General features: G+C 43.3%; 3 protein-coding genes across 3 annotated transcripts; 1 reads left to right on the plus strand and 2 right to left on the minus strand.

Annotated features, from left to right (window-relative positions):
- Positions 1-11656: 11656 nt before the first annotated feature.
- Positions 11657-36244, minus strand: LOC141992916 (interferon-induced protein 44-like). The gene is made up of 8 exons (XM_074962256.1): positions 36117-36244; positions 29974-30479; positions 29840-29891; positions 23784-23979; positions 23391-23543; positions 21357-21528; positions 14520-14620; positions 11657-12260 (listed from the first exon to the last, which is right to left on the minus strand). Exons 2-8 carry the CDS (start codon positions 30467-30469, stop codon positions 12072-12074), a joined length of 1359 nt encoding a protein of 452 aa, XP_074818357.1. The 5' UTR covers positions 30470-30479; positions 36117-36244; the 3' UTR covers positions 11657-12071.
- An 11063-nt stretch (positions 36245-47307) lies between these two features.
- Positions 47308-60742, minus strand: LOC141993018 (interferon-induced protein 44-like). Its single transcript, XM_074962360.1, has 9 exons — positions 60247-60742; positions 60120-60171; positions 56622-56866; positions 55300-55397; positions 54910-55062; positions 52908-53082; positions 50560-50665; positions 50502-50514; positions 47308-47535 (listed from the first exon to the last, which is right to left on the minus strand). The coding sequence occupies exons 1-9, from the start codon at positions 60740-60742 to the stop codon at positions 47308-47310; spliced, it is 1566 nt and encodes a 521-aa protein (XP_074818461.1).
- A 5070-nt stretch (positions 60743-65812) lies between these two features.
- Positions 65813-67326, plus strand: LOC141993019 (uncharacterized). The gene is made up of 2 exons (XM_074962361.1): positions 65813-66568; positions 67148-67326. Exons 1-2 carry the CDS (start codon positions 65986-65988, stop codon positions 67324-67326), a joined length of 762 nt encoding a protein of 253 aa, XP_074818462.1. The 5' UTR covers positions 65813-65985.
- Positions 67327-71645: the final 4319 nt, after the last annotated feature.

Raw genomic sequence — 71645 nt, forward strand, 5'->3', positions numbered from 1 at the left:
TCCAACCCTGGTTCCCCGCAGAAGCGCAAGGGGTCGCCTCTGGATGCCCTGCTGCAGTCCTGGGACTGGAGGAGTCTCATGTCCTGCTGCAGCCATGGGGCCATGGAACTGGAACAGAGCTTCTCCAGTCTGGGGGCCACAGTGGTGGGGGAGAAAGGTGAAAATGGGACGGGGGCCGCAGTGGGGGGAAAAATGGGGGGGCCATAGATGGAAAAGGGGCAGGCCTGGGGAAGGGGCAGAAAGGGTGGTGCCGTGGGTGGGCCGCAGGCAGAAGGGACAGAGCATTAGGGACAGAACGGGGGTACTGCAAGTGGAAGAGGTAGGGAGGGGCAACTTAATCCACTCTCCCATCACCTTCTTTTCCCCTGTCCTATCCCCCCTTCTCCACGGTCTCTTCCCCAACTTCCTACCCCTTTCCCTGTCCCCTGTGGGAACTCACTGTTGTAGAGGAAACAGGTAGGAACTAGGACCCAAGAGGTAGCGTCCAACTGCTGAGGTAGCAACCTGGAGCAGCTGCTCCATCCTGCTCCCCGCCTCACCGGGCTGCCTGGCTGCAGGGCTTGACCTATGGTAAATAAGCACCCTGACTTTCACAATAAGACAAAAATCAAGCTAATTCCATTTCAAAACAAGGCCAAAACAAGCCAATCACTAAGAACTCCAACACTCTATGTGAACGTCCCCCCACCCCCAGAGTGCAGTCTGGGACTGTGGTGGGCCCACTGGGCACCCCTGACTCTCTCCCCCCGTTTGCCCATGCTTGCCCCTTGCCCCTGCTTATCCCCCCCCCTTACTCCTGCTTGCCAGGAGTCAATCAAAAAAAAGAAGCAGCAAGCTACAACAATCAACAAGGTACAAGCCAAAGAAGCAACAGGCTACAAGCCAAAAACTAGTCAACAAGCAACTCGCAAGCCAATTAGCCAAAAAGAAGCCCAATTTCTGTGTTTTTCCCTCGGGTTTGGCATGTCTGCCGCCCGCCCCCAACAGATTGAGCATAATAGGCCCTGCAGGGCAGTTCAGCACTCACAGAAAGCTGGGGGAGGGGTGTGGCACATGACCTCACATTCCTCCCTCAGGCCTCACCTCTGTTTGGGGGGGCAAGGCCTTCCCTGCACCTCCCCAAACTATGCCCATGTCTTCAAGTGCACCTACACAAGTGTTTAGAACTCTGAAATTCAGAGACGCTCACGCACCGAGGTGGAGGAAATGGTGCCAGTGTAAATGCAAGTTAGATAAGTTTCATTTACTACTGCAAACTGCATTTATTAACTGATTTATTGAACTGCCTCTTGCAGATTTAAATTGGTTTTAATTAATCTCATTTTAATTCACCTCAGTCTGTAATAGCTTGGGTTTTAAATTGTTAAGTAAAGGTGCGTTAACTGTAAACTAAGTGTATATGTAAGCAGAGTCAGGATGGGCTCCACCCTGACATCTGGTGGTGAGGTGTGGCAAGTAGTGGAAAAGAACTTCAGGGGCTGATCTCAATTTGCATAGGCACACCCACCCCGCCTAGAATGAGGCCATAACTGCCCAAATGGTCACTTTGGCTGTTGTGGGATCCCCAGTGTCTCTGTTATTGGGGCGGGAAGAGTAAATTGTTATTACCCTGATTATGGGAACTGTGCTTGGAACTGTACTTGGCCTTTTGTTATGATGGAGGGACTCACCATCAACTGAGTAGCACTCGCTAGGCAAGGGACATGGGTTCCAAAACTCTGTGAAGGGAGAGAGACTTGAGACAGGTATTAGTACCTGGTGGTGTGGGCCCCTTTGTGAGGGCCTGAAGCACCAATTGCACCTCTGTCTCTCTCCACTGTAGAATGTCAGAGCTAATTTTGGGTCTATTAAGAGTCTTGCTACAGGTACTGTGCTGCATTCACTTTGGCCTTATGGTGCACCAGCACTAAGGCCCCCACTACTATGAGCTGAAATCACTGAGAGCTGAAATCACTGAGCACTGTGTCAAGTAGTGGGGAGCCGGAAGATCTAGAGTGCAGTGGTGCTGTTCGTGAGACGGCGAGCTGTGCAGAGCGGAGCCGTTCGCAAGACGGCTAGCTGAGCAGAGCTGTTCGTGGGACGGCGAGCTGTGCAGAGTGGAGCCGTTCGTGAGACAGCGGTGTGTTCGTGAGACGGCGAGCTGAGCAGAGCTGTTCGTGAGACGGCGAGCTGTGCAGAGGGAGCCGGTCGTGGTGGAGCGGAGCCGTTCGTGAGACAGCGGTGTGTTCGTGAGACGGCGAGCTGAGCCGAGCTGTTCGTGAGACAGCGAGCTGTGCCGAGCGGAGCCGGTCGTGGTGGAGCGGAGCCGTTCGTGAGACAGCGAGCTGAGCAGAGCTGTTCGTGAGACGGCGAGCTGTGCAGAGCGGAGCCGGTCGTGGTGGAGCGGAGCCGGTCGTGGTGGAGCGGAGCCGGTCGCGAGACGGCAAGCTGAGCAGAGCTGTTCGTGAGACGGCGAGCTGTGCAGAGTGGAGCCGGTCGTGGTGGAGCGGAGCCGTTCGTGAGACAGCGTAGCAGAGCAGAGCCCTGTGGGGCAGTCAGCTTCAGGACACGTAAGGTACCCCTTACCTCTTTCCCCCACACACAGGCACATTTTAGCCAGACTGGGGAGTAACACTCTGCAGATGAACTTTTGAACTCTGGGGCTGGACTTTTTGGATTTTGGGTGATTTGAGGATTGCTGGACTCAAGAGACATTTGGGGTTCTGGGACTCAAGAACCCGAGGGAAAGGATGTGGCCCAATTTTCTGGGGTGGGTCTTTGCTCATGGTTTGGTTAATGAACACTAGTTGTGGTGTTTTCCCAATTTAATGCTGATGTCGTTTACCTCATGTAATTAAAGATTCTCTACTACACCGAGACTCCGTGCTTGCGAGAGGGGAAGTATTGCCTCTTCGAGGCGCCCAGGGGGTGTGTAAGATTTTCCCAGGTCACTGGGTGGGGGCTCGAGCCAGTTTTGTATTTGCTTTGATGAGAGGGAACCCCTGTGTACTGAACCCGGCCCTTGCTGCTATCAACTTGGCCTGGCAGAAGGGTTACATATATTAGGTGCATATTGTTTATAATTGGTACTTTTAATTGAGACGCATTGTATAGATTAGCTCAGGTTTATTCTTATATGCCCTGTAGGCATGCCATTGCATGTGTACAGGGTCCAACCAGGTGCAGGCACCACCAAGATTAATTTCCTTTACTAGTCCAGTAAAGGGACAGCAGCAGAGGGGTGGATAGGGGATTCCCACCTATCCAACATCACCACTGGGATACTCAGGATCTCTTTTACTGTCAACATCAGACACCCAGGCGAGTGTTGCCTGCTGCTGAATAATCCAGGGAGGAAAGGGGAGGTTACACGAGATAGCATGAATTTCTCAGTGCTTTTATCACCCACATCGCTTTATTGCTGTGCCAAGTTTCCAGGTTGCCAGCGGAATCCTGTCCCACAGCATTTCCCAGCTGTAGCAGTGTCTCACGGCTCCTAGAGGGGGCCATGGCTCAGCATTCATGTCCCATTCCCCATCAATATCCGGCCCGGGCCGAGGAAGCTAATGATCCAACAAGTGGATCAAATTAGGTGATGGTTCCTACGGCCCGTTGTGCATATGCTAGGAAGAGGCTGCTCCTAGCAGATTCTGGACCACAGCACCTTTTTGCTGTGCTACAGCCACACTCACCCCTGACTCAGTTTCCCGGGCAAGGGTAGACAGCAATTTTGCCCCCTCAGCCACTGAGTCTGCGCCTCCTAGGCTTCTACCTGAGCCCTCAGAGTTAAACCCCGTTACTTCATTACAGAAAATAACACAACAAGAAAAAAGGTCCCACATGCCAATGCCCAGAAAAACCTTTAGTGGCCATAATGCTGAAGACTGCAGGCAGAGTGATGGCATCCATCATACCCCCACTGCTTGTTTGCTAGCCCCTGATCAGGCACACCCTTATGCCCTTCCTCCTGGGTCCCAGGGGCATTACTTGATTGTTCGAGCTGCTTGTTTGTTCTGGGCAGCAAGCTTCTATTGCTCCAGCTCTGCTCCACTTTCCTGATCCCTGGCCTCCAGCGTCGTCCACCTCTCCTTCAAAAGCAGTCTTTCTACTCCTGCCTCCACAGGTCTGGACCTCTCACCATCACTGCTACCTCTGCTGGATCATCTGGGGAACCATCTGCTTGGTCTCTTTTATGCCCTGTAGGAGAAAAAGGGACTTCTCTGGACCCCAGTTTGGGGCAGAAACCCCATTGCTCTTCATGGCGTGTAAGTGCAGCAAGGCCACCAGCTCTGATTTCTTCTGATTGGCTGACAGCCCTCGCTGTTCACACAGTTCTTCTGTTTCTTGGTGAGTTTCTTTGTTCATCTGACTTTTCTGCTGCTTTATTCATCATATACTGACTTTTGTTCTATTCCCTTTATCTACAATAAACAAACAGAAAATATAAAAGCTGTAACCTTGTACTTTGCTCCCTCACTTTTGAATCTGTTATAGTGTGTTTTGCAAGTGTTTGGAGCCTGAATCTCAGTTTGCTGATTTTTTTGGGTGCAGCAGCTGTAACAAGTATACCATTGACATTTTGGGGCCCTGCCAGACCACTGAGTGGTTCTCACCCCTCTCTTCTTTATTTTCATTTGCACTTGTGTAATGAAATGAGGGCTGGAAGAATGCCGTAGGCCTGAGAGTCTGTGAAGTCCTAAAATCTAATCCTGGCACTAACACTGACTTTCAATGTGGCCTTGGGCAAGTCTAGTGGTCTTTCAGCCTCATTTTCTCCAGCTGCAGATAACAATATCTACCTACTGCACAGAGTTAATAATACATAGATATTAATATTTATTCTTGTATACGTTACACAATTTAGTCCATGATGATAGAAATTAAGGTATTTTTCCAATAGGTCTCATTACCAAATGCGGTATATTTTAGTGATAAGAAAAGGGCTTGTAGTTTCAGGATTCAGCACATTTTAAAACGAGGCATTTGGAGAAATCAAAACAGCATGTCTGATTTGCTTGTGTTGAGTTTTGATTAAAACTGACCTCTTTGTAATGAGTCGAAATGATTTAGATCATCTTAAAATAAAGCCAAAGAGAGAAAAGGTTGATCTAAACAGATTCTTTTCATTCCTGAACAAAGGTGATAAACAGTTTGGACCAATCAGATGCTTCTATTAGGGTCCTGTTGATTCATTAGTTTGAAAGGACACCGGGTGTCATTTGGGGAAAGTATGATATTATACTGCAGCCAGCAACAAGGGATCCAGGATGGCAGGAGAGGAAGAAAAAGTTAAGATCAGGTTGCTGCTGGAAATTAAATGCCTACACTTCATTATAAGAACTTCAAAAAATAATGAGTGAAATCGCAGCCCCATTGTAGTCAATGACAAAACTCCCATTTATCTTAATGGGGCCAGGATTTCGCTCCATGTTTGAACAAGTGGTTAGTGAGTAAACTGAAAAACAAATGTGCTTCGTGTAACTAAAGTACAACTGATGAATGAGAGACCAGGGGAATCCACAAAGTGGAGGGCTTGGTGCTAAAACAGGAAACAGGGCACAATGTTGAAGAAGGGAACACCTTTTCACATTGAATTTTCAAGTCTCTCATGCCATCTACTGACTCTTTTGATTATTAACAATGGTTTAAAGCCTCCTCCTCCTGGTTTATTTATACGTTTGTAAACATTCCAGAAAGTTTTACGTGAATTACTGCCCTCTTTGTTTCAACCCCAAAAATACTCTTTCTTTGTATACGTGCATTATAGTACTGAGCCTTTGTAAACTCCATTTTCCATTGTCTCTGGAGGTTAAAGATATTGCCTAAGCCACTCTCACTCCTGTTATTGCTGCATAAGTGCTTATTACATTACTAGCAGAGCTGGGAGAACAGTTTACTGAGAAAATCCAAAGCTGTTCAAAAACAGCAAATATGGCTTTCCTGGACTCAACATAGGAAAGTTATTTTTGGGTACCTACAAACATCTGAATTCACCGAAAATAACTTTTGTCTGCTTCTTCCAACAGTTCACTTAACTGTAATTTACAGTGGATATTTATTTGTCCCAGTATCTTTCATTACTTTTAGATGGAGTGTAAGAAGCAGAAATTGTATTCACAGATAGACAGGATTACAACAGATACCATTATTACCTTAAACCTATTTTTTACCTATTTTAATTTCATTAGTTTACCAATGCATTCTCCTGCTTGACTCACCGAGACACAATGAATGTCAATTTTTAATGCTGTTTCAACCAGACAGCAATTACGCACTGACGGCCCCTCCTATACAGAGTATGCAAAAAGCCATTCAGACCTTACAGCAGTTCCTAATAGAAGCCATTCATTAAACTTTAATAGTTAAATTCGATCTCGTGTTAAAATGTTTGTCTGCCAAAGCCTTTGGAATTTTATAGCCTAATCTGTCTCTCCTGACTGTGCTATTCACTTGTAATCATTTTTCCTTTGGTTTATGATTGTAAACAGTTCCTTGCCTACGCTGGGGACCAGATCCTTTGCTGCAGTGGAATTACATCAATTCACATCAGCTGAGTAGCTGATCCCATATTTTTTTAAAAATACACACTCTCTTTCTCTTTCTCTTTCCCTTTCCTCTCTACCTAGAATTATATTAAAATTGTTTTCATTGTGGTTTAATGTCCACATTGTTTTTGCAGAATTCATTGTCCACCCTGCCACAATGGGGCCAAAACTCCTTGGATCCTTGCCTAAGCATGGAGTGGATTGGAGGAGGGATGCTCAGGTGGTGATGAGTGGGCGGAAGGAGGGAGCATACTATCTCCATGCATTGTCTCCCCTGAGATTCCACACCAAAACTTATGCTGCTTCAAGTCCATGGCAGAATGGCTCCACTGGGGCGGCGTTGTTATGGAGCCAAGTTGGGCTTAAGACACGCAGAGGCACTCTGACAGCACAGGACCTCTACAGACTATTCTGGGATACACTGACTCTCTCTAATGTAATCAAGGAAAAACAAACCCAGAGACAGAAAGTCTGTCTATAGGCCAGTTGCAATGGGAAACTAGCTCCTTCCCCAATTGGCCTTATGATTTTATTATTCCTTGTTCTTCCTCCATGTTGTGTCTTGCCTTTAATTAAATTGTAAGGTCTTTGGGGCAAAAACAAGTCTGTGTTTGAACAATGGGGTCCTGACTGGAGCCTGTGGGTGTTTCTGTAACAGGTCTGGGGAAGGCAGTATGCTAAATCAGATATAGTATTTCTTCCCTCTGCCTGTATTGTAGCTTCTCTCTCTGCTGCACTAGAGACCAGAGTGTAGTCTTTTCAGCACTTTCATATATGTGTATTCCCACAAATATCATACAGAGTTAAATCTCTGATAGAAGGTCAGTGACACAAAATCTCAGAAGGAAAACATTTACTAAATAAATCTATATATGACTACATCATAGTTACTTACAGTCCTTGAAACAAGTGTGAATATTGGCAATAAGAAATCTTTTAAAGACAACACTTTCAGTAGGGTTTCCCCCAAGTTTTAGTACTTGTGGCTATCAACTTAAAATGTAAAATAGTTATGTGCATACACTCCCCTCGGACTCTTCCTCTGAGAGGATTTACCCTTCTCAGTGGCATAGTGTCCAACCCGCTGTAGGTCACATCAGCTCCTCAAAGAGTGATAGTCCCACAGTCTCCTTCAGACTCCCCTCAGGTATTTGCAATGACAGTCTGCAATTTGCACAGCCTGGAGCATTTCTAGCAGTGCAGTTGGGTGAGGGAGCCAACAGACAGCCTAAGACCCTGGAATACAATCCTTACAGCAGAACTTTTTGGTCCTTGCACTGCTCCAGCACTGCATCCTCCCACTCCTCCTATTTGTAAATTACGACTCCTCCCCATGAGTTGCTATTGGGCTGCCGTTGGTTACTCTCTCAGGGACTCCGGATATGCCCTGCCAGGCTGCTTAACCACAATAGAAATCATCTAAATAGCTTCAAATAGCTAATAAGCAGGCCTAGTGCCCACCACCCAATTTGTGGATGACGCTGGCCATCCAGCAGAGTCACTCTGCCCAGCTCCAGCAAGTCTTCACACTGAGGCCCCAAAACAAAACAAACAAAAAAACTAAGTATCCTTGCCCCAGTTTCTTCCTTTATTTGCACCACTCCTCATACACTGAAGAATTGGATCACAGGCTTTTCAGACCCACATCCTCAATGATATTTAGGCACCTATCAGCCCCCTTTAGGTTCCGAAGTCCACCATTTAAGGAGGGAGTCACAAAGGAGCTTAGGTGCCTACCAGAGTTAGGAACCTACATAGCTTTGTGAATCCCATCCTTAGGCTCCACCGCTATTTTCTAAACCAGCACTCACATTCCACCTAACCCCATAGGTACCTAAGTCCCCTAGGCACCTAAGTTTCTACCAGTTGGTATTCACAAACCTCCCATAGCCCTGACTGCCCCATGGCTAACAAGTTGCTCAGAGACTTAGCTGAAGCTGAAAGCCTTGGAGGCCCCAAAGTGGGATTCTGAAACCAGGCAGGACATGTCAATAGGGTACAATCCTTTAGGTGTGCTTTGAACACGCCTAAGACCCAATACGTGAGAGACCCCACAGCAGAAGGGCCAGACGCAGGCCCCCAACAGGCAGATGGGCAGCACAGCACCTACACAAGACAGCAGGGACACAGGGAAATGTAGGGTGAGTATGAGAGCAGTATCGAGCATTAGCAGGAGACACTGAAAGAGAGAGACTGTTTCAGCTGCCAGGGCATGGGCTACCTAGGAACTAAGCTAGGTCAGCTGCTTAATTCTAGGAGAGGGTTCACAACTGAGGATCCCAAATGGAGGGAGGACCTATCGCTGGCCCATCAGCCAGGCGGCCCATATTAGGTGCCTAAGCCCTCCTCTTTCCACCCCTTTCCTTGGCATTTCACTCCTCGCTAACTTAGGTGGCTTCCCAGTCAGTTTGCTGGTTTCTGAGAATGCCTTTCTGGGGCACCTGCCCCTCCCTGTGTGCCTAGCTGGAGGTTGAGGAGCCCACTAGGCAGCAGTCTACCTAGGAGTTAGGCATTGCAGTACTGACTGGAGCCACCCCTACATACCTTTGAGTTTCTGGGCCTCCGTCTCTTCCACTTAGAAGACATATTTATGACCTTTAGAATCTTCTTCTGAATCAAACATATTTCAAAACACATTGCTGATGGGAAATACTTGGAGATACTGAGCAGTCCCTCTCCCCCACTTTTGTATTTTTTCCCCTATGCTTCTCCTCATATTTGCAAATATGTACACCTCACTCTTTATTATGGCCATAACATGAAATAATAATATGCAGTTTTTCATTGTGGTTGCACCCTCTTCCCTTTCATGGTGAGGAACTAACTCTACAATTGTAGCTGCTATTGTTTTCATGTTTTCTTTGTCCTCCTGGCCTCAACAATTTCCTGTGACAAATGAGCTCCACTGTCCAGTTATGTGTTGTGTGCAGAAGTATCTCCTTTTATTGGTTTTATATTTGATTTTATATACCCTCTTATTTGTCTCCCTTCTAAGGTAAACAATCCCACTCTTTTCAATCACTCTTCCTAAGAGAGTTTTTCTAGGGCCTGGATCATTTCTTCTCATGTCTGAATCTTCTCTAATTCAGCAATGTCTGTTCTGAGATGAGGTGACAGGATTCCAGATGAGACCACAGCACTGCTTCATATAATGGCATTATAATATTCCCCGTATTATTCATTGTCTCTTCCTTACAAATCTTAAAATTGTGTTTGATTTTTGACTGCAGCTGCACCTTGAGCAGAAGTCTTCATTGCACTGTCTACATTAGCAATTATATAACCCACAGTTTGGTGTGTGTTACACATCCCCCTCTGAGCTACAAAGGATGTGAGTTTGTTACAGCTTCCAGATATAAATTTAATTCTTTAGTTCATGCTACAGAGGCTGACGCTTTTAGCATTGGAAGTCCCTTATCACAACCAACATGGCTGTCATCACACTGTAATGTAGAACGGGTACAACACTGTAGGCAATTCACTCTAAGACATTGAAGACAGTGGGGAAAAAAAGGCTTGATGAAAAATTCTTTTACCTAACTGGATCAATTGGTGTTTCGCATGCAGCAGATCAGCTGGGATTCACCCGCAATCAGCCCTTGAGGAGAGCTTCTAAATGTTAATCTCCAGGCTAAATCTTACCAAAGCACTCTAAGAATTGCTCCAGCTTCTTCCCTTCTCTCTCAGTGTTTGTGTAGAGTTAACACCGCTGAAATTATTAAACAGCAGCTTCTCTCCTCAACATCAGCACATGAGATAGAAAATGACAAAAGAGCCCCCACTGCAGAACTATTAGCTGATCCTCTTAAATGATGCATGAAAAACAGAATATGCACACACTGATGCTGATACACTAGTCTGATTCTACTTGGCTAGAAATTGCAATAAAAATTGTTTTATATGGTACACTGAGGAAAGGTGAGATAAAAGCCCTGAAAAATGCTTCATTGCAACTCAACAACTATTTGGTTTCATTTTTTTCCCCAAGAGGTTCTGATTTACCTCAAAAGACCTTTGAAGTTCACTTATATCTTGTTTTTCCATTTTGTTAAGCATCTGAGTATGCTACTTGTGGGATGTAATACACTTTTAGTGTGTTTTTACTATTGGCCTCCTGAAGACAAGGTTGGACTGAGGTAGCTATATATGTTTATCCTGCTAAAGCATATTTTATAAATACATTCTGACAGCAAAATACCAGGAGATGTAAAGAGGCCCTTCCATACTCCCGTCCCATCACCTGCTGTTGTCTTATGATGGAGAGACCTGGTGGCTTGCTATATGCCTCTGCTTCCTTGGCAGAGGGGCGGCTGGATGGTAGTCTTGTTCACATTGGACTTGGATCAATGGGTAATAAAAATTCCTCACCAAATAGTTGTGTGCTCACAGAAAAGAAAATAATAAAGAACTGAATCATAGGTCAGGCAAGACGGTAAAATATAATCCTGCCCCACAGTCTTTTCGAAAGCATCTTTATGTAGCACTATTTTCTAGAAATGCATATTTTGTAACTGTCAGCCACTAGAGGGCAAACTGGACTAAGTCAAGGGAGGTGGTGGAATCTCCATGCTTAGAGGTTTTTAAGGCCCAGCTTGACAAAGTCCTGACTGGGCTAATTTAGTTGGTGTTGGTCCTACTTTTGAGTAGGGGGTTGCCTACATGACCGTCTGAGGTCTCTTCCAACTCTAATCTTCTATGACTCTATGATTTAACAAAAAGAAAATAAATCCTTGCCTAATAACATGGATTGCTCAATTTTAATTATGGTTTATTGTATAGGAAGTAGTCCTTCCCCTCAGCTATACCTGCAGAGAACCACATACCAGCCATACCAACTCTTTCTGGAACAGTCAGAACCTTGACTACTCTTTCTATTGCTACCATTGCATTTGATATTACATCTCATCAAGGATCTAATCCAAACTCTGTTCTCAAGTACTCAAGTGCAAATCTGAAGTAATTGCTGGTGTCAATAGAGATACAGCAGTGTTTAACCAGTGTAAGCGAGAAGAAAAGTAGGTCCCTTGTGTCTCTGCCTCACCTCTTCTCATGGACTTTAAGGCCAAAAGGGATTATCATGATCATGTAGGCTCACCTCCTGCACATCACAAGCCACAGAACCTCACCCATCCACTCCCGCAACAGGCCCACAACCTCTTGCTGAGTTATTGAAATCCCAAACCTGGATGAAGAAAAGTGATTGAAAAAGTGCTTAGAGTAATTTATTTTTCCAATTAATCTAACAAAAGTTTTACAACTTACTGTTTCAATTTCTTTTTTAATGGAGAAGAGTAAGAATGTGGAATGTTTAATAAAGGGATCCCACCTTGAAAGCTCGAGAATCTATTCTCCCCCTGATGCATGCAAGAATACCATTAATCTTACGAACGCAGTAACAAGATATAGAACCGTTGAGCCAAATTCACCATGGGCATAAGCAAGTGCAACTCCATTGAAGTCAATGGAGTTGCATCTGCTTAGGGCAGCAATAAATTTGACTTCTGGTGCCACCACATAAAATATCCAGTGTCACAGGTAAACATCAGGTTAGGGCTCTTTCTCTGGCTTCTCAAAAGGGAAATTGTCAAGGTAGCTTTCTGCTAAACGTATAAGCTGCCTCGCTGCGGAAAGTAACAGGATGTCAACATCACACGAAAGATCCAACTCGGAGCAGTAGTTTTTAACAGGTACAATCTGAGCAAGAGGGATTCCAAGTTTCTCTGCAGTTATCCGCATCTGTAGAAAAGGCACAAAATGGATTATCCTAAAGAGAGCCCTGACTATTTTTCAATCTTTCTGTTCCTTGAGGAAGCTAGGCAAAAGCTTCAAGTATTTTCACAGATATTGTTTGGTGAGATTAAAAGTGGAAGATATTTTAGTCCTTCAAACTTCCTTATACTGAAGGCATAACCACTTTCACATCATACCCATCCTGCCACTGAAGTGGCAACTACATTTTGATGCAGTCACAGTTCAAGGCCGTATTCACCATATTTTATGCTTCTTTAGCAAATTCACTGACAGAAACTGACTGTGTAAACTGCCCTGGAGGCCAAAACCCTCTATTTAATCTCAGAGGTGATACCCAGGACACAGGGCTATTTTTCCGCCATTACGACCTAGAGAGAACATTACTAGGGATTCATCTCTGGTATAATTCCACTTAAGTCCATATTTGGCCTTTCTAGATACAGGGGGATATAGTCTCTGGGCCAACCCAGCTCCTTTATACTGGATTTTGGTCATAACTAGGCAGTTCAGATTCTGATGAGAATAGCTCTTCGCTGGTATAAAAGTGATACAAGTTAGCTCCTTTAGAACCACGCTTCCGCACACATCCTGACCCAGCGTCGTGTGAGATGTAGGAGTATGGGGAGTATGTCAGAGGCAGGGACGGACCAAGGCAGAGCTCTGCTTTGCTATGCTGAGCCTCTAAACCATGGTTCACACTGGGGCCAGCCCACAGAGTCAGGGAGCTGCACTCAGCTCTCTGACAGCCCTTACCCCTGTGATTAACAGATTTCAGATACAGGGCAGAATGTAGCCCAGGGTCAGGACTCTACTCTAGGAACTGATCCAGTCCCTTTTATCATTCCTGCTGAACAAAGCAGTCAGAACACAGTCATATCTCCTAAGCTAAATATTCCCCAGGTGGGGGAAACTTCAAATGGCATAGAGTTGGCTATTCCTCTTGGCTGGGAGATGGTCACTTGGGCCACATTTCTCAAAGGTATTCGGGCACCTAACTCCCATTGAAATCAATGGAAGTTAGGTGCCTAATACCTCTGAGAATTGTGGGTGGCTAAATCAGCTCCAGGCCAGCGTCAGTATTGGGGAACTGCAAACCACCAACAGCCTCTGATTCTTCACAACTTTCCATCTTGTGTTAGCATTTATGGCTGTGCAAAGTAAGTGCAAAGTAGGTATAAAATTCCACCAAAGGAAAATGGCAGCATTGTCCAAGCACTCTGCACAGGGTAAATATCTAGACAAGATGGAAGGTAGCAGGGAATCAAACCTTTATAGATTCTCTCCTGAGTCAGACTCTGTCACCATGGGACAGGGGCAAGGAGTCCAAGGAGACAATTTTATGTGCTGGTCTGCATGAGCCGTGTCATGATTTAGAATAGCCTAGAGCAGTGGTTCCCAAACTTGTTCCTCCGCTTGTGCAGGGAAAGCCCCTGGCGGGCCGGGCCGGTTTGTTTACCTGCCACGTCCACAGCTTCAGCTGATTGCGGCTCCCAGTGGCTGCAGTTCACTGCTCCAGGCCAATGGGAGCTGCTGGAAGCGGCGCGGGCTGAGGGACGTACTGGCCGCCACTTCCAGCAGCTCCCATTGGCCTGGAGCAGCGAACCGCAGCCACTGGGAGCCGCAATCAGCCGAAGCTGCGGACGTGGCAGGTAAACAAACCGGCCCGGCCCACCAGGGGCTTTCCCTGCACAAGCGGCGGAACAAATTTGGGAACCACTGGCCTAGGGACTCTACAAAATTTATCCAGCAGTGTTTGCTCCCCGAAAGACAATCTGCTTAAAAAAAAAAAAAAAATCAGCAGAACAGAGCTCGCTCCCACTTCCTTCCTCCCCTGAAGCTCTCTTTTTTTCAGTTTTACACCTATTCACACCAGGGGAAATATGCAGCTGGCGAGTTATGGCCAGACTCCAGCTCCTTTATATGGAGTGGGGTTTCACAAAAGAATCCGGCCCTTAATTTTTAATGAGGTTTCTGGTATCTCCACCTTTTTCTGTTTTGTAGTTTTATTCTTCAGAGGTGCAACTTGCAATTTTAACAAATCTTAAACCTTTTAGGGGTTAAACCAAAACCTGAGGTATTAAATTTAGTTATATTTTCAGCTTGTGCCTACAAGACCAGAATGAGAATATGTGTAGGAATATGAGGGGATGCAAGTATTGCAAACGTAGAGTATCACAGTACCTTGATTTGTTCAAGTCAACTGAGTTAATAGATAGCACCACAGTCAACAATGTCATACTTTACCTGTTTCTCAACAGCTTTGCTTTTGTACACACACTGGACGTCTTCTTCAAGAGTAGGGCAGATTTCATCCACTTTAGTTAGCAAAACCAGTTGTGGGATCCCTGTACCAAAAAAAAAAAGAGTAAGATTTTACACCTAATTTCCCATCAGTTCTTCATTGCAACTGCTTCTGCTTACATAAGGTGAAAGCGTTTTTGTTTTGCACAACAGCATTCGAAAAAGATTAATTATTAAATTAATATTAACAAACAAACAAAAGAGAAAATTACTCACCTTGCAGTAACTAAGGTTCTTCGAAATGTGTGTCCCTGTGGTGTGCTCTACTCCAGGTGACAGCGCGTCCAAGCGCCATTGATCAGAGATCTTCGGTAGCAGTGCCTGGTTGGGACGCACACGCTCAGCTGCTGTCTCGCAGCGTTGTTAGGGTCTGCCTGAGTGCGCACGTCCTGCGTCACCCTCAGTTCCTTCTCTACTGTAGAGTTGTCTGATGAGTACTCCAAAGTAGAGGAGAGGAGGATCGGTAGTGGAGCACCCACAGGGACATACATCTCAAAGAACCTCAGTTACTGCAAGGTGAGTAACTTTCTCTTCTTCTTCGAGTGCTGTCCCTGTGGGTGCTCCACTCCAGGTGAATGTGAAACAGTACCCACTATGGTTGGTTGGATTTTGGAGTTGCGTGAGGGACAACGGTAGACAGTACCGTATGGCCGACTGTGGTGTCTGCTGTGGTATCCCGTATGATGGCATAATGTTTGGCAAATGTGTGGTCAGATGTCCACATGGCCACCTTGCATATGTCTGTAATAGGTACACTGTGAAGGAAGGCAATGGATGTTGACATTGCTCTAGTAGAATGAGTCCTAACACTCTCTGGTTGTTGAACATTCTGGTTCTGATAGCAGGATCCAATGCTTGGAGAGTCTTTGCTTAGAGATAGCCTCACTCTTTGATCTCTCGGTAGGAGAGACAAATAGCCTAGGGGATTTACGAAATGGTTTAGTTCTGTCAAGATAGAATGCAAGAGCCCGTCGAACGTCGGGGGTATGTAATGCCACTTCCTGTGGCGTCGTGTGAGGCTTGGGATGGAATACATGTAAGTGTATTGGCTGCTAAGGTGGAAGGTAGACACCACCTTGGGGAGGAATTTGGGGTCGGGTCACATAGTAACCTTGTCTTTAGAGAAAATGGTGTAGGGAGGGTAGGCCATCAGGGCGCTTATTTCACCAACTCTTCTCGTTGACCTTATGGGAACCAAGAAAGCCACTTTCATGGACATGTGGAGAAGGGATGAGGTGGCCAGGGACTCAAAAGGGGGTTTCATAAGAGCGTGGAGAACTAGGTTGAGACTCCAGGAGGCTACTGGTGAATGAATCTCAGGGTAGAGATGTTGCAGGCCAGTGAGGAAGCGTTTCACGGTAGGGTGGGCGAAAAGTGAATAGCTGTCCAGAGTGTCATGGAAGGTGGTAATGGCTGTAAAGTGTACTCTGATAGAACTGAGCAAAAGCCCGTCCTGTTTTAGTTCGAAAAGATAGTCTCATATGTCAGGGAGGGTTGTAGTCTGGGGTGTCAGGCATCTGTGGAAGCACTAGATGGAGAAGTGTTTCCACTTTTGCAGGTAAGCCTTACGAGTGGAGTCCCTTCTACCGTGCAGGAGGATGTGTTGGACCTGTTCCAAGCAGGCTAATTCATGGGACTGAAACCACGAAGGAATCACGCCATCAGATGGAGTTTCCGGAGCTGCAGATGAAGAAGCCAACTGCGGTTCTGGGACAGGAGATCTGGTCTGTCGGGGAGAGTCCGGGGAGGATGGAGGGACATGCGTAGCAGGTAAGGATACCCTGTCTGTCTGGGCCAAGCTGGGGCAATAAGTATGACCTGGGCCTTGTCCTCTGTGAGCTTGCATAGAACCCTGTGTATCAGTGGAATCGGTGGAAAAGCGTACCTGAGGGAGCTGTTCCAAGGAATGAGGAACGCATCCCCTAGAGATGCATTTCCGAGTCCCACTCTGGAGCAAAATAGATGGCATTTGCGGTTTTGAGGAGTGGCAAACAGGTCTATCGACGGAGTGCCCCAGTGAGAGAAGAGCTTTCGGAGTATCATGGGATGTAATTCCCATTCGTGTTCCTCGGAGAAGTGTCTGCTGAGTGTGAGATTGATGTGCAGATGCGTCTCTGATAGGGACCAGCGGCCCTGTGCCTTGTGGTCACCTAGGTGCACTCCCCAACCTATCGCGGAAGCGTCCGTGGTCAGCATGAGTACTGGGGAGTGTGGATGGAAGGGAACACCCGTGCATAGGTTCTCTGGTTTTGTCCACCAATGTAGGGAGGCCAATACATTCGGTGGCGGAGTCAGAGTTATGCAGAAACTGTGTCTGTTGGGTTTGTAGCTGGAATTGAGCCAACCCCAAAGGCATCTCATGTGCAGCCTGCTGTATTTGACCATGAAGGTGGTGGTTGCCATGTGACCAAGAAGCTGAAGGCAGGTCCATGCCTGTATTCTGGGACAAACAGAGATCGTGCGTATGAGATGCGTAATAGTGAGGAATCTGTTGTGTGGAAATGAGGCTCTGGTTCGAATGGAGTCCAGGTGAGCTCCAATTAACTCTATCTGCTGTGTAGGTATTAGGGTGGATTTTTGGAAATTTATTTGCAAGCCTAGACTGTAGAAAAGGGAGATGGTAAAGTTTGTCGCTTTTAACATCTCTTCGTAGGAGCTGGCTTTGATAAGGCAGTTGTCTAAGTAGGGGGAAAGTATAATCCCATGTTTGCGGAGGTGGGCTACAACTACAGCTAGGGTCTTGGAGAATACCCGTGGTGCTGTGGAGAGACCGAATGGAAGTACTCTGTATTTAAAGTGGTCGTGTCCAAGCGTGAATCGCAGGAAGCACCTGTGTGCTGGATGAATGGATATGTGGAAATAGTCATCTTGTAGGTCGAGGGCTGTGAACCAGTCCCCTTGTTCCAGCGTGGGTATTATTGTGCCCAATGTGACCATCTTGAATTTTTGTACACGTACAAACTAGCTCAGTCGGTGTAGGTCTAAAATAGGCCTTTCTTTTGGGTCAGAAAGTAGTGGGAGTAGAACCCTTTCCCCCAGTGTTGCATCAGTACATGTTCGACTGCACCTAGATGGAGAAGATGCTTGTGAGAGGGGTCTCTGAGGAGGGACGGGGAAGGGGAAAGGGTGGGCGGGGAAGATAAGAAAGGGATGGAGTAACCTGACTGAACTATTTCCAGGACCTGGCGGTCCTGCGTGATCTGTTGCCAGACATGGTGGAAAGCCTGGAGGCGGAAGCCAAATGGGCAAATAGGCAGCGGAGTGAAGGGGTGGTCGTGCAGACGCCCGACCAGCACTTCAAAATTGTTGTTTGTGACCCGATGGGTGGGAAGTAGTTGGCTGCGCCTGGTTTTGCCTGCACATAGGAGGTCTGTTGTGGTTTCTCCCAGTGTCATACAGTCTGGACTGGGGTCGGTGATATTGTTGTGCTCGGGGCCTCTGATAAGGTTGATACTGTGGTCTCCTGGGGATGGATGGGTATATGCCCAATGTGCGCAAAGTGACTCTAGAGTCTTTCATAGTGTGAAGGACTTCATCGGTTTTTTTGGAAAAGAGTTTATCTTTGTCAAAGCGGAGATCCTCCACTTTGGTCTGCAAATCTTTGGGGATACCGGATGCCGAGAGCCAGGAAGACCTGCACATCACCACTGCAGTGGCAGTGGTGTGCGCTGCTGTATCAGCCATGTCCATGGATGCTTGTAGTGTCATCCTAGTCACCAACTGACCCTGGACGAGGACTGACTTGAAGTCCGCTCTCCTGTCCTCGTCCAGGGTCAGCTGGTGTCTAGGATGACACTACAAGCGTCTATATGTGGGAGGAAAAATCAAAGAGCTTGTTGTAGTTGTCATAGTCATAGCTTGCAAGAAGGGTGGAATAATTTGCAATTCTAAATTGTAAAGTAGAAGAGGTATAAACCTTGCAGCCCAGGAGGTCAAAGCGTTTGAGGTCCTTGTCCTGCAGAGTGGGCCGGTGGTGTGGCTCCTTTGTTCTCTGCGGCGCTACATCCACCACAAGAGAATTGGGTTGTGGGTGGGAAAATAAGAAATCGACCTCCCTCGCGGGCACGTAGTATTCACATTCAGCTTTCCTGCATGTTGCTGGGATGGAGGCGGGGTCTGCCAGAGAGTATCAGCTGGTACTAGGAGAGCTTCATTTATGGGTAGTGCGATCTTTGAGGGTGCAGACGGTTGGAGGATTTTGAGGAGTCTATGTTGTGTTTCCTGGACTTCCTCCAAAGGGATGTCCTGGCTGCGTGCCACTCTCTTGAAAAGTTCCTGGAATTGCTTAAAGTCGTCCACGTTCTGTGGAGGTGGAGGCATGAGGGCGCCTTCTGCAGCTGATGGCGAGGCAGGAGCCGGTAAATCCGGGAAGGGTTCATAGCCCACCTCTTCAAGAGGGGGTTCAGGAGCTCTAGATGTTGATGGAGCTGGGGATATAGGCGTAGGATGAGATTGCAGTCTGGTAGAAGGGGTGCAAGGAGGAGTGGTGGCAGGAGCCGACCACGGGTACCACTGAGGCCAGGGCACAGGGTAGGAAAAGTTGGGTCCTGGCCACTGGGGGACAACGTAGGGAAACTGAGGCTGATTCTTATGATGCGCCATGTCTTGGAGTATGTATGGCTCCAGTGGATGGGGAGACTCAGGCGGGGAGAACTGTGGTTGCTGCTGTGTGTTGTTCTCACTATCAGTGAAAGTAGCCAGGTGAGGTGGTGAGAGCTGCTGTTCAAACAGTGAGTGCTCCGTGTGTAGGAGTGGAAAGTCAGGCTCAGGGGCCGCAGAGATATCCTGCTGATGCAGGAATTGTTGCTGCTCCCTAGGCTGGTGTGCTGCGGAGCGTGGAGTGTGAGTGGCAGCCCGGAGTGATTTTCGTTTCACTTTTGTAGGAGCCGTGAAACGTTTGTTAGAGCCCCGCAGGAGGTCTGAATCTGCTCCGGGGGTGGCAGTTCTTGTCGGCACCGGGGTGGAATGCATTGCCAGCACCAGGTCCATTGTCGGTGCTGGCAGAACCGGTCCTGAGGAGAGCTTCCTCCTGCAGGAAGTCGGGTCCCTGCTTTTGCACCCCGTGTGAGTTGCTGCTGAAGCGCTGGGGCGGTCAGAGTTGCCTGCTCTCGGCACCGACAGCACCAAGGGTAAAGACCTTGCAGGAGTTCTTTTACCTTTTTGAGTGTCTCTGAGAGGAGACATCAGAGCTTCCTGCCTCTTCGTGTGAGAGGGTGAAGCCAGGCTCCCGGTCGGTTCTGACTTGGCAGGGGAGCGTGAGGGAGAGGGTTTACTGCCCTTCTCCATAGGCGGCTGCAGAGCTTTCTCCATGAGAAGCATTTTTAGCCGCAAGTCTCTATCAAGGCGAGCTCTAGTTTTTAAGTTGGTGCAGTGGAGACACTTCGCAGGGACGTGTGTCTCACAAAGGCATTTAACGCAGAGTGAGTGCCTGTCCGACTGCGGCATAGACTCCTTGCAGGAGCCACATTTCTTAAAGCCTGGCAACTGCGGCATAATGAAAGTATGAGCGACCGGGGAAGTCTCAACAAGAGACTAACTTGAGGGGGGAAAAAATATTATTTTTTAAACTAACAAACTACGCTAAAGGAAAGGGAGAACTGGGAAATGGCTAGCTAACTATTTCTATTTTTCTCTATTTATTTCCTACAGTAACCTGGGAAGAGATGAGCACTGCCCCGAGTCCCGTCTTCAGCCGAGGACAGTTGAGAAGGAACTGAGGGGGGTGTGGGACGCGCGCACTCAGGCAGACCCTAACGATGTCACGAGACAGCAGCTGAGCACGTGCGTCCTGACCAGGCACTGCTACCGAAGATCTCCGATCAACGGTGCCGTCACCTGGAGTGGAGCACCCACAGGGACAGCACTCAAAGAAGAATGATTATTATTCTACCAGTATAGGAGACGCTACACTTAATGACTCACTGATCTCATTGGGAAGATTGCCAGGGCTGAGATTCAGTGCAATGAATTCAAAGTGACTCACAACAAGGGACTCCAAAAACATGGCAAAGCCAAGCTGAGTTCAGTAGCACAACTGGGGCCTGCTTTCACCCCCGTAGGTTGTGTCTCTGTCTATTGACTCCTATCGAAGTGACTCATATCACCTGGAGAGAAAATCAGGTCCCAGGTATTGTGTCCAAACATAACCACAGGAGCTAATGACGTAAACTGGCATTCACAAATATAAGAATCCTATTCTTGAGTTCTTTTTTCACTCTTTGTTGCTTCCCGTCTTCACTGCAGCTGCTAAATGAATCAATCTTACCTTTACTCCCTTTTTAAAAGGTTTTAATGCCTTGGATTATATGTATTTTAAAGTAATTAATGAAATCACAATGAACATTTCCTGATAAGATGTATTCCTAGAAGCCTAGTGCACAGCTCTGTTTCACCGGGGGCCTGAGTCAACAGCAGGGCTCTGCTGTACTGAGGAGAAGAAACTCAATAGGGCACACTGGAAAACCAAAGAGTAGAGAACAATGGAGGTGATCAGGAATTCCTCTATTCTCCCACCAACACCAGAGCCCATTGCAGTGCCCATACTTCCATCAGTCTGGGGGCCTGTCCCTCCAGAGTGCATTAATCCAGCTCAGAGAGCCAACCAGCATGTAAACCTCAAAAGCAATAAGTGTCAATTTCTCCTCCCACACCAAGGATAAGCATGGCTCCTAGCAGTACTTCAGGCCCCTAATGACCCAAGGTGCTCACGCTTGCAAGTCAGATCCCCTCCTGGGCGTGCCCACTTCATTCAGTTCTACGATATTAGGAGACAAAACATACCAAACTGGTTCACTTTTCTTCGAAGCTGTTTCAGCTTCTCTTCCAGTTTCTCAGGGAGAATCTCAATTTTGCACCCATCAATAACAAATGCAACACAATGAATCTGATCCTTCAGAGAAGGGGTCTTGACATAGCCTGGAGAATCTGAACGAAGGGTGGCAGCTGGATTAAACTGCAAAGAAATTTTTTTATAATAATAAGTGGCACTTCTGAAGACCTGGAGATTCAAAGGGCTGTACAAACACTGATTCTCACAATACCCCTTTAGAGCAGGAAGACAAGTATTATTATCTCATTTTACAGAGAGGAATAGTGATATGCAGAGATGTGAAATGATTTACCCACACTCATAAAGGGAGGGGTCAAGTCAGGATTAAAAATCAGGATTTCCTGATTCCCAGTCTCATACTCATTCTTCCAGATGGAGAGCCAGATTCTGATCTCTGTTATTGTAAATGTGTATAAATCCAGAGTCGCTCCTTTGGAGTCAACAGAGTTCCTCTGAATTTATATCCCTTGTGGCAAAGTAATAATGAAACCAAAAGGAATCTCTTGAAAATAAAGAGGATTCATGAGATATTCCGTGTGTGTGTGTACACACACCCATACATACACACACACACACACCATTGACTATCTCTACTATAGAGTTTTTGATCACACTTTTTATTAAGGTTCCATCTATAAAGCATTAATAAATTATTAACAGATGTTTTAATCAATGGTTAATCGATTGTTGTCGAGTCCATCAAAAATTTACCCATAACTATGGCTTATAACATCTACTGATGTGCTTATAACCATCTATACACATGCTGTTCAGTACTGTAATGTGCTTTTAACATTCTTCATTTATTACTTCTTTGTAAACCATTTATAGATGGAATTTTAATATAAAGTGGGACCAAATAAATCATGGAAAGATTGGTCTTGTGGTTAAGGCATAAAACTGCGACTCAGGAGATCTCGCTTCCAATATAACTTTCACCAAGATAATTAATCACTGTTCCTCAGTTTCTTATCTTTAATATTAGGTTAATAACACTTTATACCTCGCTGGGTTGTTATGAGGATTAAGTTAAGGTTTGTGAGGAGCCAAGATACTACAATGATGAGAGTCACACAACCACCTTAGCCCTCCATCTTTGCTCCTGTAACAAGCTCAGCTCATCTGGAATGGAGAATAAAAGTCTACATCTCTTGCATATTACAACAGTTAAAATTTGAAATGGTCTATAGGCAGCAGCTCTCTATGAGGCAAGACAAAAGGCCAGGTAAGAAGGCACTGTACTAAGCTTGAATTTAGTGGAAGCTGCTCTTTACAATGGTGGAAGCTGCTCTTTATAATGTTTTAAAACAATGTTTTCTAAAAATTCAAAATTTCAAAGTTGTTTCTGCTTTACCAAACTAACCCGTTCTTCATTTTTCACATAAAAAAATAATTAAAAATTGCTCATTTCCTGAAAACCAGGTTTCCAGTTAAAAAAAAAATTAGAGAATCATTTCAATAATGGAATGATTACATTTTTGCTAAAAAACTTTCGAAAAATTTCCTGAAAAACTAAAAGAATTTCAAGAGATAACAGAAATTTGGGGTAGGGGCATTAAAGTCTATCTTTCTATTTAAAACATTTTTGTCTAAAATATTTCAACCAGCTCCAATCTTTATATACCTGGAGCCTGATTCTCCCTTGGCTTGTACCTGAACAAAGTAGGTGCCAAACGCTACCCGGGCAGAAGGGTGGACAGCGATTTAAATCAGCTTCACATGACTGTAAAATACTACACAAAGTTCTGGACAGTGGAGAATCGGGCCTAAACACAAACTTCCCATAGTTTATTCCTTTTCAAATACACCTTACCTATGATCACCATTCATAAGCTTTTACTATACAGTACCACATATGCAAGAATGTACTGAGCACTGAGTAGATATTTTGTTCCACAGTAATTAAATTTAAGATATAATATTTGTACATCTGAAAAAACATTAAAGGATATCACTTGAACTGCATAGAATTGTAGAAATCCTACCTGGTACCTATCAGGAACATGGCCTTTTATTATGCTGGACACTTCATCAATTTCCAGACCTGCTCCTGATTTTTCTTCTATTCCCATTGTGTCACAGAAGATAATAGGCAGAGGCTTGCCATCTCTTCCATCTTTAACTGGGTAAGTCCTGTACTATTGGGGCAAAAAAAAGTAACATATCGAAATACATACCTAAAAAATCATATTTAGCGCCAGATTCTCTCTTATCCATATTGAGTAATGCCTTTCTTCTCACAAGTACATGCATGGAATTCAGTGGGGGTAATCATGGACTATCTTTGGGTTTTCCATTTAGTGGGGAAAAAATGTTGATTTTTAACTAAGAGACTGTGCTTTAGCTTGGATGTTTATTAATTAGACGCAAATATTTACCTGTGTTGTCACGCTAGTATTATCAGATCCTGCTATGGCTTGGCTTGTCACATAACCTCGGAAAACAGAATTCACAGAGTTGAAAAAACTGGACTTCCCAGCTCCAATTGGACCAAGAACCAAAATCCGAATCCGTGGCACTGAATTTAAATAAGGTTTGTAAGATCTGATTTCCTCCATTATTTTCCCTCTTTCCCTGTTAAGACAAAAAGATTTGCATAGTGTTAAACACCCATGAGATCACAGCACATGTTTTGCACTGCATATAGGCACAGTGAATTCAGGACACTGCAAATATTCCTATCCCACTCCCATATACTCCATCTTTAACGATCATCAAACACACAGTCTACTCAGGACTGTTGCACCAGCCAGAGTGACCACAGCTGATGGCGTCACACCAGGCATGATGTTGTTAAGTTCCTAGATCTGGCTCAATCCTGCAAATCCACAAATCTCAGGGGTGGCCCCACAGCCGCACCAGGTAGAGTCAAAACATGCACCCCACCCCCACCCCCCAGGTGTCAATAGAGAGTTTGAGAGCATCCTGGGAACATGGCCAAAGAGCAGACAGTGGTGCTTTTGAATGTAAAGAGCAACTGAAGAACAGCCAGATCTCTCTGAGATAATGACCTTCACACAAAGTCAAACCACTTTGACATGGTTTGGACATGGAATGGATCTTTAACTATGATATCCTCTAATTTTGGGTGCCCAATTTAAAATAACCTATGGCCTGATTTTCAGAAAGTGCTGAGTACCTATAGTTCCTCCTGAAGCCAGTGGGAGATTCAGGGGCTCAGCACCTATACAAATCTGGCCTACAATGTCTCAACCTGGGTACCCCAAATCAGTGGTCAACTTTGAAAATTTTGAAAATGTATTCAATCAATGCTGCCTAAAAGAGTTGCTTTGACATGTCACAGGGGAATAAAATCTCTGTTGCAATGTGCTGACTCTGTCACCGGTAATGCAGCAAAGTTACATTCATTCATTCAAACAGGCTTAGAAGTAGACTAAAAGTTATTAAGACGGTAGGACGAATCAGTTTTCACAACATATGTATATAGAGCATACAAGTTGTCATGCATTACACATGTATTCAGGTAACCAACTTCAGGTACCGTAAACCACCAAATGCAGCTTAGGTCTTGCAAGCTGTGCACTGTGAAAACATAGCAAATAAGCAAAATCAGGCAGAACTGACACATCTGAACCAATGTCTAGTATGTGTTCATTGGAGTGCGACTGTTGTCCAGAAGTGCAACTGTCAACATAGCAAAGGAGTTTCTGAATAGGATGAGGTGAACAGCAATTCTCTACGCTCACGGTGATAACATCAGGCACAGTGACTTCATGTTCCTGATTTTTGAAGTGAGGACAGTGGCATGGTTTATAGAAATGTCTTTTTCCACTGTTGACACATGGCATCTTTGACAAAAGATCCTCTACAGCTAACTTTGTACACCATACATGCTTAGCGGAAGCAAAATATTTTTTCATGGAAGATGCTTTAACTACCCAGATATCTGTTGAAAAAGTAAGACAGCAAAGCACGAAATGTCTAACAAGTTCTCTGAATGTGTTGGAGACCATGTGTTGTTTCAGACGGTGAAGGAAGTAAGCAGGAAGCAACCATTTTAGATTTGATTCAGAATAATAGGGAGTAATTGGTTGCAAATCTGAAGGTAGAAGGCAATTTGGGTGAAAGTGATCATGAAATGATAGATTTCACGATTCTAAGGAAACGAAGGAGTGAGAACAGCAGAATGAGAACAGTGGACCTCAAACTCAGAGAACTGGTAGGTAAGGTCCCATGGGAAGAAAATGTAAGGAAAAAGGATGTTCAGTAGCGGTGGCAGTTTTTCAGAGAGACACTATTAAATGCATAGCACAAAACTATCCAGATGTGAAGGAAAGACAGCAAGAATAGTAAGAGGCCAATATGACCTGAAAAATCAAAAAAGAACTGTACAAAGAGTGGAAATGTGGGCAAATTGCTAAGGATGAGAACAGAAGAGTAGCATAAGCAGGTAGGGACAAAATCAGAAAGGCTAAGGCACCAAATGAGTTACACCTAAAATGGGTGGATTTTAAAAGAAGATTTTTAAATATGATTTAAATTATAATAAGTTTTCTTTTGATAAATAAACCTGTTAAAATAAAATCTGAATTTAATACAAAAAATGTTAAGGCCAAAATGTATTATAATTTCTTGAAATATTTAAATTAAAGAATTAGTGTGCTGAATCCATGAGCCTCCATCAAAAACTTTGAGTTAAAGGCTGCTTTTCAAAATAAAGAAAGTATCAGGGGAAAAACATTTAACTTTTGAGGTCAAACTTTATAAATATGGCACAAGAGTAGCAATTAAGCAATATATCATTCACTATTTTCTGACAAACTAAAAAATGTACCATTAATAAGAATCTGAAAATATTAAGCTATATAGTTGTTTAATAGATGCATATAATTATTGTGTACCTTCCTAGGTAGCAAAAAAAAGAACAAAATTCAGTGTAAAGGTTCTATTTAGTTGTAAATCAATATGTTTTATTGGTTATATCAGCCAATGAGAATGCACCTTTCTTCAGAAAATAATGACTTTCCACTTGGTGATTTAGCTCAATCCACCTGCATAAAAGGCAATAAGAAGAGGCTCTATAAATATATTAGGGAGCAAGAGAAAGACAAGGGAACATGTAGATACACTACCTGGTAGGTGGTGAAGGAGAGCTAATAACAGATGACGTCAAGATGTGTTTAATGCCTATTTTGCTTCAGTCTTCACTAAAAAGATAAATTGTGACCAGATACTTAACACAATTAATATGAACAAGGGGAAAGGGAAAGAAAAGGTTAAAGAGTAAGTTAGATGTATTCAAATTTTCAAAGACTGATGAAATTCACCCTAGGGTACATAAGAAACTAGGTGAAGCAATCTCAGAACCGTTAGCAATTATCTTTCGGAACTCATGGAGGGTAGGTGATGTCCCAGAGGGCTGGAAAAGAGCAAACATACTGTTTATCTTTAAAAAGAGGAACAAAGAGGACCTGGGGAGTTACAGTCAGCCTAATTTCAATACTTGGAAAGACACTGGAACAAATTATTATACATCAATTTGTAAACATCATTCTAGAGGATAAGAGGGCGATAAAGAATAGCCAACATGAATTTATGAAGAACAAATCATGCCGCCTAACATAATCTCCTTCTTTGACAGGGTTACTGGCATAGTGGATCAGAGGAGAATCTGTAGACATGATATATCTTGATTTTAGTAAGGCTTTTGACACTACATGACATTCTCATAAGCAAATTACAGAAATGTGGTCTAGATGAAATTATATAAGGTGGGTGCAACACTGGTTAAAAGAGTGTGATGAAGTGGGAATTTTTCATAATATTTTGGATAAATATTGTGTGTGCCTCAGTTTCCCCTATGTACTGTATGATTAACTAGCTGGTGGGAAAAGGTGGTTTAGTTTTTGTAGCGATACAGGTATGACTTTCGCCTGGCTATCTGGGGCCTGGGCCCCATACCCATGCAAAGTCTCAAAAGACTATGGCCGCTCCGATTGCCCAGGTATTTGGTGCCAGGCAACTAATGACATGGGACTGCCAAGCCCCTCTACAGAAAGCCAGCCACTTTTGACCAGCTGGAGAAAAAAGAAAAAGGTGGCTAGCCAGGTGTTGAGAGGTTTACCCAGGAAGAATAACAAAGGGAAGGAAGGATTGTATAAGTGTGGGCTGCTAGAAGCAAGACACACTCTTCTGGACTAGGACTCAAGGGGCGTCAGAGAGAGCTTGGGGCTCAGGACTGACCGAGATGGAATATTCTGTTACTCTCTATGTTAACCAAGGACTTTGTATGCTGTGTTCCAGATATCTAATAAACCTTTCTGATTTTTACAACGCTGTCTGAGATTCACTCCAGATTAAAACAACGAGGAGTCCTTGTGGCACCTTAGCGACTAACAAATTTATTTGGGCATAAGCTTTCGTGGACTAGAACCCACTTCATCAGATGCATGGAGTGGAAAATACAGTAGCAGGTATATTTATACATAGTACATGAAAAGATGGGAGTTGCCTTACCAGGTGGGCAGTTGGTCTAACAAGACTAAATATACCTGCTACGGTATTTTCCACTCCATGCATCTGATGAAGTGGGTTCTAGCCCATGAAAGCTTATGCCCAAATAAATTTGTTAGTCTCTAAGATACCACAAGGACTCCTCGTTGTTTTTGCTGATACAGACTAACACGGCTACCACTCTGAAACCTGACTCCAGATTAAGGAAATTAGGGGTGCATTGCTCCCTTTGGGTGTGCAAGCCTTCCCCAGGTGTCCAATTCAAATGGACTCTCTGAGGGGAGCTCACGGAGTTAAGCAGGGGTGCTGAGGGCTCAGAGGTTCGGTCCCAGGAGGCAGAGAATCCATGGGGCTTACCCCAGTGACAGAATGTAACCCAAAGGGGGATAACACAGTGAAGGGGTCTTCTCGGGGACTGTTCTAGAGCTGTGCGAGAGCACCAGACCTGTGGATTCTGTGACAAAGAATTATATTTAAAGAGCAGTTATCAAGGTTTGCCGTCATACTGAGTGGACACATCCAGTGGGGTTCCACATGGATTGGTCCTGGGTCCGGAAGTATTCCATATTTTCATTTATGACTTGAATAATGAAGTGGAGAATATATTTATAAAATATGTGGATGACACCAAGATGGGAGGGATTACAAGCACTTTGGAGGACAAGGTTAGAATTCAAATTAGCTTGACAAATTGGAGAATTGGTCTGAAATTAACAAAATGCAATTCAATAAAGACAAGGGCATAGTACTAAAATTAGGAAGGAAAAATCAAATGCGCAGCTACAAAGCGGGGAGTAACTGGCTAGGCAGTAGTAGTGCTGAAAAGGATCTGGGGGTTATTGTGTATCACAAATTGAATACGAGTCAACAATGTGATGCAGTTGCGAAAACAGCTAATATCATTCTGGAGGCTGGTAACAGGAGTAACAAATGTAAAGCACAGAAGGGAAATGTACTGATCTGCCCAGCACTGGTGAGACCCCAGCTGGAGTATTGTGTCCAATTCTGGGCACTACAATTTAAGAAAGATGTGGACAAATTGGAAAGAGTCCAGAGGAGAGCCACAAAAATGATGAAAAGTTTAGAAAACCTGATCTATAAGAACAAGCTAAAAATACTGGACATATTTAGACTTCAGAAAACAAGACTGAGGGAGGACTTTAAGATAAGAGTCTTCAAATACGTAAAGGGCTGTTATAAGGAGGAGGGTGATCAATTGTTCTCCATGTCCACTGAACGCAGGACAATAAGTAATGGGCTTAATCTGCAGCAAGGGAGATTTAGGTTAGGATATTCGGAAAACCTTTCTAAGTATAAGGACAGTTAAACCCTGGAATAGGCTTCCCAGGGAGGTTATAGAATCCCCATCACTGGACGTTTTTAAGCACAGGGTAGCTAAACACCTGTCAGGGATGATCTAGATATATTTAGTCCTGCCTCAGTGCAGGGAGCTAGACTAGGTGACTTCTTGAGATCCCCTCCAGCCCCATATTACTATAATTCTATGCGGAGATGCACAGTGTTTTCTAAAAGTATCAAATACACAGTTTGCCACACTGTACCTATGCCACTCTGGGAATTGCCCAGATAAGTAACTAGCTGCTTAATCATGGTCTGTAATCCTCCGGAATTTCACTTTAAGTCTCTGCTATAGCAGACTCAGTGTGGCTAAAATAAACATAGCTCTTCATGAAGTTTATTTTGGTTCAGACATTAATTACTCATTTATATTTGATCTGTTCTGATATCATCATTTTGCACTTATCCCCAGATTGTGAGGTGCTCAGACACTATGTCCATAGGTGCCATATTAGTACCTAAGAAACACAGATAAGCAACTCAGCAACACATAAGTCTGTTTACTCTAGCACCATCTAGTTAATTCCTAAAGTAACTCACATCACCACAGTATTTGGTGGCCACAGATCATGATAGTGATATATTACAACAGTTAACTTACTCAGTTGTCCAGGTAATTTTTCTCCATGGAGATTCCAGGAAACTGCTAATATCTAGGGGAAAGGAACATATAACATTAAGAGTACGAAGCTATAATTTCTTCAGTAAACATTTTCTCTTTTGGTATCAACTTACCTTCAACTCGATACACCTCACATTCCATAAGGCCTAGATCATTTCCATGCAGGTCAGCAACATTGAATGTGTAATTGTCGTTAGAACTTGTTGCTGCGGCTGCTGCATTTTGGTTCAACAAATGTAGTGCTCCACCGCCAAAATTAGGGCCACAGGTACTATAGTCATATATAGCACCTGATGGAGTTTTAACAGGAATTTTTAGTGGGCTGAGCACACCCTCTTTGCCTTTTAATCTAAAGAGAAAAGCCTTCTCATCATTTATGTACCCTCCAGATGAAACATAGCTCTGACGTGTAAAGCCTCCAAAAATATAACCACTTCCATTATATGCTATTGCTACAGTTGGCCCTTGTGCATCACACTTGGCATGAAATATAGAAGCATTGTAACCATGGACGCTTGCTTTATAGAGAAGAGACAATTGTCTGCCTCCCAACAAATCTTGCAGTTGCTTTACTTCATCTTGTGTTAATCTAGATTTGACACCAGCCATTCTTCTTACTCTAAAAAGACAGAAAAGATGTTACAAATACAAGTATAACAATAAGAAAAATCTATCATTATTTTTAACTCATCTCACCAAAGATGGAAGACAGTAGTGAAGGTCTTTGTTCCCCATGGAATAAAGTGGCATTTTAGTAAATCATTATCATCATCATCATTAGTAGCTTTATTCCATGAGTATCTAGACTTTCCAACTGAGGACATGTGTGTTGTGCCTCACACTGCATTAGGCACTATCCAAACACATAGTTAGAGACAGTCCCTAACCCAAAAAGCCTACCGTCAAAATAAACAAGACAGACAAATAGTGGGAGAAAGATGTTTTTAACCCCATTAACAGGTGGGGGAAATGAAGCAGAGAGGGTCAGCTAGTATAAATCAGCATAGCTTCATGGACTTCACAGCAAAATACCTTTTCTGCCTGAATGGAGACAAAATATTCTTAAAATGTATGGCCCAATTTTGTTGCCTTTACTCAGGCAAAACTCCTATTGACTTCAATGCAAATCAGGCCCATTTTATCTAAATGGTGAAACCTTTCAAACTGTGACCTGATGCTAATCTTCCTTAGACTGGATAACTCCACAGACTTCACTGATTTATGGTGGTGTAAATGAGAGAAAATATATATTCACTGTCTCAAAAATATAATTCCCAGTTTATGGAGTGAATCTTTTTCAATTTCCAATAACAAAAGCCTGGCATACTGGGTAAGACTAATAGTCCATCTAACCCGGTATCCTGTCTTCTGATAGTAATCAGTGCCAGATGCTTCAGAGGAAATGAATAGAACAGGGCAATTTTGAGTGATCCACCCCTATCGTCCAGTCCCAGCTTCTGACACTTGGAGCTTTAGGGACACACAGAGCATAGGTTTGCATCCCTGATCATCTTCGATAATAATCATTGATGGACCTATCTCCATGAACTTACTTAATTCTTTTTTGAATCCAGTTATATTTTTGGCCTTCACAACATCTTCTGGCAACAAGTTCCACAGGTTGACGCTGCACTGTGTGAAGAAGTACTTTCTGTTTGTTTTAAAAATGCTGCCTATTAATTTCATTAGGTGACCCCCTAGTTCTTGTGTTATATGAAAGGGTAAATAATACTTTCCTAGTCACTTTTTCCATACCATTCATGATTTTATAGAACTCTATCATACCCCTCCTTAGTCATCTCTTTTCTAAATCAAACAGTATGAAAGTTGTTCCACACCCCTAATCATTTTTGTTGTCCTTCTCTGCACCTTTTCCAATACTGTTATATCTTTTTAGAGATGGGGTGACCAGAACTGCACACAGTATTCAAAATGATTAAAGGTCTAGAAAACATGACCTATGAGGGAAGATTGAAAAAATTGGGTTTGTTTAGTCTGGAAAAGAGAAGACTGAGAGGGGACATGATAACAGTTTTCAAGTACATAAAAGGTTGTTACAAGGAGGAGGGAGAAAAATTGTTCTTCTTAACCTCTGAGGATAGGACAAGAAGCAATGGGCTTAAATTGCAGCAAGGGCGGTTTAGATTGGACATTAGGAAAAAATTCCTAACTATCAGAGTGGTTAAGCACTGAAATAAATTGCCTTGGGAGGTTTTGGAATCTCCATCATTGGGAATTTTTAAGATCAGGTTGGACAAACACCTGTCAGGGATGGTCTAGAGATAATACTTAGTCCTGCCTTGAGTGCAGGGGACTGGACTAGATGACCTGTCAAGGTCCCTTCCAGTCCTATGATTCTATGTGGGTGTATCATATATTTTTATAATGGCACTATAATATTTTCTGTTTTATTTTCTATCCCTTTCCTAATGGTTCCTAACACTGTTAGCTTTTTTGACTGCTGCTACACATTGAGTGGATGTTTTCAGAGAACTATCCACAATGACTCCAATTTCTCTTTCTTGAGTGGTAACAGCTAATTTAGACCCCATCATTTTGTATGCATAGTTGGGATTATTTCCCCCCAATATGCATTACTTTGTACTTATCAACATTGAATTTCATCTGCTATTTTGTTGCCCAGTCACACAGTTTTCCCTTTGTAACATTTTGCAGTCAGCTTTGGACTTAACTATCTTGAGTAATTTTGTACCATCTGCAAATTTTGCCACCTCACTGTTTACCCCTTTTTCCAGATCATTTATGAATATGTTGAATACTAGTGGTCACAGTACAGACCCCTGGAGGATGCCACTCTCCATTCTGAAAACTGACCATTTATTCCTACCCTTTGTTTCCTATCTTTTAGCCAGTTACCAATCCATGAGAGGACCTTCCCTCTTATCCCAGGACTTATTAGTTTGCTTAAGAGCCATTGGTGAGGGACCTTGTCAAAGGATTTCTGAAAGATCAAGTACACTATATCCACAGGATCACCCTTGTCCAAATGCTTGTTGACACCCTTAAGGAATTCTAATATAATGGCCTTTACAAAGCCATGTTGACTCTTCACCAATATATCATGTTTATCTATGTGTCTGATAATTCTGCTGTTTGTATAGTTTCAACCAATTTGCCTGGTAATGAAGTTAGGCTTACCGGCCTGTTATTGCCAGGATCACCTCTGGAGCCCTTTTTAAAAATCAACATTAGATTAGCTACTCTCCAGTCACCTGGTACAGCAGCTGATTTAAGCGACAGGTTATATGCCACAGTTAGTAGTTCTGCAATTTTATATATGAAACTCTTGGGTGAATATCATCTGATTGCGGTGACTTATTACTGTTCAATTTATCAATTTGTTCCAAAGCATCCTCTGCTGCCACACCACCTCCTGAGATAGTTCCTCAGATTTGTCACCAAAAAAGAATAGCTCAGGTGTGGGGATTTCCCCAACATACTCTATAAAGAATTAATTTAGCTTCTCCGCAATGGCCTTGTCTTCCTTGAGTGCTCCTTTAGCACCTCAATTGTCCAATGGCACTGTTTGGCAGGCTTCTGGTGTATTAAAAAAATCCTGCTGGTTTTTATGTCTTCACTAGTTGTTCTTCAATTTCTTTCTTGGCCTGCTTTATTGTATTTCTACACTTGACCTGCCAAAGTTTATCCGCCTTTCTATTTTCCTCACTGGAATTTGACTTCCAATTTCTAAAGGATGCCTTTTTGCCTCTCACCACCCCTTTTACTCTGCTGTTTCTTCACAGTGGAACTTTGCTGCTTTTCTTTTCTTTTTTTTTTAATTTGGGATGTACATTCCATTTGAGCCTCTATTATGCTGTTTTTAAATAGTCTCCAGGCAATTTGAAGGCAATTCACCCTTGTGGCTGTTTCTTTTAATTTCCATTTAACTAGCTTCATCATTTTTGTGGTTCTCCTTTTTGAAGTTAAAGGCTATTGTGGTGGGTGTCTTTGGCATCTTCCCCCTCCAATGATGTTAAGTTTAACACTATGGTCACTATGAGTGGTTCAGCTACATTCACCTCTTGGACCAGATCCCGTGTCCCACTTAGGACTAAATCCAGAATTGCCTCTCCCCTTGTGGGTTCCAGGACAAGTTTCTCCACGAAGCAGTCATTTATGGTGCCTAGAAATTTTACCTCTGCATCCCTTCCTGTGGCAACATACACCCAGTCAATAGGAGGATAGTTGAAAAAATCCCTTATCAATGTATTTTCTGCCTTTGTCGCCTTTCTCTGAATATTTCACAATCATTGTTACTATACCTGTCAGATGGCTGGTAGTATATTCATACTGCTACACTCTTCCATCCATCTTCAAGGATGGAATTACTGTCCATAGAGATTCTACGGTACAGTTTGATTCATTTAAGATTTTTACTTTGACGATATGCTTTCTTTCACATGTAGTGGCACTACCCCACCAATGAGCTACTCTGTCATTCCTATATATTTTGCATCCTGGCCAGTTAATGACCAGCTGAAAGCACAGAGCCAGTCCTGCAAATCCTAACCTGAAAGCTACTTGTATGAGCAAAGTGTGTAGGGTTTATTGTCTGCATAACCACACAAGATTAGTTTAATAATTCTGAAGCTAATGTGGCAAGTAGAAAGAATTAACGAACACATCAATGTTATTTGTGTTTTCACCTTGCCACGTTTCATTTCTTCTTTCACTGTACTGTTTCTATGGAGTGACACAGAGGCTAACACACCTCCAACAATTGTTCTTTTTTAAGTTCTCTTAATATTTTCCAGAGGGATGGGGGGCTGTTGTTTTTTCCGTACTGACTGCTCCTCTGCCAGAAGAAATCTTTGTTGTGCAGCCAGACTGTGGGGGGGGGGGGGGTACATCAAGAATGACTTCTCTTGCAATGGTAACCAATTTCTCTGGTCTCTATTTAAATATATTGCCCTGAAGAGGATGATCCAGGGTTCAATTATTACCACTAAAATCTTCGGAATATTTAGTTTAGAAAAGACTATTAGAGTTAGAATTACTTGAAAGTTCTTTACCTAGCCTGTAGGTGGAGCTAGAGTGTTATGGTTATCCGATCAAGTGAGCTGTAGCTCATGAAAGCTTATGCTCAAATAAATTGGTTAGTCTCTAAGGTTTCAGAGTAACAGCCGTGTTAGTCTGTATTCGCAAAAAGAAAAGGAGGACTTGTGGCACCTTAGAGACTAACCAATTTATTTGAGCATAAGCTTTCGTGAGCAACAGCTCACTTCATCGGATGCCACTGAAGTGAGCTGTAGCTCACGAAAGCTTATGCTCAAATAAATTGGTTAGTCTCTAAGGTGCCACAAGTACTCCTTTTCTTTTTTGCGAATACAGACGAACACGGCTGCTACTCTGAAACCTGTCATGGTTAACATTGTTGCCCCAAATGCCCAGTTTCGACCTAAGCTTCAAAGCTGATGTTACCCTGAATAAAACAAGAGTTATATTACTGTACCATGCATATAGGTATAACTTGAACCCGATCTTATATACTACCATATTCACACCTCTGCATCCACATTCAAGAGCAGATTTTTGCCCTTCTGTGGGTATTAGTTAAAGGAATAGTAGGGGGACTATTTTACTACCTGTCTTGCGGTTATATCACAAACTGACAAGTTCTGGCACTCAGCAGCCACTGCTGCTGTCCATCGCTGCTGAATGCCAACTTCCTCTAGGTCTCTGTAGCAGAGGCTTTGCTAACATGGTCAGTGTGAAACAAAGAGATTTCTTTTAAACAGCGCTTTTAGCTCAGAGGTGATGTTATGGAACAAGGGAATCCAGAATAGGATGGATGTTATTTTCACCTCATTGGTAGCTGGCACAACTCTCTCATTCTGGCTCTTCAATCACGACACTTCCTCCTTGCTCAGCACAGTTAACGTACAAACGGCTCTCTGAAGCCTGGCCTGGGATATGCAGGACTCCACCGGCTAAAGTGATCAATATCTGGTTTAACTATCCTCTGGTCTGATCTGAAACACATAACTTCGCGTTTTGATCGCAAGAATCGCTTTAACGAAGCTACAACGCAGGTGTAAAAGCTTGGGGAAGGGGAAGGGAAGCTTTAAGCTTCATCTTCCTGCTCCTGGCACCAGCTACAAGTTAGAGCCTAGCATCATAGAAAGTGAAATTTTCCGACCGCAGCCTGCCGGCACTTAAAAACCAAACCTTCTCTCGATCCGTCTTAGCATTTTAAGCGTTCAGAATGTAGATACTCCAAGATATGGGCTCTTACCGTGCAAGCCCGCCTGTTGGGAAGCCTCAGTGCGGAGAAGAAACGAAACTGAAAGTCAACCCTTTGTTCTCTCCACCCTTGCCGCCAAGACCAAAGCAGCCAGTGGTGTCGGATTTCTCCTGTCTCCCGGGCGCGGGCTGCCAGCCCCTTTCAAGTGACCGACTCAGAGACTCTTCAGCTGAACCATAAAAGAAAGACGATGTGACCTCCAGCTTCCAGTGAGAACCAGTGCCACTCATGGTGTGATAACAAGGAAAGGAAAGGGTTAGACTTCGAAATAAAGAGTTATTGCAAAGTATTGTTTAAAAGTGAAGGTTTTGTGGGTGAAATCCTGGCTCCATTGGAAGCTTTGCTCTGAGGGCCGGGAGTGCTAAGTAGGGTACAAATCGGAATGGCAGCACGGCTCACCATAGGTGCTGGAAGTGGGGGTGCTGTAGCACCCCCTGGCCTGAAGTCGTTTCCATTATGTGCAGGGTTTAGAGTTTGGTTCAATGGCTCTCAGCACGCCCTCAATAAAAATAGTTCCAGCACCTGCGCTGCTCACCTGGCACTGCCTTGGTGTCAATGGGCCAGGCAGTAGAGAATCAGACCCTAGCTCTCTATAAACGCAATGGAAGGCTTTGGTAGGAGGCAGGATTTTGTCTGAAAGCTTCATTGTCCGGGGTGCTGTTTTCATGGTATGCATTTGATCTTTGCAGTTAAAAGCTAGACCCTTATCTAACACGGGGGCAGTCAGAGGCAGCCTATTTCTGTCCAGGGCAGCCTGGGAGTGCCCATTCCATTGACACCTCACACCCACGCTGAATGCCTACTGGAAATAGCATCATCTTTTTAATACTATTTTCTCAGGTGAAAGGAAAGATCAGGAAGGCTTGGGTGGGGCCAGGCTCTCCAGAAGCCAAGCACAGGACAGCCAGACCCTGCTGACAAGGACTGTATGAGACAGGGGCCTGCCAGGCAGGGGAGAGTCTGGCACCCATTTCCCCTGTCCATTTCCCACAATGCCAATGCACATCAGGGGCAGGGTTTCCCTGACTCTCCCTGTCCTGCTCTCCCTTGCTCCTCCCACTCGCTCTCTCTCTCCTACACAGAGAATGGAGAAGAGGGTGGAAAAGGAGCAGAAAGAGAGAGGAATGACTGGAGAGGAGCAGATCCTGAGGATGGGGTATGGAATGCAAGGGGGCAAGAGAGGCAGTGAAGGAGGAAATGGGAGGGTGGAGGCTGTTCAGCTGAGCCAGCTAACTTCCTGGACACAGGAAAGAGAGAGAGAAGACTGGTTGTGAGGGAGGAGGGGGAGAATAGGTTCAGGCAATTTTTACTTACCCAAGGTTCCTTCCCCTGGGTCAGGCTTGTCCAGGCTCGACTGTTGGGACTGACTGGACTGCAGTGGAGTCTTGAAGAGGTCCTGCTTCATGACATAGCTGGACCTCTCACATGGTCCTCCTCCTCCTCTACCTCCTCCTTGTCCTCGCTGTTCATGCCAGGGGCCTGAGACTCAGGCTCCTTGGAGGTATCCATAGTGGTGTGCAGGGTAGCAGGGGGTTCTCCCCCAAGTACGGCATGCAGCTCTTTGTAAAAGCAGCATTCTGAAGTTCAGCACCAGATTGATTGCAGCCTTCTTGGCTTTCTGTTATTCCTGCCGCAGATCCTCCATCGTTGTGCCACAATGCTGCTGATCCCTGTCATATCCCTTCCCCTGCAGCCCCTGTGCAATAGATGTCCATGTTTCTACAGATGGTCCATAGCTGTGCTTGCACAGCATCTCCCCACAGGCGGAGGAGATCCAATATCTCCTGTATACTACATGCCGGAGTGTGTCAGGAGCATGTAACTGGCATGGTCAGCTGGCAGTTGCACACAACAATGGAGGCCTGCTAGGTGTGCTCATCCAGATAGGCAATCAGGAAAAGTCTTTTCAAAAATTCACATAGTTTTAAATGGAGGAGGAGGGGAGCGTCTGGTCGTGACCCCCTGGGCAGTGGATTTAACAATTGTGACCAGATCAGTCAGTGTCAGACATTTTTACCATATTTGCTATAAATGGTTGTGTGGTCTTCTCTGCACTTGTATTCAGGAACTTTAATGCTAAGATCAGTGACAGCAAGAGCACAAGACAATTTAAGAAATAAACATCTTCTGCGTTCCTTATATAACATCAACAACAGGATCAGTTGGTTAGGTAAGAAGCTGTTGGTGGTACAGAACTGGTTTCTAGTTGCAATAATAAATTATTCTCTTACTTTAATACCAGCCTGTACCCACAGATCTTTATAGTCATGCAAACAAGTTACAATTAAACTACTGTCAAACATTAGGAATGGAGTAATAACAGTGAACATTTATTAATGTTTCAGAATTTATTCTTTCTATCAAAATCAATAGTAAAAATCAAAAAAGCTAATGATAATGTGGAAATTGGTTTTAAACCAAAATGCTTACTTGACTTTTGTTTATCTTTACTTAGCCATGATTTTTTCCATGATGCATCACAATAGTTCTTAGTTAGTGTTCAAGACAAAGTCAGGATTGTCCCCATTGGTCTGGTAAGAAATTTTTAAATATAAGTAAGAAAAGTGTAAGTTGGGGGTCGATAAAGTCAAGAAAGACAATGAAGATGGTTAAAGCAGCAGTGGGAATTTCAATGGGTCCAACTCTGCAAATAGATCCCCATGCACAGACCCTTACTTCTACACAGAATTTCATTGAAATCATATGAGATCCCCATAAAGAACAGAGATCCCGTGGTAGGACAAGGCTGAATGAGAGATGCAGAAACAAAGATGCATGATCTGGAAAAGAATGGAACTATCAAGGACTTGAACAAGATATCCAGAATGGAATGGTGCCATGAAAACTGACCAGAGCCTCTGTTTGCACAAATTAAAAGAACAAGGTGGCACTAACGCTAGTAAAGTCAGAAGACATGAAAGGAAGTACTACTTCCCAGAACACACAGTCTGTTTATAGTCCCATCATCCACTCAAGTACTGTGGATAGATTCAGTGAATTTATAATATTTGTAACCACCTAAAGAAAATCAGATTTCATGCTTCATGGTCTAAAATAACCCCAGGGATTAGGAAGGAAGTTTTCCCCAGGTAAGTGATATATAATTGGCTAGTTGCATGAGTTATGATGGGTAGCCACTGTCCTCTGAAGTATCAGGAACTGGCAATTTCCAGATAAATTATCATATTTCACAGAATAGTGATTTCATCTGGCTGGACACTTTGTTCCTTTGATCCAAGATTCTTCCAAGATACTCCCTGGAATATATTTTATATACTTTAGATAGTTATTCCGGAGACACCTATTTCATTCTCATTAATACCATATCTTACCATCCAGTAATTTTACTAGCACTCTGGGAATGGTGTATTGTATATTCCAAATGCCTTTTTATACCAACTATATAAAACTAACATTGCCAATAGTATATTACTCTCCTTTCCTGCAACTATCTGTCAATTCAGCTCACGTGTACCTTTAAAAATACTGTAGTACACCAACTTCATATACCCTTGCTGGGAAGTAAATTAACAAAATAACTTAGAATTTCACCATTCTATTCAAAGCACTTTCTTTAAATTAGTGGCAGTAAGAATACAGTTCAGATTCAAAACACCAATAGTGTTTAAATTATACATCTTTATTCAATTTAATGTTCAATTAGAAGGTTACAAAAATGTTTGCAAAGGCAAGTTGCAGTCCTATTCTAGAGTACTGTACCTATCTTTTGTGATAGGTTCCCCCAACCTCTCAAATACATTTTCTCAGGTACAGAACATCATGCATTTTCCAAATCCTTTCCCTCTACTTCAAATTTCATTTAATCCATCATTGACAGCTTTGTACCATGGTAGGCAAGCAGCCATTTTGGCTTCTCTTTGCCCTCTGGCTGTTCTCAGTCTGAGTCATTATTTTGCAGATATAAGAGAAACATCATAGGTGAGTCAAGATACTATTCAAAAGATCCTTGTACCAAAAAAAAAAAAAAAAAATCAGAGATAGAGTATCCTTGTTCCTTCCTTGATACGAGAACTTTCAGGACTGACAACCACATACTGAGTTTCTCTGTTAATCATACATACTCTACTGAGATTTATTACCTTTATTAAAAAGTTATAGTGTAGGTGGAACTAAAATACCTATCCTTTGCAATAAATGAGCATATATTCATGTGTAAAGTAGAAAATCCATTATCAGTGTGCTTTAAGTATTGTAAAGTTTTTAGTCATTTTCTATTCTATAACGGTTATAAAAATAATGAACTTGAATTTTCCAAAGTAGAGAAATTTAAGACACATCAATTATTTCCTTTGTATTTTTTCAGATAACCTCCTCTGAAGAAAGTGTCATTCTGATTACAACAGTGAGAGTGCAAAATCACACATTTCTCAGTGAATTTTGGGCATGATTGAAAGCCAACTGAGGTCTCTTATTAACTTCAGTGGACAGTGGATGAGACCCTTGAACACAACTTCACCACTATTAAGAACCTTGCTGCAGCAACTGGCTGCAAAGGCTGCTGGAAAGTTTTGATGCTTTCAGAGTAAAGCTTTACCATTTCTTTGCCCATAACAATGGTTATTCCAGCTATTAGTTCCTACTTTTTATACTCTAATAAATGTGTTAGTCTTTAAGGTGCCACAAGTACTCCTTTACTTTTTATACTGTTTGACTGAGATGCATGTTTTATACTGGTCATCTGCTCTTTTATATTAACTATTCATATTTTTTAAGACAGCAAGGAATGTGGACAACATATGGACAATGAGCATGAAAATGCAAGGGAGGAGAAATGTGACAACACCTTTAACTCCCTTTGATTGTTAAGCCCAAATAATATCTTCTATGCATAATAATCTTGACAGTGAAACTTGTAAAAACGTTGAGAGAATGACAGCAGGGTTATTCTCATTGTCTGCAAAGTAAAGTAATTAAAGCAAAATAAAAATACTGAACATTAAATATAGTTGGACTCGTTTAAGATTGTACAAACATCATTCTATCCATGATGTCAGAAATATACCTGATTGGAGCCTGTGGGTGTTTCTGTAACAGTTTTGGGGAAGACAATATGACAAATCAGATATAGTATTTTTTCCCTCTGCCTGTATTGTAGCTTATCTCTCTTCTGCAGTAGAGACCAGAGTGTAGTCTTTTCAGCTCTTTGATATATGTGTATTCCCACAAATATCATACAGAGTTAAATCTCTGATAGAAGGTCAGTGACAGAAAATCTCGGAAGGAAAACATTTACTAAATAAATCTATATATGACTACATCATAGTTACTTACAGTCCTTGAAACAAGTGTGAATATTGGCAATAAGAAATCTTTTAAAGACAACACTTTCAGTAGGGTTTCCCCCAAGTTTTAGTACTTGTGGCTATCAACTTAAAATGTAAAATAGTTATGTGCATACACTCCCCTCGGACTCTTCCTCTGAGAGGATTTACCCTTCTCAGTGGCATAGTGTCCAAACCCGCTGTAGGTCACATCAGCTCCTCAAAGAGTGATAGTCCCACAGTCTCCTTCAGACTCCCCTCAGGTATTTGCAATGACAGTCTGCAATTTGCACAGCCTGCAGCATTTCTAGCAGTGTAGTTGGGTGAGGGAGCCAACAGACAGCCTAAGACCCTGGAATACAATCCTTACAGCAGAACTTTTTGGTGCTTGCACTGCTCCAGCACTGCATCCTCCCACTCCTCCTATTTATGAATTACGACTCCTCCCCATGAGTTGCTATTGGGCTGCCGTTGGTTACTCTCTCAGGGACTCCGGATATGCCCTGCCAAGCTGCTTAACCACAATAGAAATCATCTAAATAGCTTCAAATAGCTAATAAGCAAGCCTAGTGCCCACCACCCAATTTTTGGATGACGCTGGCCATCCAGCAGAGTCACTCTGCCCAGCTCCAGCAAGTCTTCACACTGAGGCCCCAATACAAAACAAACAAAAAAACTAAGTATCCTTGTCCCAGTTTCTTCCTTTATTTGCACCACTCCTCATACACTGAAGAATTGGATCACAGGCTTTTCAGACCCACATCCTCAATGATATTTAGGCACCTATCTGCCCCCTTTAGGTTCCGAAGTCCACCATTTAAGGAGGGAGTCACAAAGGAGCTTAGGTGCCTACCAGAGTTAGGAACCTACATAGCTTTGTGAATCCCATCCTTAGGCTCCACCGCTATTTTCTAAACCAGCACTCACATTCCACCTAAACCCATAGGTACCTAAGTCCCCTAGGCACCTAAGTTTCTACCAGTTGGTATTCACAAACCTCCCATAGCCCTGACTGCCCCATGGCTAACAAGCTGCTCAGAGACTTAGCTGAAGCTGAAAGCCTTGGAGGCCCCAAAGTGGGATTCTGAAACCAGGCAGGACATGTCAATAGGGTACAATCCTTTAGGTGTGCTTTGAGCATGCCTAAGACCCAATACGTGAGAGACCCCATAGCAGAAGGGCCAGATGCAGGCCCCCAACAGGCAGATGGGCAGCACAGCACCCACACAAGACAGCAGGGACACAGGGAAATGTAGGGTGAGTATGAGAGCAGTATCGAGCATTAGCAGGAGACACTGAAAGAGAGAGACTGTTTCAGCTGCCAGGGCATGGGCTACCTAGGAACTAAGCTAGGTCAGCTGCTTAACTACAGAAGAGAGTTCACGACTCAGGATCCCAAATGGAGGGAGGATCTATATCTGACCTGTCAGCCAGGCGGCCCATGTTAGGTGCCTAAGCCCTCCTCTTTCCACCCCTTTCCTTGGCATTTCACTCCTCGCTAACTTAGGTGACTTCCAGTCAGTTTGCTGGTTTCTGAGAATGCCTTTCTGGGGCCTCTGCCCCTCCCTGTGTGCCTTGCTGGAGGCTTAGGAGTCGATTAGGCAGCAGTCTACCTAGGGGTTAGGCATTGCAGTACTGACTGGAGCCACCCCTACATACCTTTGAGTTTCTGGGCCTCCGTCTCTTCCACTTACAAGACACATTTATGACCTTCAGAATCTTCTGAATCAAACGTATTTCAAAATACATTGATGATGGCAAATACTTGAGATAGTGAGCAGTCCCTCTCCACTCCCTCTCCCCTACTTTTATAATTAACTTCCTTTTTTCCCCTATATGTCTCCTTATATTTGCAAATATGTACAACTCACCCTTTATTATGGCCATAACATGAAATAATATTATGCAATATTCTTCCCTTACCCAGTGAGGAACTAACTCTAACTAACAATGGGTGTTATCATACACACTGTAAGGAGAGTGATCACTTAAGATGAGCTAATACCAGCAGGAGAGCGGGGGGAGGGAAAACCTTTTGTAGTGATAATCAAGGTGGGCCATTTCCACCAGTTGACAAGAACGACTGAGGAAAAGTGGGGGGGAAGGGGGGGACAGGCCAATCCTTGCTTACAGACAGCCCCCCAACCTGAAGCAAATACTCACCAGCAACCACATACCACACAACAGAACCACTAGCCCAGGAACCTATCCTTGCAACAAAGCCCGTTGCCAACTGTGTCCACATATCTGTTCAGGGGACACCATCATAGGGCCTAATCACATCAGCCACACTATCAGAGGCTTGTTCACCTGCACATCTACCAATGTGATATATGCCATCATGTGCCAGCAATGTCCCTCTGGTATGTACATTGGTCAAACTGGACAGTCTCTACATAAAATAATAAATGGACACAAATCAGATGTCAAGAATTATAACACTCATAAACCAGTCAGAGAACACTTCAATCTCTCTGGTCACTCGATTACAGACCTAAAAGTCGCAATATTACAACAAAAAGATTTCAAAAGCAGACTCCAACGAGAGACTGATGAATTGGAGTTAATTTGCAAACTGGATACAACTAATTTAGGCTTGAATAGAGACTGGGAGTGGAGGGGTCATTACACAAAGTAATACTATTGCCCCATGTTTATTCCCCACCCCCACCCCCCACTGTTCCTCAGACGTTCTTGTCAACTGCTGGAAATGGCCCACCTTGATTATCACTACAAAAGGTTCCCCCCCCCCACTCTCCTGCTGGTATTAGCTCATCTTAAGTGATCACTCTCCTTACAGTTTGTATGATAACACCCATTGTTTCATGTTCTCTGTATATAAATCTCCTCACTGTATTTTCCACTGAATGCATCCGATGAAGTGAGCTGTAGCTCACGAAAGCTTATGCTCAAATAAATTTGTTAGTCTCTAAGGTGCCACAAGTACTCCTTTTCTTTTTGCGAATACAGATTAACACGGCTATTACTCTGAATTGTAGCTCCTATTACATTGATGTTTTCTTTGTCCTCTGGGCCTCAACAATTTTCTGTGGCAATGAGTTCCACTGTCTACTTATGTGTTGTGTGCAGAAGTACAACAGTATCGGCAGTTCATTCCAAGACACGGCCTGCAGATAGTAAAAAAACAGGCTTGATGAAGAATTCTTTTACTTAACTGCCATGGAAGTCCATAGGTGTTTTGCATGCAGCTTATCAACTGAGATTCACCCACAATTAGGGTGACCCCAGATAGCAAGTGTGAAAAATCAGGACAGGGGGTGGAGGGTAATAGGTATCTATATAAGAAAAAGCCCCAGATATCAGGACTGTCCCTATAAAATTGGGACATCTGGTCACCCTACCCACAATCAGCCCTTGAGGAGAGCTTCTAAATGTTAATCTCCAGGCTAAATCTTACCAAAACACTCTAAGAATTGCTCCAGCTTCTTCCCTTCTCTCTCAGTGTTTGTGTAGAGTTAACACGGCTGAAATTATTAAACAGCAGTTTCTCTCCTCAACATCAGCACATGAGCTAGAAAATGACAAAAGAGCCCCAACTGCAAAACTATTAGATGATCCTCTTAAATGATGCATGAAAAACAGAATACGCACACACTGATGCTGATACACTAGTCTGATTCTACAAGGCTAGAAATTGCAATAAAAATTGTTTTATATGGTACACTGAGGAAAGGTGAGATAAAAGCCCTGAAAATGCTTCATTGCAACTCAACAGCTATTTGGTTTCATTTTTTTCCCCAAGAGGTTCTGATTTACCTCAAAAGACCTTTGAAGGTCACTTATATCTTGTTTTTCCATTTGGTTAAGCATCTGAGTATGCTACTTGTGGGATGTAATACACTTTTAGTGTATTTTTACTATTGGCCTCCTGAAGACAAGGTTGGACTGAGGTAGCTATATATGTTTATAAAATATGCTTTAGCAGGATAAATACATTCTGACAGCAAAATATCAGGAGATGTAAAGAGGCCCTCCCATACTCCCGTCCCATCACCTGCTGTTGTCTTATGATGGAGAGACCTGGTGGCTTGCTATATGCCTCTGCTTTCTTGGCAGAGGGGCGGCTGGATGGTAGTCTTGTTCACATTGGACTTGGATCAATGGGTAATAAAAATTCCTCACCAAATAGTTGTGTGCTCACAGAAAAGAAAATAATAAAGAATTGAATCATAGGTCAGGCAAGAGGGTAAAATAAAATCCTGCCCCATAGTCTTTTCGAAAGCATCTTTATGTAGCACTATTTTCTAGAAATGCATATTTTGTAACTGTCAGCCACTAGAGGGCAAACTGGACTAAGTCAAGGGAGGTGGTGGAATTTCCATGCTTAGAGGTTTTTAAGGCCCAGCTTGACAAAGTCCTGGCTGGGCTAATTTAGTTAGTGTTGGTCCTGCTTTGAGTAGGGGGTTGCCTACATGACCGTCTGAGGTCTCTTCCAACTCTAATCTTCTATGATTCTATGATTTAACAAAAAGAAAATAAATCCTTGCCCAATAACATGGATTGCTCAATTTTTATTATGGTTTATTGTATAGGAAGTAGTCCTTCCCCTCAGCTATACCTGCAGGGAACCACATACCAGCCATACCAACTCTTTCGGGAACAGTCTGAACCTTGACTACTCTTTCTATTGCTACCATTGCATTTGATATTACATCTAATCCAAACTCTGTTCTCAAGTACTCGAGTGCAAATCTGAAGTAATTGCTGATGTCAATAGAGATACAGCAGTGTTTAACCAGTGTAAGCGAGAAGAAAAGTAGGTCCCTTGTGTCTCTGCCTCACCTCTTCTCATGGACTTCAAAGGGACTACTATGATCATGTAGGCTCACCTCCTGCACATCACAAGCCACAGAACCTCACCCATACACTCCTGCAATAGGCCCACAACCTCCGGCTGAGTTATTGAAGACCCAAACCTGGATGAAGAAAGTGATTGAAATAGTGCTTAGAGTAATTTATTTTTCCAATTAATCTAACAAAAGTTTTACAAGCTACCATTTCAATTTTTTTTAAATGTTAACAGCATTTTGAAAAACAGATGATACCACAAAACAACAACAGTAATTTTCACTTCCTTGTAGGTGTCACTAGTCCATCCTAGTTATGAATTACCAATTTAACTCTGGTTATAAATCCATCCTCTATTCTTTATAATGGCTGCAGTGAGAAACATGAACATATAGATGAATGTTAATTTTCACATATGTGCTTCTAGCTATAAAATTTTGCTATGAAAACTACTTTATGATATCACATAGGCGCGGGAACCAGGGGCGTGGGGGATGCTGCAGCACCCCCAGGCTCCAGGCTGCCGGCCCCATGCACCCGGAGTCCTGGTTCCTGGCCCCGCATTCCTGGGGTCCCAGCTGCCTCAGCTCTGAGGGGGCGGGGATGGATAGGGGTAAGGGGGCTGGCTTTCAGTACCCTCCACTATTAAAAAGGTTCCAGTGTCACTGCTATGTAGTATAACAAACTTAAAGAATAAAAGTAAGGAACACATGGAATGCACAGCAACTAGCACTAGCAGCAAGCAACTCACATGAACTACTAGGAGGAAGTAATATCTTTAGGCAACTTCTTAAAAGGTTTATGCAAATGATTCTTTTAGTGGAAAGGGCTGTCTCTGACTGGAAGGTTATGAGAAGAGTAAGAATGTGGAATGTTTAATAAAGGAAAACCACCTTGAAATCTGGAGAATCTATTCTCCCCTTGATGCATGCAAAAATACCATTAATCTTACATAGGCAGTAACAAGATATAGAACCGTTGAGCCAAATTCACCACGGGCATAAGCAAGTGCAACTCCACTGAAGTCAATGGAGTTGCATCTGCTTAGGGCAGCAACAAATTTGACTTCTGATGTCAGAATTTTTAAAAGGTTAGCACATAAAATATCCAGCATCACAGGTAAACATCAGGTTAAGGCTCTTTCTCTGGCTTCTCAAAAGGGAAATTGTCAAGTAGCTTTCTGCTAAACGTATAAGCTGCCTCACTGCAGAAAGTAACGGGATGTCAACATCACACAAAAGATCCAACTCGGAGCAGTAGTTTTTAACAGGTACAATCTGAGCAAGAGGGATTCCAAGTTTCTCTGCAGTTATCCGCATCTGTAGAAAAGGCACAAAATGGATTATCCTAAAGAGCTCCCCGACTATTTTTCAATCTTTCTGTTCCTTGAGGAAGCTAGGCAAAAGCTTCAAGTATTTTCACAGATACTGTTTGGTGAGATTAAAAGTGGAAGATATTTTATTTCTTTAAACTTCTTTTTATTGAAGGCATAACCACTTTCACATCATACCCATCCTGCCACTGAAATAGCAACTACATTTTGATGCAGTCACAGTTCAAGGCCATATTCACTATATTTTATTCTTCTTTAGCAAATTCACTGATAGAAACTGACTGTGTAAACTGCCCTGGAGGCCAAAATCCTCTATTTAATCTCAGAGGTGATACCCAGAACACAGGGCTATTTTTCCTTCATAATGATCTATGGCAGAGGTTCTCAAACTGTGGTCCGTGGACCACAAGTGGTCCGCGAGCTCCATTCAGGTGGTCCATGGATAGTTCCCTCTAAGGTACGCGACTGGGCGGCCGCACACAAGAGAATGAAGGGCCACACACCTAATTAGTGGAGCCACGCAGGGGGGAATAGGGGGTTCCACTTGGGGGGAATAAGGGGTAGGTGGGAGGGGGAAGTGGGTGAGAAGAGGGGGTGGGTGGAATTTGGGCCGTGTAGGGCTGTGGTGGCCAGAGAAAGAGGTGAATTTCCCCAGCTCCAGGGCTGTGGCTGCCGGGGAGAGACGGCCCTCCTTCCCAGCCTTAGCTCTGTGGCTGCTGTGGTGGGAAGAGAGGGAGAGACCCCGCTCCTTCCCAGTCCCAGCTTGGGGGCTGCCATGGTGGGGGAGAGAGGGAGAGACTCCCCTCCTTCCCAGACCCAGATCAGGGGAGGCTGGGGCAGGGGAGACCCCCCTCCTTCCCAGCACCAGCTTGGGGGATGCCGCAGTGGTGGAGAGACGGCACAGCCATCACATTAGAAAGGTAAGAGTACTGACATTAAAATATGAATTGTGCGCTTTTATTTGTAGAACAAAAAAATGTAAATTATTGCTACAGTGTTTTTTTATATACTGCTTTTATCCAAAGCGCTTTACAATAATTAGCTAATGGTATAAAAAACATTTGGAAAGATCACTAAATGGTCCGCTGAGACACTCAGCAATTTTCAAGTGGGCCGTGAAAAAAAAAGTTTGAGAACCACTGATCTAGAGATTCATCTAAGGATTCATCTCTGGTATAATTCCACTAAAATCCATATTTGGCCTCTCTAGATACAGGGAGATGCATTCTCTGGGCCAATCCAGCTCCTTTGTACTGGATTTTGGTCACAACTAGGCAGTTCAGATTCTGATGAGAATAGCTCTTCTGTGGTATAAAAGTGATACAAGCCAGCTTCTCTGGAACCATGCTCCCGCACACATCCTGATCCGGCGTCGTGTGAGATGTAGGAGTATGGGGAGTACGTCAGAGGCAGAGACGGACCAAGGCAGAGCTCTGCTTTGCTAAGCTGAGCCTCTAAACCATGGTTCACACTGGGGCCAGCCCACAGAGTCAGGGAGCTGCACTCAGCTCCCTGACAGCCCTTACCCCTGTGATTAACAGATTTCAGATACAGGGCAGAATGTAGCCCAGGGTCAGGACTCTACTCTAGGAACTGATCCAGTCCCTTTTATCATTCCTGCTGAACAAAGCGGTCAGAACACAGTCATATCTCCTAAGCTAAATATTCCCCAGGTGGGGGAAACTTCAAATGGCATAGAGCTGGCTATTCCTCTTGGCTGGGAGATGGTCACTTGGGCCACATTTCTCAAAGGTATTTGGGCACCTAACTCCCATTGAAATCAATGGAAGTTAGGTGCCTAATACCTCTGAGAATTGCGGATGGCTACATCAGCCCAGGCCAGCATCAGTACTGGGGAACTGCAAACCACCAGCAGCCTCTGATTCTCCACGACCTTCCACCTTGTGTTAGCATTTATGGCTGTGCAAAGTGAGTCCAGAGTATGTATAAAATTCCATCAAAGCAGAATGGCAGCATTGTACAAGCACTCTGCACAGGGTAAATATCTAGACGAGATGGAAGGTAGCAGGGAATCAAACCTTTATGGATTCTCTCCTGAGTCAGACTCTGTCACCATGGGACAGGGGCAAGGAGTCCAAGGAGACAATTTTATGTGCTGGTCTGCATGAGCCGTGTCATGATTTAGAATAGCCTAGGGCCGTGGTTCCCAAACTTGTTCCGCCGCTTGTGCAGGGAAAGCCCCTGGTGGGCCGGGCCGGTTTGTTTACCTGCCACGTCCGCAGCTTCGGCTGATTGCGGCTCCCAGTGTCTGCAGTTCACTGCTCCAGGCCAATGGGAGCTGCTGGAAGCGGCGCGGGCTGAGGGACGTACTGGCCACCGCTTCCAGTGGCTCCCATTGGCCTGGAGCAGCGAACCGCAGCCACTGGGAGCCGCAATCAGCCGAAGCTGCGGACGTGGCAGGTAAACAAACCGTCCTGGCCCGCCAGGGGCTTTCCCTGCACAAGCGGCGGAACAAATTTGGGAACCACTGGCCTAGGGACTCTACAAAATTTATCCAGCAGTGTTTGCTCCCCAAAAGACAATCTGCTTAAAAAAAAAAAAAAATCAGCAGAACAGAGCTCGCTCCCACTTCCTTCCTCCCCTGAAGCTCTCTTTTTTTCAGTTTTACACCTATTCACACCAGCGGAAATATGCAGCTGGCGAGTTATGGCCAGACTCCAGCTCCTTTATATGGAGTGGGGTTTCACAAAAGAATCCGGCCCTTAATTTTTAATGAGGTTTCTGGTATCTCCACCTTTTTCTGTTTTGTAGTTTTATTCTTCAGAGGTGCAACTTGCAATTTTAACAAATCTTAAACCTTTTAGGGGTTAAACCAGAACCTGAGGTATTAAATTTAGTTATATTTTCAGCTTGTGCCTACAAGACCAGAATGAGAATATGTGTAGGAATATGAGGGGATGCAAGTATTGCAAACGTAGAGTATCACAGTACCTTGATTTGTTCAAGTCAATTGAGTTAATAGATAGCACCACAGTCAACAATGCCATACTTTGCCTGTTTCTCAGCAGCTTTGCTTTTGTACACACACTGGACGTCTTCTTCAAGAGTAGGGCAGATTTCATCCACTTTAGTTAGCAAAACCAGTTGTGGGATCCCTGTACCAAAAAAAAAAGGAGTAAGATTTTACACCTAATTTCCCATCAGTTCTTCATTGCATCTGTTTCTGCTTACATAAGGTGAAAGTGTTTTGGTTTTGCACAACAGCATTGGAAAAAGATTAATTATTAAACTAATATTAATTGAACAGTTATTGGGCAGCACCCCAATTGTCTTGATGGGAAGATGTTTTTTAAGCAAAATGATTATTATTCCCCCAGTACAGTTGACACCACACTTAATGACTCACTCACCTCATTGGGAAGATTGCCAGGGCTGAAATTCAGTGCAATGAATTCAATTACTCAAAACAAGGGATTCAGAAAACATGGCATACCTAGCTGAGTTCAATAGCACAACTGGGGCCTGCTTTCACCCCAGTAGGTTATGTCTCTGTCTATTCCCTCCTATGGAAGTGACTCCTATCATGTGGAGAGAAAATCAGGCCGTAGGTGGTGTGTCCAAACACAACCACAAGAGCTAATGATGTAAACTGGCATTTGCAAGCATAAGACTCCCATTCTTCAGTTCTCTTTTCACTTTTTGTTGCATCCCATCTCCATGGCAGCTGCTAAATGAAACATTACCTCTACTCCTTTTTGAAAAGGTTTTATTGCCTTGGATTATATGTATTTTTAAAATAATTAATGAAATCAAAGTGAATATTTCCTGATAAGATGTATTCCTTGGAGCCTTTTACTCCTGGGAGAATTCTGTGCCACTGCACGCATGCATGTTCATGTGTGACACATATTTTTAATTTTTTCTGTGTGCAGAAAATAGCTTCTGCTGAAAAGTTACTGCAGTTCCACCTTTTGCCCTACAGAGGGCACTGTGAAGCTAGAACACAGCAGCCAATCCTGGCCAGCACCTGCGCTGATAGGGAAGAGAAAGAGCCTACCTTCTTCACAGTACCTGTTGGGCCACGTCAGGAGACAGGAGCTATGGGGAGACAGACAGCGTGGGGCTGTTGGGGGTCCGACAGCGGCTCATAATGGCAAGTGGGGGAGGCAGACTGGGGAAAGGGCTGAATGGGAGAGGAAGCGCAGGGCCACAGGGCGGGAGGGAGGTGCAGGGCCACATGGGCACAGGGAGTGCAGAGCTACAGGGAGGGAGAGGGGGAGTGGCTGGGTGGGGACACAGAGACACATGGGGACAGGGAGAGGGGGTACAGAGCCACATGGGGACAGAGGGAGTGGTGCAGAGCCGCATGGGGATGGGGGCATGGGTGTCTGAGTGGGCGTGGAGGGACACATGTGGACAGGGGGTGCAAGGACACATGGGGATGCAGGGACATATAGGGACAGGGAAAGATATGCCTGACTGAATGGAGGAGGCTAGGAGTCAGCCAGGGTCTGCATGTGGGACGCTCCCTAACAATCCCTCCCTGCCCCTCACCAAAAAAAACCTTTTCCATCCTTTTCCCACCAATACCCCAAAACACTTCAAGTTCATACCCAGGCTCCTTCCCAACAATTACTTGCCTCTCTCTCAGCTCCTCTGTTACCCCTGATTCTCCCAAGCCTTTGCACTGCTTCTGAGGGGTGCAGGAAATATGGTTCTGCACTGTAGTTTAAATGAATTATTACTCAGAGTTAGTAAGTAAGCCTAGTAAGGAATCTATTTGTCAAAAAACATTTCCTGAATCTTTTTTGTTGTCTATATTGTTACAGACATACTTACTCACAGTTATTTTGAAATAAATTACCAAAATAATTGAAACTGGTGTGATTATATTGTGTTATTTTGACAAATAAAATATGAAGAATTTTGCAGAATTTTAAAATACTGTGTGCAGAATTTTTAATTTTTTTGGCTCAGAATTTCCCCAGGAGTACTAGAAACCTAGCACACAGCTCAGTTTCTCTAGTGGTCTCTGTCAACAGGAGGACTCTGCTATACTGAGGAGAAACGCAATAGGGCACACTGTAAAACCAACGAGTGGAGAACAATGGAGGTGATCAGGAATTCCTCTATTCTCCCACCAACACCAGAGCCCATTGCTGTGCCCATACTTCCATCAGTCTGGGAGCCTGTCCTGCCAGAGTGTATTAATCCCACTCAATCTTGGATGACACTCAAGAGCAATATGTGGCAATTTCTCCTCCCACACCAAGGATAAGCATGGCTCCTAGCAGTACTTCAAACCCCTCATGACCCAAGGTGCTCAGGCTTGAAAGGCAGATCACCTCCTTAGCATGCCCACTTCATTCAGTTCTATGATATTAGGAGACATAAAACATACCAAATGGTTCACTTTTCTTCGAAGCTGTTTCAGCTTCTCTTCCAGTTTCTCAGGGAGAATCTCAGTTTTGCACCCATCAATAACAAATGCAACACAATGAATCTGATCCTTCAGAGAAGGGGTCTTGATATAGCCTGGAGAATCTGGATGAAGGGTGGCAGCTGGATTAAACTGCAAAGAAATTTTTTAATAATAATAAGTAACACTTCCAAAGAACTGGAGATTCAAAGAGCTGTACAAACACTGATTCTCACAATACCCCACTGGAGCAGGGAGACACATATTATTATCTCATTTTACAGAGAGGAACACTGATATGGAGAGAGGTGAAATGATTTACCCACACTCATAAAGGGAGTGATCAAATCAGGATTAAAATTCAGGATTTCCTGATTCTCAGTTTCATACTCATTCTTCCAGATGGAGAGCCAGATTCTGATCTCTGTTATTGAAAACATGTATAAATCCAGAGTCACTCCTTTGAAGTCAACAGAGTTCCTCTAAATTTATATCCCTTGTGGAAAAGTAATAATGAAACCAAAAGACATCTCTAGAAATTAAAAAGGATTCTTGACATATTAGTTGTGTATGTGTGTGTGTTTTTAATCACATTTTTTATTAAGGTTCCATCTATAAAGCATTAATAAATTATTAACAGATGTTTTAATAAATGGTTAATTGATTGTTGTAGAGTCCATCAAAAATTTACCCATAACTATGGCTTATAATGATCTGTAACATCTACTCATGTGCTTATAGCCATCTATACATATGCTGCTCAGAACCGTAACATGCTTTTAATGTTCTTCATTTATTACTTCTTTGTAAACCATTTATAGATGAAATTTTAATATAAAGTGGGACCAAATAAATCACAGAAAGATTGGTCTTGTGGTTAAAGCATAAAACTGGGATTCAGGATATCTGGCTTCCAATATATCTTTGACCAAGATAATTAATCACTGTTCCTCAGTTTCATATCTTTAAAATGAGATTAATAATACTTTATATCTCACTAGGTTGTTTTGAGTATAAATTAAGGTTTGTGAGGGGCCGAGATACTACAATGATAAGAATCATATAACCACCTTAGCCCTCCATCTTTGCTCCTGTAACAAGCTCAGCTCATCTGGAATGGAGAATCAAAGTCTATATCCCTTGTATATTACAACAGTTAATATTTGGAATGGCCTGTAGGCAGCAGCTATCTAGTAATTGAGACAAATGACCAGATGAGAAGGCGCTGTACTAAGCTTGAATATTGTGGAAGTTGCTCTTTTCTAGAGCTTGTCAAAAATGTTTTAAAACTATGTTTTCAAAAAATGTCAGTGTTGTTTCTGTTTCACCAAGCTAACCCATTCTTCATTTTTCTTTTTTTTTTCCAGAAAAAAAATAATTAAAAATGCTCATTTCTTGAAAAATGGATTTCCAGTAAAAAATAAGTTAGAGAACCATTTCAATAATGGAATTGATGACATTTTTGCTAAAAAACTTGGAAACAATTTAATGAAAAACAAAAAAAAAATTGAAAACACAACAGAAATTTGGGGGAGATGTGGTGTTAAAGTCCATTTCTCTATTTAAAACCTTTTTGTTCAAAATATTTCAACCAGATCTACTCTTTATATACCTTGAGCCCAATTCTCCCTTGGCTTGTACCTGTACAAAATAGGTACCAAATGCTACCCAAGCAGAAGGGTAGACAGCAATTTATATCAACTTTGCATAACTGTAAATGACTACACAAGGTGCAGGAGAGTGGAGAATCAGACCTAAACACCTTTCCATAGTTTATTCATTTTCAAATACACCTTGCCTGTGATCACCATTCATAAGCTTTTACTGTACAGTACCACAAATGCAAGAATCTACTGAGCACAGTGGATATTTTGTTGCACGGTAATTAAATGTAAGATATAATATTTGTACATGTAAAGAAACATTTAAGAATATCACTCGGTTTAACAAGGAACTGCACAAAATTTGTAGAAATGATACCTGGTACCTATCAGGAACATGGCCTTTTATTATGTCAGACACTTCATCAATTTCCAGACCTGCTCCTGAGTTTTCTTCTATTCCCATTGTGTCACAGAGGATAATAGGCAGAGGCTTGCCATCTCTTCCATCTTTAACTGGGTAAGTCCTGTACTATTGGGGCAAAAAAAAGTAACATATCGAAATACATACCTAAAAAATCATATTTAGCGCCAGATTCTCTCTTATCCATATTGAGTAATACCTTTCTTCTCACAAGTACATGCATGGAATTCAGTGGGGGTAATCATGGACTATCTTTGGGTTTTCCATTTAGTGCGGGAAAATGTTGATTTTTAACTGAGACTGTGATTTAGCTTGGATGTTTATTAATTAGAAGCAAATATTTACCTGTGTTGTCATTCTAGTGTTATCGGATCCTGCTATGGCTTGGCTTGAAACATAACCTTGGAAAACTGAATTCACAGAGTTGAAAAAACTGGACTTCACTGGTGTATAGAAAGTGAATCAGGACGTGTTATTTACTCCTTCTCATAACACAAGAACTAGGGGTCACCCAATGAAATTAATAGGCAGCAGGTTTAAAACAAACAAAAGGAACTACTTTTTCATACATCACACAGTCAACCTGTGGAGTTCTTTGCCAGGAGATGTTGTGAAGGCCAAAACTATAATAGGATCAACAAAGAAGTTAATGGCAGATAGGTCCATCAATAAATATTAGCCAGGACGGGCAGGAATGCAACACCATGCTCTGAGTGTCCCTAGCCTCTGCTCGCCAGAAGCTGGGAGTGGATGACAGGGGATGGATCATTTGATGATTGCATGTTCTGTTCGTTCCCTCTGAAGCACCTGGCATTGGCCACTATCAGAAGACAGGATGTTGGGCTAGATGGACCATTGGTCTGACCTAGTATGGCTATTCTTATGTTCTTACGTACACAGTCTACTGAGGACCGTTGCAGCAGCCAGAGTGACCATGGTTGATGGTGTCACACCAGGCATCATGTTGTGAAGTTCCTAGATATGGCTCAATCCTGCGAATCCATAAATCTCCAGGGTAGTCTCCTAGACACACCAGGTAGAATCAAGACATGCACCCCTTCACATGTCAATGGAGAGTTCGAGAGCATCCTGGTAATGTGGCCAAAGAGCGGGCAGTGGTGCTTTTGAATATAGGTGAGCAACAGAAGAACAGACAGATCTCTCTGAGAGTATGACCTTCACACAAAGTCAAACCACTTTATGCTCAGGATTTGGTGCTGACATCACATATGGAATGGATATTTAATTATGGTGTCCTCTATTTTGGGTGCCCAATTTAAAACACCTGATTTTCAGAAAGTGCTGAGTACCCACAGTTCTTATTGAAGCCAATGGGAGATTCAGGTTCACAGCACATGTACAAATCTGCCCTAAGGTGTCTCAATCTTTGTACCCTAAATCAGTGGTCATATTTAAAAATTTTGAAAACATATTTAACCAATCCTGCCTAAAAGAGTTGCTTTGAATGTCACAAGGGAATTAAATCTCTGTTGCAATGTGCTTGCTCTGTCACAGGAACTGCAGCAAAGTTAAATTAATTCAAACAGGTTTAGAAGTAACTAAAAGCTATTAGGTGTGTAGGGTTAATCAGTTTTCACAACATATGTATGCAGAGCATACAAGCTGTCATGCATTACACATGTATTCAGGTAACCAACTTCAGGTACCGTAAACCACCAAATGCAGCTTAGGTCTTGTAAGCTGTGCACTGTGAAAACATAGCAAATAAGCAGAATCAGGCAGAACTGACACATCTGAACCAACATCTAGCATGCAGTCATTGGAGTGTGACTGTTTTCTAGGTGTGCAACTGTCAACATAGCAAAGGAGTTTCTGAATAGGATGAGGTGAACAGCAATTCTCTACACTCACAGTTATAACATCAGGCACTGTGACTTCGTGTTCCTGATTTCTGAAGTGAGGACAGTGGCATGTTTTATAGAAATGTCTTTTTACACTGTTGACACATGGCATCTTTGACAGCTAACTATGTACAGGCATCTTTGACATGCTAACTATGTACAGCATATATGCTTAGTGGAAGCACAACATTCTTTCATGGAGGGTGTTTTAACTAACCTGACATCTGTTGGAAAATAAGACAGCAAAGCACAAAATGTCCAACAAGTTCTCTGAATGTGCTGGGGACAATGTTTGTTTCAGACAGTGAAGGAAGTAACCATGTAGCAACCATTTTAGACTTCATTCTGAATAACAAGGAGGAATTGGCTGCGAATCTGAAGGTAGAAGACAATCTGGAAGTGATCATGAAATGATAGATTTCATGTTTCTAAGGACAAGGAGTGGAAGCAGCAGCAGGAAGAAAATGGACTTCAAAAAAGCAGACTTTAACGAACTCAGAGAAGTGGTAGGTAAGGTCCCATGGGAAGAAAATGTAAGGGAAAAAGAAGTTCAGGAGAAATGGCAGTTTCTCAAAGAGACAATATTAAATGCACAGCACCAGACTATCCAGATGTGAAGGAAAGCTAGGAAGAATAATAAGGGGCCAATATGCCTCCATCAGGAGCTTTTTCATGACCTGAAAATCAAAAAAAGAATCCTACAAAAAGTGGAAATGTGGGCAAATTGCTACAGATGAGTACAGAAGAGTAGCACAAGGGACAAAATCAGAAAGGCTAAGGCACCAAATGAGTTACGCCTAAAAATGGACATTAGAGCAGGGTGGATTATTTACATTTTGTTATTTAAATTATAACAATTTTTTCTTTTTAAAGATGAACCTGTTTAAAATGAAATCTGAAATTAATACAAAATATATTAAGGCCTAAATGTATAATCTCTTAAAAGATTTAAATAAAAAAAATTAGTATGCTGAATCCATGAGTCTCCATCGAAACCTTTGAGTTAAAAGCTGCTTTTCTATATAAAGAAAGTATCAGGTGGAAAACATTTAACTTTTGAGGTCAAGCTTTAGAAATATGACATAAGAGTAGTAAATAAGCAATACATCATTCACTATTTTCTAACATACTAAAAATGTACAATTAATAAGAATCTGAAAATATTAAGCTATATAGTGCTTAAATAAATGCATATAATTATAATGTACCTGCCTAGGTAGCAAAAAGATGAACCAAATTTAGTGTAAAGCCTCTATTTAGTTGTAAATCAACATGTTTTAATGGTTATATCAACCAATGAGAATGCACCTTTCTTTAGAAAATAACTGAAATTGATTAAAATGGATTATTTAAATCACGACTTTCCACTTGGTGATTTAGATCAATCCACCTGCATAAAAGGCAATAAAAATAAGTTTTATAAATACATTAGGAGCAATAAAAAGACAAGGGAAAATGTAGATCCACTAGTTTGTGGGAAGGAGAGCTAATAACAGATGACATCAAGAGGTGTTTAATGCCTATTTTGCTTCAGTCTTCACTAAAAAGATAAATTGTAACCAGATACTTAATGCAATTAATATTAACAACAAGGGGAAAGGAACATAACCAAAAATGGAAAGAACAAGTTAAAGAATAAGTTAGATGTATTTAAGTTTGCAAAGCCTGATGAAATTCACCCTAGGAATTAGCTGAAGCAATCTCAGAACCATTAGCAATTATCTTTGTGAACTCAGGGAGAATGGATGAAGGACTGGAGAAGAGCAAACACAGTATTTATCGTTAAAAAGAGGAAAAAAGAGGACTTGGGGAGTTACAGACCTGTCAGTCTAATTTTGATACATGGAAAGATACTGGAACAAATTATTAAACAATCAATTTGTAAGCATCTAGAGGATAACAGGGTGGTAAAAAATAGCCAACAAGGCTTTGTGAAGAACAAATCATGCCAAACCAACATGACCAGTGGATCACAAGTGAAGCTGTAGACATGATCTATTTTGTTTTTAGTAAGGTTTTTGACAGAATCCTATATGACATTCTCAGAAGCAAATTAGGGGCATATGGTCTAGATGAAATTATTATAAGGTGGGTGCAAAACTGGTTAAAGAATATACTTAAAGAGCATTTATCAAGGGTTTGCTATCATACTGGGTGGACATATCTAGGGGTTCCACAGGGGGCGGTCCTGTGCTGGACTTGAATAACTAAGTGGAGAGTACACTTATAAAATCTGTGGATGACACCAAGCTGGGCGGGGTTGCTAGCACTTTGGAGAACAGGATTAGAATTCAAAAGGATCTTGACAAATTGGAGAATTAGTCTGAAATCAATAAGATGCAATTCAATAAAGACAATGCCAAGTACTAAACTTAGGAAGGAAAAATCAAATGTGGAGTTACAAAATGGGGAATAACTGTCTAGGTGGTAGTCCTGTTGAAGAGGATCAGGAGGTTATAGTGGCTCACAAACTGAACAGGAGTCAACAATGTGGTGCAGTTGCAAAAAAGACTAATATCATTTTGGACTCTGTTAACAGCAGTGTCAAATGTAAAGCAAGGTAGGTAATTCTCCCACTTTACTCAGCATTGGTGAGAGGCCCCAGCTGGAGTACTGTGTCCAATTCTGGGCACTATAATTTAGGAAAGATGGACAAACTGGAAAGAGTCCAGAGGAGAGCAACAAAAATGATGAAGAGTTTAGAAAACCTGATCTATAAGGAAAAGCTAAAAAAACTGGGCATGTTTCGACTTCAGAAAACAAGACCGAGGGGGGCTTGATAACAGTCTTCAAATATTAAGGACTGTTATAAAGAGGAGGGAGATCAATTGTTCTCCATGCTCACTAAAGGCAGGACAAGAAGTAATGGACTTAATCCGCAGCAAGGGAGATTTAGATATTCAGAAAACCTTTTTAAGTATAAGGATAGTTAAGCTCTGGAATAGCTGCTTAATCATGGTCTGTAATCCTCTGGAATGTCTCTTTAAGTCTCTGCCATAGCAGACTCAGTGTGGCTAAGAATAAGCATAGCTGTTCATGAAGCTTATTTTGGTTCAGACATTAATTTCTCATGTATGTTTGACCTGTTCTGAAATCATCATTTTGTACTTATCCCCAGATTGTGAGGTGCTCAGACACTATGGTCATAGGTGCCATATTAATACCTAAGATACATAAATAAGCAACTCAGCAACACGTCTGTTTACTCTAGCACCATCTAGTTAATTCCTAAAGTAACTCACATCACCACAGTATTTGGTGGCCACTGATCATGATAGTGATATATTACAACAGTTAACTTACTCAGTTGTCCAGGTAATCTTTCTCCATGGAGATTCCAGGAAACTGCTAATATCTAGGGGAAAGGAACATTAAGAGTACGAAGCTATAATTTCTTCAGTAAACATTTTCTCTTTTGGTATCAACTTACCTTCAACTCGATACACCTCACATTCCATAAGGCCTAGATCATTTCCATGCAGGTCAGCAACATTGAATGTGTAATTGTCGTTAGAACTTGTTACTGCGGATGCTGCATTTTGGTTCAACAAATGTAGTGCTCCACCGCCAAAATTAGGGCCATTGTCACTACAGTCATATATAGCACCTGATGCAGTTTTAACAGGAATTTTTAGTGGGCTGAGCACACCCTCTTTGCCTTTTAATCTAAAGAGAAAAGCCTTCTCATCATGTATGTACTCTCCAGATGAAACATAGCTCTGATGTGTCAAGCCTCCAAAAATATAACCACTTCCATTATATGCTATTGCTACAGTTGGCCCTTGTGCATCACACTTGGCATGAAATGTAGAAGCATTGTAACCATGGACGCTTGCTTTATAGAGAAGAGACAATTGTCTGCCTCCCAACAAATCTTGCAGTTGCTTTACTTCATCTTGTGTTAATCTAGATTTGACACCAGCCATTCTTCTTACTCTAAAAAGACAGAAAAGATGTTACAAATACAAGTATAACAATAAGAAAAATCTATCATTATTTTTAACTCATCTCACCAAAGACAGTAGTGAAGGCCTTTCTTCCCCATGGAATAAAGTGGCATGTTAGTAAGTCATTATCGTCATCATTAGTAGTTTTATTCCATGAGTATCTGCAGTCCCCAACTGAGGTCAAGGCCACAGGGTGTTAGGCACCGTCCAAACACATAGTTAGAGACAGTCCCTAACCCAAAAAGTTTATGGTGAAAATAAACAAGACACACAAATAGGGGAAGAAAGATATTGTTGTCCCCATTAACACATTGGGGAAATGAAGCAGAAAGAGTCAGCATAGCTTCATGGACATCACAGCAAAACAATTTTTCTACCTGAATGGAGACAAAATATTCTTAAAACATATTGCCCAATTTTGTTGCCTTTACTCAAGCAAAACTCCTACTAACTTCAATGCAGATCAGGCCCATTTTATCAAAATGGTGAAACCGTTAATACTGCAACCTGCTTGTAATCTTACTTACACTGGATAACTCCACTGACTTCACTGATTTATGGTGGTGGAAATGAGAGCAGATACACGTTCACTGTCTCAGAAACATAGTTCCTACTTTATGGAGTGAATATTTTTCTCTTTCCAAGAACAAAATAATGGCCATACTGGGTCAGACCAATGGTCCATCTAGCCCGGTATTCTGTCTTCTGTCAGTAACCAGTGCCAGACGCTTCAGACGGAATAAATAGAACAGAGCAATTTTGAAGCTTCTGGCATTTTGGAGGTTTAGGGTCATCCAGAGCATGTGGTTGTAGCCCTGACCATCTTTGCTAATAGTCATTAAAGAGCTATCCTCCATGAACTTATGTAATTCTTTTTTGAACCCAGTTATACTTTTGTCTTTCACAACATTTCCTGGCAACGACTTCCACAGGTTGACTGCGCTGTGTGAGGAAGTACTTATTTTTATTTGTTTTTAACCTGCTACCTATTAATTGTATTAGGTGACCCCTATTTCTTGTGTGATGTGAAGGGGTAAATAACACTTCCCTATTCACTCTTTCCATACCATTCATGATTTCATAGAACTCTATCATATCCTCCCTTAGTCATCTCTTTTCTAAACCAAACAGTCCCAATCTTATTAATCTCTCTTGGTATGGAAGCCATTCCATACCCCTAATCATTTTTGTTGCCCTTCTCTGCACATTTTCCATTTCTATTATCTTTTTTGTGATGGGATGACCAGAACTACATATAGCATTCAAGGTGTAGATGTACCATGGATTAATATAATGGTATTATGATATTTTTTGTTTTATTATCTATCCTTTTCCTAATGGTTCCTAAGATTGTTAGCTTTTTAGACTGACAATGCACATTGAGTGGATGTTTTCAGAGAACTATCCACAATGAAACCAACATCTCTCTCGAGTGGTAACAGCAAATTTAGATCCCATCATTACGTATTCATAGTTGGAATTATTTTTTCCAATATGCATTACTGTGTACTTATCAACACTGAATTTCATCTGCCCCTTTTTACCCAGTCACCCAGTTTTGTGAGATCCCTTTGTAATTCTTTGCAGTCAGCTTTGGACTTAACTATCTTGAGTAATTTTGTTTCATCTGCAAACTTTGACACCCCACTGTTTGCCCCCTTGTCCAGATTATTTATGAATGTGTTGAACAACACCAATCACCGTATAGATCCTTGGAAGAATCCCTGTTTACCTCCCTCCATTGTGAAAAATGACAATTTATTCTTTTCCTTTTTTCCTATCTTTTAACCAGTTACTGATCCAAGAAAGGACCTTGCCTCTTATCCCAGGACTGCTTAATCTGCTTAAGAGTCTTTGGTGAGGGACCTTGTCAAAGGCTTTCTGAAAGTCCAAGTACACTATATCACAGGATCACCCTAGTTCACATGCTTTTTGACACCCTCAGAAAATTCTAATAGATTGGGGAGGCATGACTTCCCTTTACAAAAGCCATGTTGACTCTTCCGCAGTATATCATGTTTATCTATTAATTCTGTTGTTTAGTATAGTTTCAAGCAATGAAATGCCTGGTAATGAAGTTAGGCTTACCAGCCCAAAAAATTGCCAAGATTTTCTCTGGAGTCTTTTTTAAAAATAGGCATTACATTAGCTGCCCTCCAGTCATCTGGTACAGAGGCTGATTTAAGCAACAGGTTACATGCCACAGTTAGTAGTTCTACAATTTCATATCTGAGTTCCTTCAGAACTCTTGGGTGAATACTATATGGTCCTGGTGACTTTATTACTGTTTAATTTATCAATTTGTTCCAACACCTCCTCTAATGACACCTCCATCTGGGACAGTTTCTCAGATTTGTCACCTAAAAAGAATGGCTCAGGTGTGGCGGTTTCCCCCATATCCTCTACAAAGTATTCATTTAGCGTCTCAGCAGTACTCTGTCTTCCTTGCATGTGCTTTTAGCACCTCAGTCATCCAATGGTCCCACTGACTGTTTGGCAGGCTTCAGATGCACTTAAAAAAAATTGCTGTTAGTTTTTATGTCTTCAGCTAGTTGCTCTTCAATTTCTTTCTTGGCCTGCCTTATTATACTTTTACACTTGACTTGTCAGAGTTTATGCTCCTTTCTACTTTCCTCACTAGAATTTGACTTCCATTTTGTAAAGGATGCCTTTTTGCCTCTAACAGCCTCTTTTACTTTAGTCACGGTGGTACTTTTGGTACTTTTCCACTGCTTTTTTTAAAAAAAATCTCTGCCTCTATTATGCTATTTTAAATAGTCTCCTGTGAAAAACAGGGAACCCCAATATTCTTTTGGGGCACAATACAGATAAGGAAAAACAGGACTGACACCTTCATGCACATGCACAGAGTTAGGTGCAGTCAGAATCCCAAGATTTGGTAAAATTGGATGTACCTCCAGGAAAAATCCCAGCAGGAACCATCCCTCTACTGATAATGAATTGGCAAGGCATTCATCAGACCCTAAGAATATCACTGAGGCTGTGAGTATGACTATAGTTATAATTATTGCATATAATTATTACAGGATTTCTATATGCATCAGTAATTGTAACTTTACTTATTGATTTAATAAAATGTGTAAAACAGACTAGACCTTGTACTTGTGAATGTATGTGTGGCTACTATTCCTAGAGGTTCTAAATCTGAAACAAGTAGCAGGGGAGACTTTCATTCTGTTGAGCTTGAAACAGTAGCAACCAGAGCTGAACCCATGGTGGTGTAATACAACATCACTAAATTCACATTAAATAAAATAAAAGGCTACACTTTGATTATATTTTTCTTTTTAAAACTAAGCTGAGGTTTTTTTTATTACAAATAGCAGTGAATGCCTATACATCGGCTTTTTTATTGTCTGCATAACCACACACATTTAGTTTAATAATTCTGAAGCTTTTGTGGCAAGTGGAAAGAATTAACGAACTTATTAATGTTATCTGTGTTTTCATTTCACCACATTTCCTTTCTTCTCTCACTGCACTGGTTGTATTGACTGACACAACGGTAACACGCTTCTAACAATTGCTCTTTTAAATTTCTCTTAATATTTTCTGGGGGCAGAGGGGGCGGGTAGGTTGTTGTTTTTCCATACTGACTGCTCTGCTAGAATAAATCTTTGCTGTGCACCCAGATGTAGGAAGAGGGTAGTGGTGGTCTCTTTTTTGGTGAGGTATACCTTTAGGCAATTTGGAGCTGCCTATATTGGATATCAAAGTCCTGAGTATCATGTCAGAAGGTATATACACCATTTTATTATTCTTCATTGTAGAGATAAAAAAGAAATATAAAACTTTACTCTTTCAGTCCTTTATCTGTAAATATGCAAACTTTCAAGATCACTGACTGCTTAATTTCATATTAACAAATCTCTCCATGGCACAGTGCATACACTTTGCTTGGAAATGTACAATACATACTGTCCTGTATGAATGTTCTTGTCTTGTTTCCAACTTGGAAAATTTAAAAAGAACATTCTTCAAAAGATTTCCAAAGTATTCCTCTGTCCAAATATATTAGAATGATGAGACAGAAAATATGAAACTCTACATTCTACTATTGGTAGGGGAGTGCTTTCTAAACACACTATGCTCCCTGCTTATCAAGATGTGCTAGACTTAACACTTGTTGTTTTGGGTACATGCAGAATGACTTCTCTTTCAATGGTAAGCCAATAATTTCTCTGCTCTCTGCCCTATTCTCTGCCCTGAATAGGATGATCCAGGATTCAGTAATTACCTCTACAATCTTCGGAATATTTAGTTTAGAAAAGCCCATTAGAATTAGAATTACAGTAGAACCTCAGAGTTATGAACACCAGAGTTATGAACTGACCAGTCAACCCCACACCTCCTTTGGAACCAGAAGTACGCAATCTGACAGCAGGAGACACCAAAAAAAAAAAAGTATAGTACTGTGTTAAATGTAAACTCCAAAACAAAAAAAAAGGAAAAAAAATTTAAAAGATTTGACAAGGTATGAAAACTTTCTGTGCTTGTTCAGCATTTTTCTTCTTCATAGTAAAGTTTCAAAGCTGTATTAAGTCAATGTTCAGTTGTAAACTTTCAAAAGAACAACCATAACGTTTTGTTCAGAATTGCAAACATTTCAGAGTTACAAATAACCTCAGAGACTAACCAATTTATTTGAGCATAAGCTTTCGTGAGCTACAGCTCACTTTTCTTTTTGCGAATACAGACTAACACGGCTGTTACTCTGAAACAAATAACCTCCATTTCCCAGGTGTTCTTAACTCTGAGGTTCTACTGTACTTGAAAGTTCTCCACCTAGCCTATAGGTGGAGCTTGAGTGTTATGGTTCACACACATTCACTGCCCAAATGCCTAGCCCTGGTCTACACTAGGACTTTAGGTCGAATTTAGCAGCATTAAATCGATGTAAACCTGCACCCGTCCACACGATGAAGCCCTTTATTTCGACTTAAAGGGCTCTTAAAATCGATTTCCTTACTCCACCCCTGACAAGTGGATTAGCGCTTAAATCGGCCTTGCCGGGTCGAATATGGGGTACTGTGGACACAATTCGACGGTATTGGCCTCCGGGAGCTATCCCAGAGTGCTCCATTTTGACCGCTCTGGACAGCACTCTCAACTCAGATGCACTGGCCAGGTAGACAGGAAAAGAACCGCGAACTTTTGAATCTCATTTCCTGTTTGGCCAGCGTGGCAAGCTGCAGGTGACCATGCAGAGCTCATCAGCAGAGGTGACCATGATGGAGTCTCAGAATCGCAAAAGAGCTCCAGCATGGACCAAACGGGAGGTACGGGATCTGATCGCTGTATGGGGAGAGGAATCCGTGCTATCAGAACTCCGTTCCAGTTTTCGAAATGCCAAAACCTTTGTCAAGATCTCCCAGGGCATGAAGGACAGAGGCCATAACAGGGACCCGAAGCAGTGCCGCGTGAAACTGAAGGAGCTGAGGCAAGCCTACCAGAAAACCAGAGAGGCGAACGGCCGCTCCGGGTCAGAGCCCCAAACATGCCGCTTCTATGATGAGCTGCATGCCATTTTAGGGGGTTCAGCCACCACTACCCCAGCCGTGTTGTTTGACTCCTTCAATGGAGATGGAGGCAATATGGAAGCAGGTTTTGGGGACGAAGAAGATGATGATGAGGAGGAGGTTGTAGATAGCTCACAGCAAGCAAGCGGAGAAACCGGTTTTCCCGACAGCCAGGAACTGTTTCTCACCCTGGACCTGGAGCCAGTACCCCCTGAACCCACCCAAGGCTGCCTCCTGGACCCAGCAGGCGGAGAAGGGACCTCCGGTGAGTGTACCTTTTAAAATACTATACATGGTTTAAAAGCAAGCATGTGAAAGGATTACTTTGCCCTGGCATTCGCGGCTCTCCTGGATATACTCCCAAAGCCTTTGCAAAAGGTTTCTGGGGAGGGCAGACTTATTGCGTCCTTCATGGTAGGACACTATACCACTCCAGGCCAGTAACACGTACTCGGGAATCATTGTACAACAAAGCATTGCAGTGTATGTTTGCTGGCGTTCAAGCAACATCCGTTCGTGTGTTATCCTCAGGAGAGTGAGATATAATCCATGGTCACCTGGTTGAAATAGGGTGCTTTTCTTCAGGGGACACTCAGAGGAGCCCATTCCTGCTGGGCTGTTTGCCTGCGGCTGAACAGAAATGTTCCCCGCTGTTAGCCACAGGGAGGGGGGAGGGTTGAGGGGGTAGCCACGCGGTGGGGGGAGGCAAAATGCGACCTTGTAACGAAAGCACATGTGCTATGTATGTAATGTTAACAGCAAGGTTTACCCTGAAAGAGTGTAGCCAGTGTTTTATAAAATGTGTCTTTTTAAATACCGCTGTCCCTTTTCTTTTCTCCACCAGCTGCATGTGTTTCAATGATCACAGGATCTTCTCCTTCCCAGAGGCTAGTGAAGATTAGAAAGAAAAAAAAACGCACTCGAGATGAAATGTTCTCCGAGCTCATGCTGTCCTCCCACACTGAGAGCACAGACGAATGCGTGGAGGCAAATAATGTCAGACTGCAGGAAAGCACAAAATGACCAGGAGGAGAGGTGGCGGGCTGAAGAGAGTAAGTGGCGGGCTGAAGAGAGGGCTGAAGCTCGAATGTGGCGACAGCGTGATGAGAGGAGGCAGGATTCAATGCTGAGGCTGCTGGAGGACCAAACCAGTATGCTCCAGTGTATGGTTGAGCTGCAGCAAAGGCAGCTGGAGCACAGACTGCCACTACAGCCCCTGTGTAACCAACCGCCCTCCTCCCCAAGTTCCATAGCCTCCACACCCAGACGCCCAAGAACGCGGTGGGGTGGCCACCGGCCAACCAGCCACTCCACCACAGAGGATTGCCCCAAAAAAAGAAGGCTGTCATTCAATAAATTTTAAAGTTGTAAACTTTTAAAGTGCTGTGTGGCATTTTCCTTCCCTCCTCCACCACCCCTCCTGGGCTACCTTGGTAGTCATCCCCCTATTTGTGTGATGAATGAATAAAGAATGCATGAATGTGAAGCAACAATGACTTTATTGCCTCTGCAAGAGGTGATCAAAGGGAGGAGGGGAGGGTGGTTAGCTTACAAGGAAGTAGAGTGAACCAAGGGGCGGGGGGTTTCATCAAGGAGAAACAAACAGAACTTTCACACCGTAGCCTGGCCAGTCATGAAACTGGTTTTCAAAGCCTCTCTGATGCGTACCGCACCCTCCTGTGCTCTTCTAACCGCCCTGGTGTCTGGCTGCGCATAACCAGCAGCCAGGCGATTTGCCTCAACCTCCCACCCCGCCATAAACGTCTCCCCCTTACTCTCACAGATATTGTGGAGCACACAGCAAGCAGTAATAACAGTGGGAATATTGGTTTCGCTGAGGTCTAACCGAGTCAGTAAACTGCGCCAGCGCGCCTTTAAACGTCCAAATGCACATTCTACCACCATTCTGCACGGTAGGCTGGGTCCCCAAGGATACATATAGGCATTTCAACATCACCAACAGTTATTTTCTGGTCTGGGAATAAAGTCCCTTCTTGAAGCTTTTGAAACAGACCAGAGTTCCTGAAGATGCGAGCGTCATGTACCTTTCCCGGCCATCCCACGTTGATGTTGGTGAAACGTCCCTTGTGATCCACCAGAGCTTGCAGCACTATTGAAAAGTACCCCTTGCGGTTTATGTACTCGCCGGCTTGGTGCTCCGGTGCCAAGATAGGGATATGGGTTCCGTCTATGGCCCCACCACAGTTAAGGAATCCCATTGCAGCAAAGCCATCCACTATGACCTGCACATTTCCCAAGGTCACTACCCTTGATATCAGCAGATCTTTGATTGCGTGGGCTACTTGCATCACAGCAGCCCCCACAGTAGATTTGCCCACTCCAAATTGATTCCCAACTGACCGGTAGCTGTCTGGCGTTGCAAGCTTCCACAGGGCTATCGCCACTCGCTTCTCAACTGTGAGGGCTGCTCTCATCTTGGTATTCATGCGCTTCAGGGCAGGGGAAAGCAAGTCACAAAGTTCCATGAAAGTGCCCTTACGCATGCGAAAGTTTCGCAGCCACTAGGAATCGTCCCAGACCTGCAACACTATGCAGTCCCACCAGTCTGTGCTTGTTTCCCGAGCCCAGAATCGGCGTTCCACAGCATGAACCTGCCCCATTAGCACCATTATGCATGCATTGGCAGGGCCCATGCTTTCAGAGAAATCTGTGTCCATGTCCTGATCACTCACGTGACCGCGCTGACGTCGCCTCCTCGCCCGGTAGCGCTTTGCCAGGTTCTGGTGCTGCATATACTGCTGGATAATGCGTGTGGTGTTTAATGTGCTCCTAATTGCCAAAGTGAGCTGAGCGGACTCCATGCTTGCCTTGGTATGGCGTCCGCACAGAAAAAAGGCGCGGAATGATTGTCTGCCGTTGCTCTGACGGAGGGAGGGGTGACTGACGACACGGCTTACAGGGTTGGCTTCAGGAGGCTAAAATCCACAAAGGGGGTGGCTTTACATCAAGGAGTAGTTCAGGCAGGACTTCACGGAGGGCTCCAATAAGAAATGGTGCACCTAAGTTATTGTTCTTATTGGAACAAGGAGGTTAGCCTGGCCTCTGATTGATACATGGCTAGATCTACCTCGCAGCACCTTCTCTGTGAGTGACTGCAGTGTGACCTAGAGGAATGAGTCCCCTAGACAGGGGAGGAGGCAAATGAGTACAAAACAAATCTGGTCTATTTCTTGTTTTGATCCACTCCATCTATCTTTTACATCTTTGGCTGGCAGCAGACGGTGCAGAAGGACTGCAAGCCTTCCACATCTCATGGCTGCTCGGCAGAAGATGGCACAGTACGACTGCTAGCCATCCTCATCTCTTGCCTGCCTGGCAGAAGATGGCACAGTACGATTGCTAGCCATCGTCATCTCTTGCCTGCCCGGCAGAAGATGGTACAATACGATTGCTAGCCATCGTCATCTCTTGCCTGCCCGGCAGAAGATGGTACAATACGACTGCTAGCAATCCGTATTGCCTGCCTGCTCACCATTAGACGGTTCAATACGACTGACTGCAGGACTAAAGAGAATGACCTGGTCAAGTCACCAAAAATTTAGTCCCTGCGCCCATGTCTGCCCAGGCGCTCCCAGCCGACGTGGCCAGGAGCACCTCGGACATGACGAGGACGGCTACCAGTCATACTGCACCGTCTGCTGCCAGAAGGCAATGGGTTGCTGCTACTGTGTAGCAATGCCGTACCGCGTCTGCCAGCACCCAGGAGACATACGGTGACGGTTACCTGAGCGGGCTCCATGCTTGCGGTGGTATGGCGTCCGCACAGGTAACTCAGGAAAAAAGGCGCGAAACAATTGTCTGCCCTTGCCTTCACGGAGGGAGGGAGGGAACGGGGGCCGGACAATATGTACCCAGAACCACCCGCGACAATGTTTTAGCCCAATCAGAGTGTTCCATTGGGCTGCTCTGGACAGCACTCTCAACTCAGATGCACGATTGTTTGCCGTTGCTCTGACGCAGGGAGGGGCGACTGAGGACACGGCTTACAGGGTTGACTTCACGGAGGGTTCCAATAAGAAATGGTGCACCTAAGTTATTGTTCTTATTGGAACAAGGAGGTTAGCCTGGCCTCTGATTGATACATGGCTAGATCTACCTCGCTGCACCTTCTCTGTGAGTGACTGCAGTGTGACCTAGAGGAATGAGTCCCCTAGACAGGGGAGAAGGCAAATGAGTACAAAACAAATCTGGTCTATTTCTTGTTTTGATCCACTCCATCTATCTTTTACATCTTTGGCTAGCAGCAGACGGTGCAGAAGGACTGCATGCCATCCACATCTCATGGCTGCTCGGCAGAAGACGGTGCAATAGGACTGCTAGCAATCCATATTGCCTGCCTGCTCACCATAAGACGGTTCAATAGGACTGACTGCCGGACTAAAGAGAATGACCTGGTCAAGTCACTAAAAATTTAGTCCCTGCGCCCATGTCTGCCCAGGCGCTCCTGATCGACCTCACACAGGCGACCAGGAGTACCTCGGACATGACGAGGACGGCTACCAGTCGTATTGTACCGTCTGCTGCCACAAGGCAATGGGTTGCTGCTACTGTGTAGCAATGCCGTGCCGCGTCTGCCAGCACCCAGGAGACATACGGTGACGGTTACCTGAGCGGGCTCCATGCTTGCGGTGGTATGGCGTCCGCACAGGTAACTCAGGAAAAAAGGCACGAAACAATTGTCTGCCCTTGCTTTCACGGAGGGAGGGAGGGAAGGGGGGGACTGACGATATGTACCCAGAACCACCCGTGACAATGTTTCAGCCCCATCAGGCATTGGGATCTCAACCCAGAATTCCAATGGGCAGCGGAGACTGCGGGAACTGTGGGATAGCTACCCACAGTGCAACGCTCCGGAAGTCGACTCTAGCCTCGGTACTGTGGAAGCACTCCGCCGAGTTAATGCACTTAATGCACTTCTGTGGGGACACACACACTCGAATATATAAAACCGATTTCTAAAAAACCGACTTCTATAAATTCAACCTTATTCCGTAGTGTAGACATACCCCTAGTCTCAAACTAAGCTTCAAAGCTGAAGTTACCCTGAATAAATCAAGATTTACATTACTGTAACGTGCCTACAGGTATAACTTGAACCAGAACTTATATAATACCATATTCACAATTCTGAATCCACATTTAAGTCACTGGTGTTACACCAGCATAACTCACAAGCAGATTTTTGCCCTTCTTTGGGTATTAGTTAAAGGGATGATAGGGGGAGTATTTCACTTCCTGTCTTGGTTATATCACCAACTGACAAGTTTTGGCACTCAGCAGCCACTGCTACTGTCCATCACTGCTGAATGCCAACTTCCCCT

Source organism: Natator depressus, chromosome 8 (genome assembly GCF_965152275.1).
Source record: "Natator depressus isolate rNatDep1 chromosome 8, rNatDep2.hap1, whole genome shotgun sequence".
Lineage (NCBI taxonomy): Eukaryota > Metazoa > Chordata > Testudines > Cheloniidae > Natator > Natator depressus.

Excerpts from the sequence above, each read along its gene's own strand:
- LOC141992916 (XM_074962256.1), bottom strand. The coding sequence starts at position 30,469 with ATGGCTGGTGTCAAATCTAGATTAACACAAGATGAAGTAAAGCAACTG. Across the intron at positions 29,892-29,973 it reads TGAGGTGTATCGAGTTGAAG|ATATTAGCAGTTTCCTGGAA; the intron begins GTAAGTTGATAC and ends CCTTTCCCCTAG. Across the intron at positions 14,621-21,356 it reads AAGAAAAGTGAACCAGTTTG|GGATCCCACAACTGGTTTTG; the intron begins GTATGTTTTGTC and ends TTTTTGGTACAG.
- LOC141993018 (XM_074962360.1), bottom strand. The coding sequence starts at position 60,742 with ATGGCTGGTGTCAAATCTAGATTAACACAAGATGAAGTAAAGCAACTG. Across the intron at positions 55,063-55,299 it reads ACACTAGAATGACAACACAG|TACAGGACTTACCCAGTTAA; the intron begins GTAAATATTTGC and ends TTGCCCCAATAG. Across the intron at positions 50,666-52,907 it reads AAAAGTGAACCATTTGGTAT|GGATCCCACAACTGGTTTTG; the intron begins GTTTTATGTCTC and ends TTTTTGGTACAG.
- LOC141993019 (XM_074962361.1), top strand. The coding sequence starts at position 65,986 with ATGCAGAGCTCATCAGCAGAGGTGACCATGATGGAGTCTCAGAATCGC. Across the intron at positions 66,569-67,147 it reads AGGCGGAGAAGGGACCTCCG|CTGCATGTGTTTCAATGATC; the intron begins GTGAGTGTACCT and ends TTTCTCCACCAG.